This window comes from Impatiens glandulifera, chromosome 1 (genome assembly GCF_907164915.1).
Source record: "Impatiens glandulifera chromosome 1, dImpGla2.1, whole genome shotgun sequence".
In the NCBI taxonomy this organism is placed as follows: Eukaryota; Viridiplantae; Streptophyta; class Magnoliopsida; order Ericales; family Balsaminaceae; genus Impatiens; species Impatiens glandulifera.
Window position 1 is genome coordinate 155,103,100 of NC_061862.1, and position 56,447 is coordinate 155,159,546.

At 31.4% G+C, this 56,447-nt stretch overlaps 5 protein-coding genes across 6 annotated transcripts; 4 read left to right on the forward strand and 1 right to left on the reverse strand.

Moving 5' to 3' along the window:
* The first annotated feature begins 20,644 nt into the window (after positions 1 to 20,644).
* Positions 20,645 to 22,282, forward strand: LOC124917122 (lanC-like protein GCL2). The gene is made up of 5 exons (XM_047457644.1): positions 20,645 to 20,812; positions 20,895 to 21,076; positions 21,154 to 21,265; positions 21,343 to 21,459; positions 21,552 to 22,282. Exons 1-5 carry the CDS (start codon positions 20,645 to 20,647, stop codon positions 22,209 to 22,211), a joined length of 1,239 nt encoding a protein of 412 aa, XP_047313600.1. The 3' UTR covers positions 22,212 to 22,282.
* A 2,778-nt stretch (positions 22,283 to 25,060) lies between these two features.
* LOC124917138 (L-ascorbate oxidase homolog) lies at positions 25,061 to 26,828 on the forward strand. The gene is made up of 2 exons (XM_047457646.1): positions 25,061 to 25,716; positions 25,799 to 26,828. Exons 1-2 carry the CDS (start codon positions 25,061 to 25,063, stop codon positions 26,805 to 26,807), a joined length of 1,665 nt encoding a protein of 554 aa, XP_047313602.1. The 3' UTR covers positions 26,808 to 26,828.
* Positions 26,829 to 38,258: 11,430 nt separating this feature from the next.
* LOC124917146 (pumilio homolog 12-like) lies at positions 38,259 to 40,861 on the forward strand. Of its 2 annotated transcripts, XM_047457651.1 has the most exons (6): positions 38,259 to 38,521; positions 38,815 to 39,873; positions 39,953 to 40,115; positions 40,176 to 40,339; positions 40,407 to 40,665; positions 40,750 to 40,861. In XM_047457651.1, the coding sequence occupies exons 2-6, from the start codon at positions 38,855 to 38,857 to the stop codon at positions 40,858 to 40,860; spliced, it is 1,716 nt and encodes a 571-aa protein (XP_047313607.1). In that variant the 5' UTR covers positions 38,259 to 38,521; positions 38,815 to 38,854; the 3' UTR covers position 40,861. The 2 variants fall into 2 exon arrangements, with proteins under 2 accessions (XP_047313607.1, XP_047313612.1); XM_047457656.1 differs by lacking the exon at positions 38,259 to 38,521 and having other exon boundaries at positions 38,674 to 39,873.
* Positions 40,862 to 41,653: 792 nt separating this feature from the next.
* On the forward strand, positions 41,654 to 43,357 carry LOC124920293 (protein MET1, chloroplastic). Its single transcript, XM_047460749.1, has 7 exons — positions 41,654 to 42,115; positions 42,200 to 42,306; positions 42,395 to 42,489; positions 42,570 to 42,646; positions 42,722 to 42,842; positions 42,917 to 42,976; positions 43,057 to 43,357. Exons 1-7 carry the CDS (start codon positions 41,742 to 41,744, stop codon positions 43,198 to 43,200), a joined length of 978 nt encoding a protein of 325 aa, XP_047316705.1. The 5' UTR covers positions 41,654 to 41,741; the 3' UTR covers positions 43,201 to 43,357.
* Positions 43,358 to 43,562: 205 nt separating this feature from the next.
* On the reverse strand, positions 43,563 to 44,779 carry LOC124917165. Its single transcript, XM_047457663.1, has 3 exons — positions 44,531 to 44,779; positions 44,331 to 44,411; positions 43,563 to 43,860 (listed from the first exon to the last, which is right to left on the reverse strand). Exons 1-3 carry the CDS (start codon positions 44,711 to 44,713, stop codon positions 43,741 to 43,743), a joined length of 384 nt encoding a protein of 127 aa, XP_047313619.1. The 5' UTR covers positions 44,714 to 44,779; the 3' UTR covers positions 43,563 to 43,740.
* Between the last annotated feature and the right edge of the window lie 11,668 nt (positions 44,780 to 56,447).

Here is a 56,447-nt window from a genome sequence, read left to right on the forward strand (position 1 = left end):
ATATAAGATGACATCTTAAAAAATATATATATAATACATATTTTTAAATTATCCGGATGTAAAACTCAAATTCATAACATTAGTTTATATGATCTGTACCTCTACAATATAATATTATATATATATTATTTATAAATACTGACTTCAAATAATCATTTATTTCATGTTAGATTTGTTCCTAAATATATATATATATATATATATATATATATATATATATATATATATTTATAAACAAATTTAAATATTTATAATTAAATATTGTAATAAAACTCAAAAGGATATATTTAGTGTCAAAAGTTAATGTCATTACCTATAAGATAGTGCAAAATTCAGTGTTTTAAATAATAAGCTTGAATCTTCTGTATATATTTTTGTTCTATTTTTATTTTGAATTTTTTTTATTATCATTTCTGTTTTATTCGGTTTTAGAGAATCTCTGAGGGGTACCGTTTATACCATATTCTTCAAAATAAATATATTTTTATAAAATCAAATTATATAATCGAATTTTTTAATATAATATATTAAAATTTATATTATTATAAAAAATAAACTTAAAACTCTTATAAAATATAATGAATAAATAAATATATTAGTGATTTTATATATTTAATTATGTTTTTAGTGTTCGAGGCATAATCAAGATGAAATCGGGGTGGGGACACAAATACCATTTTCGTTCCATTTCCGGTCAACTTACGGTCAAACCGAGAAAAATTGTCTCGTTTAAGACAATTCGGTTGGATTACTATGGAATAATTTTAAATTATCATTCTTATTTGTATCAGAACATTTAAAAAAAAAATCTAATATAAAAAAGTTAATAAATAAATAAATTCAATTTTCCTAACCATTCCTCAAAATAATTCGGTCATAAATATATTATAATAAATATATCTGCCAAGTTGACACTTGGAAGTTGGCAGAGACAATTACATTATAAATTAAATTATAATGTTTTTTAAGGAGGATGACTATAATGAAATGTTTATCTTTAAATTAAATTTTCATTTTATTAATCCCGAATTCAACAAATACAGGCCTCTTTTGGATTTAGATTTTTTAAAATCACTAGAGGGAGAAAAAAATCATTGATCCTTAATAATTTTAAAGAGGTGATAATTATTTTTAATAAAAAGACTTAAAAGATATTGATATATATAAATAAAATAAAAAATAATAATTTAAAATATATGATATTTTAGTATTTTAGTTAATAGAATAAGTGATATGATTGTTAAGAAGAGATTATTTGAAAATAATTTTATTTTAGTTTTTCAAATAACAAAAAAACGAACCACGCCTATCATTATTTTCATTCTTATCTCCTATGACGTTGGGTAATAGATCCATCGGAAATTTTGTTACTGATTAAAATGTAAATTTATATAATTTTATTAAAAAGTAGTTATAAAATAAAATTTAAAAATTAATTAAATAATAAATAATTTAAAAATTAATTAAATAATAAATAATTTAAAAATTAATTAAATAATAAATAATTTAAAAATTAATAATATTGAAATAAAAACAAATAAATATAAAAATTACTCACCTATATAAGTATGTTGTAGATATAAAAAATACAACTTCATTTGTTATTATTATAATTAAAGAAAAAAATATAGAATAAATATTAAAATAATAATTAAGAATTAAAGAAGAGAGACATATAGTTGAAGTATGAAGTATCGAAGATGACGGAAATAGTAACAAAGATAATTTGTTTTTTTGTATTAAAAAAATGTTGGTATAAAGTGTAGATTACGGATCGATGGTGAGGATGACGATGGATTTAGCTCAATGCAAGAAGAAGAATAACGATGAATCAATCGCGGTGACGATGAATATCGACGCGCAACACAGCAGAGATGAAAAAATAGGAAAAAGCGGGGAACAGTACTGGAGGGATGAAGGAGTTTTAATAGGAAAAAGCGATTAGTTTTTAAACCAATCGCTGCTATCACTTAAGTAATTGACAATTGAACTATATACCAATTGTGATTATGACTTCAAAAACGCGGTAAAATTAAGCATGCGCCATTTATTCGCAGTCTTTTAATAGGTTTATGGCAAACCAATCGTCTAAAGACCAATCATTAAGATAGTAGTTGCGATTGTATTTCAATACAATTGCGATTAAGACAGTAGTAGCGATGGTTGTTCATACCGATCTATGTTTGCTAGCTAATTGTCAATAAAAGTTAAATAAATGTCCTAAATATTAGGATAATGTATAGATCTTGAGATATAAGTATTGGGCACATGTATCCATTGCCATCTTGTTTTTTAATGAGTAAATGTGAATTTTTTATTATTTATAATTAATGTGATTTATTTCCATCACACATTTTTTTAGTTGAGATATTGATGGGTCGGCATAACAAAAAAGTTAGTTAGAGAAACTCATATATTTCACGACTCTCTTTTTTTTAATCAACCCAATCTTAATGTAAAATACTTGAAGGATAAAACTTATTCCTAAATAACCTCAAGCATACTTTAGTTAATATGTTATTAATTATTATTTTCTTACTGTTAAATATAGAGAGAGATATGAGAAATAAAAGTACTCAAGGATCATGTGTTTTTTTAATTACTTTTGTCAAATTTATTATATAAACTCACCAGAATAATAGTTACAATATATATTTGATTGATTAGTTAATTCATTTCACTTAAAAAAAACATTTATATAACTTAACCCATTAAAGTTTTCAAGTATAAAATATATTTTCAAAAAGATAAATGTTTCAAATTTTATTTTCTCTGAAAACACAATAAATTGAAATGGAACTGTTTTAATTTTTTAAATTAAAAAAAAGTTGAAATATAAATTAAAATGAAAATTTTTAACTTTATTAGTTGTTAAATTTTTGTATTTCGCTTAACAGTTTTTTTTATCTCCATAATTATATCTATATTTTTAATTTAAAATGTTTTAAGTGTAAATATAAAATTTAACATTTAATTTTTAAGTAAATTCTTAGTAATTGAACTCATATGGAAGTTTTGTTTCATTAATGTGCGTGGACTCAGGATCACTTTGCTTTTTTATACTTTTAAATGTGACATATATTATTTTTCATTGTATGTAATTTAAAATTATTTTTACACAATTTGAAAGTAACCTTAATATAAATAATTGATAAAAATATTATTGTTTTTGTAATTAATATATGCATATGAATTGTCTGTGATTTGAAAAACATTGGCTGAACACGTATTAAATGAGTGGTTGATGGGTCCTCTCAAACTAAACGTGAACTAAAGATAAACAAAAATAATGACAAAAACTTTAATGCAATTGGATTATAATTCAATAAGTAACTATCATGAGTATGAGTAGAAAGTTCATAAATAAGTTGTTGGGCAAAAGAATTCTTTAGCTTTTTTGGTTTGTCCACTATTTTAAATTTTAAAATATTATATATCATACTTTTAAAAGTTGAGAATATTAATACATGAAAAAATAGAAACTAAGAATAAGAATAAGAATTTTTGACAAACAAAATGCAATTTTTTTATTTTTTTTTGGACGAGAAATGATAAGAAAGAGGGAATGATAGAGAGAATGACGTGACGTAATTTGATTGGCTGAAAAAATCTTTCTCATCTCTCTTCTCATATCTTTCTCTTTTTCGGCCAATGAAATGATGTCACGTCATTCATTCTCCAATTCACTCATTCGTCACAAAAATGAGTGTAGAACTTGTTTGATGTAACGGTCTTTAGAAAATAATTTTGAAAAAATCATTTAAGATAAAAGAAAATAAGTCGCATGCAATTTTTGTTAAGAATAAATTATTAAAATATATTCATTAAAATTATTCAATTAACAAAAGTGGTTCATAAGAGATCAAATGTAACGATAATTCAATTCTCACTTAAAACACTTTAAATAAAAATGAAAGTAATGACAGTGGGGGTGGATGTTAGACAAACTTCTTATACTAAAAATAAATTAGTAAAATGTTTTTTTAATTTAAAATTTAATAAAAAAAAGTAGTAAAAATATTTTAATTGATAAATTAAGTAATTTAATTATCACAGGAAGAATAATGGAATAAAAAATTTATTTAAAAAAATATATATAACATATTTTATCAAAGATATCCTAGAGATAATAACATGGGTTCTTATAAAAATATTGTTGTTAACGGGCTAATAATATGTCTCAAAGTATAGTTTTAGAACGTAAGAATTACACGATTACACGAGACTACAAACGTTTGAGTATAAAAGTTATTACTTAGGAGCTTACAGTTTCCTATTCTATTTTAATGAACAATGGTCCAAGATCTTACGAAAAGTGAAAGAAGAAAGACACATCACGTAAATGTGCAATCTTTCGTCCTTTGTGATGGGAGGCGTGGTCCTCTACCACTCAAAAGAGGACGTCAAATTTTACTTATGCAATGCTTGAGAGGTACTCTGAGCTCAAAGACAGATTGTTAATTGACACAATATCGTGTAGTCTCCCAAAGTCGCATCAAAATACTGCTTTATCCTTTGGCTTACGTGTCGTAAGAGACTCATTAGAAAAGACAAAATTAGCTAGTACATAGCCTTACAAGATGCACACTAGGCCTTACCTTATGCACAATCGAGCTTTAGACCACTCCCAATCTCTTTGATAATTGCCATTCACAATCAAGCTATGGAGGAAACTTGCAACAATGAGCTTTGTTAACTCCTAAAAGAATGACAAATGATCCTATAAATACTCATTTTTAAATAATTTTGAGCCTACAAATTTAATTTGATAAAAAAAAATACTTAGTATGTAGACTCATTATAAATTATTAAAATAATTAATATTGGAAAAGACCACTATATTATGTCCATTCCAAAATTAATTAAATGTAGGACTAAATAGAATTAAAAAATATTAATGTATATATATATATATATATAAATAATATAAAATATAAAGAAAATAATAATAATAATAATAATAAATAATTAGTAATGGAGAAAATTAAGAGAATAATGTATAAATTTCTATGGGGATCTTCTAACTCGTTTTGTCATCTAATTAGTTGTGATAAAATTAAATATTTTATATATCAAGAAGGTCTAGACATTTGAGATCTCATTTCTTTTAATAAGACCCTTCTATCACAATGATATAGTAGATTTGCAATGAAGTCGAATAATCTTTGTGCATTGATAATCATATGTAAGTATGTTAATGATTGGCTTGATTGGTTCACAAAAATGTCTAATTATTTAGCGAGGTGTATCATTTGGAGGGGAATTTATTCTATGTGAAAAAGTTTTCGTGAGCAGTCTAAATTCATTGTGGGGGATGGTTCTTCTATTAGATTTTGGGACGACATTTGATGTAGTGTTAAAAGTCTAGTTACGACGTATCTTGAGTTTACTTCCATTGCTATATGTAGAAATGTTATAGTTAAAAACATATTTAATCCTCAGTTTAGTGGTTTTGTTAGTCAAATTATATATAGAAGGAGACTAAACATTATGGAGACTTCGTTCCATAATAGCGTTTTACTTTTGGTAAGACACAAGCAAGTGTCATCGTCTAAACAAAACGTTATGCGTTGGAAAGATATGAATAATTTCCATGTGAGGCATTGCTATAAGTTGTTCGTTAAGATGATTCCATATAATTTTTTGTTGGGAAAAGCTTTGGGAGTCAAAATTATATCCAAGATCTCGTGTTTTGATGAAGCGTTATTCATAGTAGAATCTTAACAGATAATATGTGAAAAAATATTATATTATAACTAGTGATATATGCAATAAAGGGATCCAAAAATACTTGATGATCAAAGAAAAATGGGCATCTCCCATACATGTGATGAGAAATATGATGTTAATCATAATTGTAAAGCCAAGTTGTTCATGATGTAGTGGAATGTAAGAACCTATTACCTAAATATAGTGAAGTCTATATCAGTTTCAAACCAACAAGTGATGCACCATCTATTTCTATCCATGCACTTTGAGGATTTTTGGTAAAATTGGACTGCTACTGGTTATCATCCTCATAGATACCAGTAGTACCCATAACTTTATAAATTTTTGAATTTGTAAGAACATCAAACACCCTATTTTACCCACTCAATCCATATCTATAAAAGTGGCCGACAATTTTAACATAATAAGTGAGGGATACTATAAGAATCTTAAGTGGACTATGAATGATGAAGAATATGTGCCTAATATGCGGGTACTGGATGTGTCAATTTAAGATGTAGTCATGGACATTGAATGACTTATCACGATTGATCCTTTTTGTTGGATTTTGAGGAATTGACGCTCTCCTTTAATAGAGAAGGTGAAACCCGGTTGCTACAAGGCATTAACCAAATGAATATCAATATCATTGAAAGAGATAACTTATCAAAGATATTGAAAAAGGGAAACAAGATTGTTTTTATTCAAGTAAGAAATCCACAAGACAATATGGGTCACTTTTTTGCGATTTCAACTATGAGTCTTCATGAAGCACCAGAATATTTGAATCACATACTTACAACATATGAAGACTTATTCTAGAAACTGGTAGGACTACTTCCTTAACGTGATCGTGATCATCAAATCCACCTTAAGGAGGGCACTCAACCAATATGTTTTAGATCTTATATGTATCATGTCATTTAAAAGGTGGAAATTGAAATCATGGTAGAATATATGTTAGACAAAAGAATAATACAATATAGTCATTGCATTCGTTGCACCCGTGGTCTTAGTACAAACAAGAGATTCTTGTGGCGACTATGCATCGAATACATACAATTAAATGCAACTACAATTAAGGATAAATTCTCTATACCGATCATTGAAGAACTGCTTGAAGAACTTCATGGGTCAAAAGTTTTTTTCCAAACTCTACCTTCACTCAGGCTACCATCAAATTCGAATGAAGAAACATACTATAACATGACTTCCTTCCGCACTCATGAGGGGTTCTACGAGTTTTTAGTGATTCCATTTAGATTGAACAATGTGTCGTCTACTTTTCAAAGTCTCATGAACATAGTTATGAAACCCTTCTTGAGAAGGTTTGTGTTAGTATTTTTGTATGATATTTTGGTATATAACACTAACGTGAAAGAATATTGGAATCACTTAAGATATGTAATGAAGACCCTAAGAAATAATTCTTTATTCCTCAATCATGAGAAATGTCAGTTTGGAAGTTGTTAGATTTCTTATCTAGACCATATTATTAATCGAGAGGGTGTAGCTACTAATCTAAAGAAACTTAGGCCCGTGAAAACTGACCAACACCGGGATTGATCAAACTATGAGGTTTTTTTGGGCCTTACATGATACTATAGAAGATTCATCTGAAACTATGAGGTGATTGATCGTCCCTTAACGGAGCTGCTAAAGAAAAGTAACTTCACATGCAACAATCAAAATGATGAGACATTTAAACTGCTCAAATCACGTATGATGACTCCTCCCATCTTAGCCCTTCCAAAATTTTCTATTCCATTTGTAGTAGAGACAAATGCGAGCGACTTCAGCATTGAGGCAGTATCGGTGCAAAACAACCATCCCATAACTTAATTTTATCAGTCGAGCGATATCTACTACAAAGAACCCTTCATCGACATATGAAAGAGAGTTGTTAGCTCTCACATTTTCAATAGAGAAGTAAAAATTATACTTGCTTTATAAACCATTTGTGGTGAAAACAATTCATGAGTCTTTTAAACACCTTCTTGAACAAAGAGTTCAAACCCCGACTCAAGAAAAGTGGTTATACAAGTTGGTCGAATATAATTTTTTTATGCAATACAAGAAATGATGTGATAATATTGTTGTTGATGCTCTATTACGAAGACCCACATAGTTGTAGTGCATACCTTTCACTGTATCATTCACTTGTCATAAAAAGAATCAACTTGACTTGGAATTCGGATTCTAACTTGATCAAACTAATTGAGAACATACATGAGGATAATGAGACTCATCCAAGCTTTACATTCATTGATAACACTATAAAAAATGGCAAATTGGTAGTTGTCTATGATCTAGAGTTGAAAACAATTAGACTCAATGCATTCTAATCCCACTAGGGTCATTCTGGTATGGTAGTAACATTAAAGAAATTACAACTGGTATATTTTTGGACAGGTCTCATGAGAGATGTTCAAGAGTTCATAAGTACTTGTGATGTATGTCAACAGAACAAGGTAAATAATTCATGTTCGAAAGGTCTTCTACAACCCCTGCCCATCCCAAATAAATTTTGGGAATCAATATCGATGGATTTCATTGAATACTTACCAAAAGTGGGAGAAAAACAACTATTCTGGTTGTGATTGATTGTCTAAAAAAATGACTTATTTTTGTTGGTTTTAACATCCTTTCGCAACAAAGAAGATAAAAGAAGTGTTCATTGAGAACATCTTCAAACTCCATGGTATGCCACTATTCGTTGTAAGTGATCAGAACAAAATCTTTCCCAATTCCTTTTGGCGTGAATATTTGAAATTGCAGGGTGTACACCAAACTTTGTCTACTACTTACCATCCGCAAACTGATGGACAAATGGAGGTAATAGATCGTTGTTTGGAAACTTACTTGAGGTGTATGACAGGGTAGTGTTCACACTAGTGGGATAAATGACTTACTCTTGCGGAATGGTGGTACAACACTAACTTTTACTCAGCCATCCAAATCTCATTTTGAAGCAATATATAGTTATAAATCACTAGTAAATATTCAATATCTAGTGGATGACTCGAGAGTGGACGATATTAATCGAAATTTTCTAACGAGGGAGGTAAAACTTCAACTTCTCAAGTTTTATTTGACAAGAACTCATAATCGAATGAAATAAGTACAAGACAAACATTTTCCCAAAAAATGTACAAGTAAACATGGAAAAGATGTAGAATTTACAGTGAATGATTGAATTATCGTTAAACTCCAACCTTACCGTCCATTATCTATAAGAAAGAAATATCACAAACTTTCTACTAAATACTTTGGTTCTTTTAATGTTATATAAAGGATTGGAGAAATGGAATATTGATTTGAATTGGGGCAAGAGACAAAGATACATAATGTCTAAAAGAAACATGGGCACGCCGAGTAGGTGGAAGAAATTCTAAGTTTGAACATGCTTAATGGGACTATAGAGTACATTCGATGTGAAAGGGAAATGACCATGGAAGACGAATGTCGTTGTTAGGTGCTGATTAAATGGTTGGACCGCGGAGAAGAGGAGAATTAGTAAGAAGATGCAAAAGCACTAATTCTTTTTCACCCGTAGAACTTTTATTTTGGAATTAAAGGAGAACTAACATGACACCTAACAGTCATGGCCCCAGCTTAAAATCAAAGCGATTTCAGATGGAATTAAACACGTGACATTTTGGTCTCTTAAGCTAACTCTTATCACTAGGCTACCTTGGTGGGGTCCCGTAAACCTTTGTGGCTTGGGAAAGTAAGAAGAAAGTTTCGGTTTGAATTCGGCGAGAACGCCGAAGTTCTAAAGAAGGGGTATTGATACGTTGATAACTAAAGATTGATCCAACTGTGAGAAGATCTCCACATGGAGACACTAGAGGTTTATATTTTCTGTGTATTTTAATTTCCTATTCTTAATTTATAGTTCAACTTTAATGCTTAAGTACTTGAACTTTGTATTTTTATTTTGGCCCTTAATTTGTTTGGCACCTCATCAATATGTTCAGTACATTGTAACAGAAAGAATTAGGGTAAGATTTCATGAGATGTTTATTAGCTCAGTGGGATCTTCTCATTTGAGGTGTGGAATGTATGAGCAATAGCTCCCTTTTCGTTTATCTCTCATATTTTGTTAAATCTTTCAGGTTGTCTTCGTCTTCTCAAACGAATATTGACTCTTCTATTCGCATCTGAACTCTCGTTCACATCAAAATATAGCCTACCGTGGACTGATTTTTTATCGAGGGCCCGACCAAGAAAGCCCAAGTAGTGTTTTTCAGTTGTACTTCATGTTCTTCAACTGATTTTTGAAAAACCAACGAGTAGTCGCGTGGAAACTTCAATGATTTCTTAAAACATGTGTTTCTCTCTCGTTATGACTCCGAATTGAGATTTTTAAAGCGTTGTCACTGTATGAGTGTGTAGAACTAAAATTCGCCAACAATTTCAATTAAAGAAGAACTATAAATCCACCAATAAATCGGAAGCAACTATGGTTACATAGAGCCTTATTCGACAATTCGAGCGCTGTGTTAAGAGTTTTCAGCTGAAACTTTTAGGGTAGTTTATAAATACTGTTATTTATGTACACTAGAAGAAAAATAAACTTGGATCCCGTAGAACTCCCAAAACCATTTTTCAAGTAAAAACACCGATTTGGTCTTTTCGGTATTATAAATTAAACTTATTGCTTTGAAATTCGATATTCTAGCTCCCAATGATCTGCATAAGTTTTGTAGGGAATTAATCCTAATATCATTTAATTAATTTGTTATTTTTATTTAATTTGGTCAATTCCCAAAGTTTAATTAATCCGAAAACTAGTTAAGGAGTGTCATTCTCGAATTAATTATTTTATTATAATCCCGATTTAGAAAGTCATATTAGCTTGGGATTTTTCTGAAGTCGTATATTCGGATGTAAAAATTAAGTGTATACAGGCGTTAATCGGGAATATGTCTTATTCGAGAACGCTCTTATTAACTCCCAAACATGTCCTTTCTTTTAGAGCGGGAAATGTCGTCTTAAATCAAAAGTTAAAAACTCAAAATAATGTCTTCTATCGGGGTGTGTTCTTTGCTATCTGCAGGCGTAGAGAAGAAGGAAAGGCGTTGATCGTTAGCCGATTCAAACGCGGACGGGTCGCTCACCTATGATGCGTTGACGTTTAAGTGATCCATCTAGAGTTAGCGTTCCGTCAAACATTCCATGCATGGTGTTAATATTGTCGTTTAGTTCAGTGGGCTTGGGTCTATTTGGTTCGCTGGATTAGCCAGCCAACGGTCTAGTTAACTAGGGTTTTGACTGACCCTACTGGTTGTTATGTTGGTCGTCGATTGCTGTCAGCCTTTGGTTGTCGTCGTGCACAACGGTTTTCAGTGAGAATTCATCAAACTTATTTTGCAAATTCACAAAACAAAAAATTAATACAATTTATTTAATAACATATAATCTAATTTTTTTTAGGAAAAACGGTTAAAACCATTTCATTAAAATCCCCAAAGTGGGAAGGTCAAGAATCAAAGCTAGACAAATCATAGTCATGATTAAAGGATGACAATCAAACGACCATAAAAAATATGATTAGTAGCAATCAAAACATACAAGAAAAAGAGATTACAAACAAAGATTACAAACTGTATCAAATCATAATTATTCCAATCATGATTTTTATTTCCATACCAACTTGTTGTTTCAACATGTTGTCTTCCTCTTCCCCTTGTCATTCCTCTTCCCCTTTCTCTTGCAATAAAAAGGGGATGAACTGAAGAAGTTGATAAATAATGTCTATTCTTATTATGATTTCTTTCTTTATATGAACTCATTCTGATTTGATAGATCTTCGGGATTTCTAGGTTCTTCACCTTGTTATTTTCAACTTGAATTACGAGATCATTGTCTTCATTTCCTTCAGCTTCAACTTTTAAATCATCAGCAACTTTAGATTCCTCTATATCAACTTTGAAATTATCTTTTTCCTCTTGATTAGCCTAAGTATCTTCCTCTCTGTTTTCATTAGCAACCACTTCAACTTGATTTGATTGCAATTCCTCAACTATCTCTTCAATATGATTAGATTGAATTTCAGGATTCTTTCCTTTGATTCCTTCAGCACCAGCTTTAATATCCTCTACATCAACTTTAGTATCCTCTGCATCAGTCTTAGTATCCTATGCTTCAACTTGATTAGTCTGAGTATTTTCCTCTCTAGTTTCTTCTACTACAACTTGACTTGTTTGAAAATCAACTTCCTTCTTCTTCCTCTAGCTCTGTTTCATTACAACATTTATCATATTCTTAATTAGAGTCCCCTTTACCATCTTTTCTTCAATCACATTGTTTTTTTCTTTTTTAGAGTCCTCATTGGCTTCAACTTCCTACTCTTCCTCCACATTTTGTTCTTTGATTGTAGACTCATCTATTTTATTTTCCTGTTTTTTCTCTTTCCGGCCTTTCAGTATTCTCTTCTCTTCTTCCTTAGCTTGAGCACATTTAATGCTGGCATGTTGGAATGTATTATAGAATGAACACCTATGCGTCCTCCACTCATAAGTGATTCCCATGTCAGTAGATTTTTCTTTCCTGTCTACCACTGTCATTTTATTTGGCAATATACTTCGAAGATGCACCTCAATGCTAAATCTAACAAAGAAAAGATGCTCCACTCCTTTAGTAATTGAGTCCATATATAATGGTTTACCCAATAAAACTGCAAAATGACTAAGAACTTCTACATTATACATGTGTAACATATTCCAAAGTTTGAACAATATATGAGTTGTTTCCTTAGGTTTGCTTAATAAGTTCAAATCTTCAGACCATATTTTCAACTTCATGTGGTTGGATACAATATATTTATGCCCATTTTTAAGAATTTCATTCAAATTTGATCCCTTCTTGAATTTTAGAAAGTAGAGATCATGTACATTTACTGAAATTTTCTCCAGTCCATTTTTCTACCGTTGCTTCATAAGTGCTTCTTTGGTGACTAGGAATGAAACTTTATTCTTTCCTATGTAGTTTTCCACCACTATATTTTCACATTCCTTAATACAATTTTCTTCTACTACAGTAGGAAATTTAAATTCAAAAGGAGAGTTCAGTACCTCCATTTTTGTTTGTACATTGCCCAAATAGATTTTTCCTTTGTATGCATGATCTTCAGACTTTTTCTCAATGTTGTTCTTCTAGACTTCATTGATTTTCCATGTAGAATTACTTCTGATAGTATAGGTTTTTGATTTATGAGCCTTCATTAAATCCCTCATTGTTGCAACAGACCATTTTACTATCACTTCATATTCATCATTTTTTAGTAAATTCCAGTCCTGGAGATAGTGAATGTTAAGTTGGACTGTTGTGTTTTGTAATTTTTCCTTACTAAGTACAATCTCTCCTTTCTTAGCATGCATAAGGAGTTTGGTGATTTTATTTTTTTGTCCAAATAAATTGGATCTTTCATTATATCTTATCATCCAAACTTCTTCTTTCTTCTTCTTGATACCTGCATTATTTTCAAAAGACTTTTAAGTAGCAATTGAGTCTTTGTTGTTTTCCTGCACTTTTTCATTCATTACTTCTTCAGCTTTACTGTTAATAAACTATTTATTTATTTATACTAATTTATGTTTTATTTAATATATGTCCGGTATTTAATTAATTCAGAAATTGGTCAACACAACTCCGTTATCGAACTAATTATTTATTTTTAAATCATGTACAATGAGACCTTATATGAATTTTGGAAAACATTTTATTAAATCAGAATTATTTAAAGTTATAAATTTGAGTGTTAAAATCAAGTGTCTATAGAAATGTATAATTTGTAGCACTGAATTTATAATTTTTTTCGAACTTATTTTTATTTATTATAAAAGCAAATAAAGTGATAGAAATGTACAATATGACGATGTTTTTTCTTTAAAGATGTCTCTTCTCGAATGCTTGTGCAGTATGTTGTGGGAGGACCCAAATCTCAACAAATATCCTTGTAATTTTATCCGAATGAAATATATTCGCTATGATGTTCCATCTAGATGCTTATGTGGCATTTATTAGGGACTCAAATGTTAATATAAATATTCTTAGTTTTCTTGAAAATCGGTTATGGTTTGATTTAGCATTGTGCCTAGTAGAGATAATTGTCGTACGTTGTTTTCATAATTTGAACAATTTTTTCTTCCTTAAGAGATAACCACTCATTTTCGTCTTTTGTCTCTTTCATATCTGGAAGGGTTGCATATAAAGATTATGCATCTTACAATCTGGTTGGTCGGGCATGCACTATGATCTCCTAATGCAAATGTTTGGATTAGCCTTTTGTTCTTGATGGAAAAAGGTATTCTTCAAAACAGAATGATTTCCCAATTAACTGAGTATAAGAGATGAACAAAGCAGAATGAAAACAAAACGACAATGCAATACAAGTTTTAACCTGTAAACCTCCTTTCAAATTGAGAATAAAACCACGAGACCGGTCAGACCACTTAACAATCCAATATCATCAACAATGTTACAAACAGGGGTTCACTGTAGATATAAACTAGAGTTACTAATCAATTGCAACAAGATCACACAACAATCTTTATAAATAACAACAAAGAGTAGAAAAAGTAAGATCAACCAACCTTATCAATTATGCAATTCTGGTTTCACTTCAACTGACTTAGAAGACCCAGAAAATATATCTTCACCATTTAGAACGTAGCCTTAGAAATAACCAATAAATTGTCAACGTTTGAAGTCGATCAAACGATGCAAACTTCGATAAACATAAATCTTCTACAGCTGTTACCTCAAACCCTTGAATCTATTTTTGCTTTAATCTCTCTCTCTTATTGTTCTCAAAACTCAGTTAACCTCAATTAAACATAATGTCCATTCACATTATATACTATGGGCCTAAATAAAGTCCACATAAAGTTGGGTCTCTTCAACTAGGAGGACAAAAACCAAAAGTTCTTACTAGGGTTAGACTCCAGCTTTTACTTCGGTTTGGTTTCATTTTATTTTAACTTTTTATTCTTGCTATGACTTTATTATAATTTTTTTTACACTGTCTAAAATTTTATTTTAGCTTTTTATTCCAACTATGATTTATTTTAGTTTTATATTTCAATTAGGGTTTATATTAACTTTTTAATCCGGCCAAAGTTAGCTTTTAACTCACTTAAGTTAAAAGTTCGGTGGTTCGGTGTTTTACTTGGCGAATGGTTAGCTTATGACTTAAGCTAAAAGTTGGTGATGAGATTTTTTTTACCCAACAAAGGGTTAGCTTTGTACTTAACCTACAAGTTTGGCGATTTGTTTTTTACCCGATGAAATGTTAACTTTGGACTTAAGCTAGAAGTTCGGTGATGATGCTCTTTTACCAGGAGAAGTGTTAGCTTTGGACTTAAGCTAAAAGTTCGGTGGTTTGATTTTTTACCGGTGAAGAGTTAGTTTTGGAATTAAGTTAGAAGTTCGGTGATGGACTCTTTTATTTGGCGAAGGGTTAACTTTGTACTTAAGCTATTTGGTGATGATAGTATTTTATTTTTTCTAGTGGAGAATAACTTTGGACATAAACTAGAAGTTCAATGATGAAACTCTTTTACCGAACAAAGTGTTAGCTTTAAACTTAAGCTAAAAGTTCGGTGATTTAGTTTTACCTAACGAATGGTTAGTTTTAGACTTAAGTTAAAAGTTCAGATATGTTTCTTAAGCCATTTCTATGTTAGAATTTGTATCTCCCAAATCCAACTAGCTTGAAACAATCTGTAAAAACACAAAAAAGAAAAGAACACAAGAAGACACAGATTTATAGTGGTTCACTCTAATTGAGCTACGTCCACTTCATCCACCACTAGATTTCACTATGAAGAAGAAGAAGGAATACAAAGTTTTTGCCTCATACTTTATCTCTCTAGAATTATCTCTCTGATTTTTGTAAACTCTTAATAATCACATATTTATAGGGTAAATATTCAGGTAATAAAACATAAATAACTCTTGGTCAGGCCCAAGCCCAAAACCAAATACAAACTCAATAAACTCTAATTATTAATTGTAGAGTTTATTATAAGTGTAGACTCCATAACTAAACAATCTCCCACTTGAAGACTAACTTCATCATCTATCGATCGGTAGCAGCTCTACATTCGGTGTCTTAACGAAGAAGACCAACTAAAGTTGCACACAACTTTAGTTTCTCATTTGTCATAGCTTTCGTCAACATATCAGTTGGATTCTCACTCCTAGGAATCTTCTCAAAAGTTAATACTCCATCTTCTAAAGCTAACCGAATGAAATGATAACAAACATGTATATGCTTCGTCCTTACATGATAAATATGATTCTTTGTCAAATGAATGGAACTCTAACTGTCGCATCACAACACACTTCCATCGTAGTCTTGACCCAATTCATGCAAAAAGGGTTATAACCACATCATCTCCTTAGCAGCCTCTATCACAACAACATACTCTACCTCACAACTAGAAAGAGCAACAATATTATGCAATTTTGAAATTCAACTGATTGCAGTACCTCACAGAGTATAAATGTACCTTGTTGTGCTCTTCCTACTATCAACATCACCACCATTGTTAGCATCAAAATATCCTTCCAAACTCATATTAGATTTTCGAAAACACAAAGTGAGACCCATATTTCCTCTTAAGTATCGTAGTATCCACTTTACTGCTTCCCAATGTTGTCTACTCGGGTTACTTATGAACCTGCTAGCAACTCCTATTACATGTGTTATGTCTAGTCTTGAGCAAACTATCGCATACATAATACAACCAATGGTAGAGGCATACAGAACAATGACCATGTAATTTTTCTCCTCCTCTGTTGAAGGAGAATGATTTTTAGATAGTCTGAAGTGACTAGCTAAGAGGGTAGTAACTGGTTTTGCATTATACAAGTTGAACCTACTAAGAACTTTCTTCACATATTCTTCTTATGAAAGCTTGAGAACTTCTTCATCCCTGAAAATTCTCATCCCAATGATTTGTTTTGCAGCACCCAAATCCTTCATTACAAACTTTTCAGACAACTCTTTGTTGAGCTTGTTAATCTCATACAAGCTTGCTCCAGCAATCAACATGTTATCAACGTAGAGAAGTAAAAAAGTGCACGATTTATTAAACCTCTTGATATAGCATCAATGATCAGCTTCACACCTCAGAAAATTGTTACTTTTCATTAAGGTATCGAACTTCTTGTACTGTTGCCTTGTAGCCTGTTTCAAACCATACAGATTTTTCTTAAGCTTACACACAAGCTCATCTTTTCCTTTGATTTCAAATCCTTCTAGTTGTCGCATATAAATCCCTTCATCTAAATCACCATGAAGAATAGCAATTTTGACATCCATTTGTTGAAGATGAAAGTCTTCTTTCACAACCAAACTCAAAATAGTTCTGATTGTCATCAATTTAACTATTGGAGAGAAGATCTCATTGTACTCAATACCTTCTTTTTGTTGAAATCCTTTCACAATCAATCTTACCTTGTACCTCATGTTTTTAACATGTTCTTCTTTAATCCTGAAGATCCATTTGTTGTGAAGTTCTTTCTTTCCCTTTGGTAGCTCAATGAGCTCCAAAGTATGATTCAACGTCAAAGAGTTCATCTCATTTTTCATCGTAGACTCCCACTTAACCGATTCATCAAATTGTATTGCTTCCTCATAGCAATCATGTTCACCTCTATCTGTCAACAAGATATAGTTCAGAGATGGAAAACACCTCTCAACTAGTTTTCGATTCATTGACGATCTTCTCAACTGTATAACCGATGTTTGCTGATTTACCTCTGGGGCCACGTTCTCAACGATTTCATCTTCAACAACACATTGTTCTTCTTCGACAATCGGTATATATTCAGTTGAAAAATTCTCTCAAATCGACTATATAAGTCTCTTCCAACTTGGAATCACCATTTAATGTCTTCCCAACATAATCTTTGTAGAGAACATGTTCATTGAAGATAATATTACTGCTACGAATGATCTTCCGATTTTGATTATCCTAGAAACGATAATCAAACTCGATATCACCATAACCAATGAAAAAACATTTATTAGACTTTGGATCAAGTTTTCTCCTATCACATTCATTAATATGAACATATGATAAACAACCAAACACTTTCAAATAAGAAAGGTTTACCTTTTTATTGCTCTAAGCTTCTTCAGGAATTCTAAATTCAATAAGAACAGAGGGTCCCCTGTTTATCAAATAGGAAGAAGTATTGATAGCTTTTTCCCAAAATATTTTAGGCAGCCCTACATGCAATCTCATGCTTCTAGCACGCTCATTCAATGTCCGATTCATTCGTTTGGCTACTCCATTATCTTGAGGCGTTTGGGGAACAGTCTTTACCATACTAATCTCATTCACAACACAATACTCTTTGAAATCTAAATTGATATATTCACCTCCGTTGTCGGATCTCAATCACTTAACTTTCTGATTTGTTTTATTTTCAACCAAAGCCTTCCATTTCTTGAAAATAGAAAATACTTCAGATTTGTGCTTCATAAAATATACACATACCTTTCTTGTCGAATCATCTATAAACGTCACGTAGTATTGTGATCCGCCAGTATAAGAAACAGGTGCAAGTCCTCACACATTAGTGTGTATTAACTCTAGCCTTTCTTTCTTGAGCTCCTTCCCAATCTTCAAGAAACTCACTCGTTTCTATTTTCCAAGAATACAGTTTTCACATAACTGATGTCCAACAGACTTCAGTTCTGAAATCTGTCCATTCTTCAAAAGAATTTTCATCAATTTTCCGCTCATATGGTCCAACATTCAATGCCATAGCTCACTATTCTTCTAGTCATCGACTACAGTAGCAACTGTTTCTCTACAAGTTGAAGTCGTGTATAACGTTTATGTTTTGTGACCTCGAGCAACAACTATTGCTCCTTTATTCACCTTCCACGCACCATTTCCACAACTGAAATTGTGACCTTCTTCATCAAATTGTGTAACAGAAATCAGATTGCGCATTAAACTTGTAATGTGTCTCACCTTATTAATCTTCTAAACAGAACCATTTGTCATCTTCAATTTGATGTCCTTCATGCCAACAATATTCAGTGGCTCACCATCTCCAAGATAAACTTTCTCACAGTTTTCAGCCACATAATTCTCCATTAATTCTTTGTGGGTAGTGGTGTGGAAAGATGCTCCCAAGTCCAAAATCATTGAATCTATCGGGCTATCAACAGACAGAAGTAATGCATCAGTGATAGTTTCTGTAACAACGTTGGCTGTATTATTTTTATCATCATTGTTTATCTTCATTGCTTTGCAGTTCCTCTTCAAATAACCCTATTTACCACAATTCCAACACTCAAATATTCTCCCAGACTTGGATTGGCTCCTCCTGCTTCCGACATAGATATGCTCTTACCTCGGTTGAAATTTCTATCATTACCTCTGCCCCTGTTTTCCACATTCAGAGCAGAACCTTTGAACGTTTCACCAGAATCAATTTTACGAACCTCTTCAGCAAGAATGCGATCTCTAATTTCAACAAATTTCAGTTTAGCATTCTCAACTGAATTATTAATTATTGCCCTCATAGGTTCCTAACTATTTAGTAGAGATGCTAACAAAATCAGAACACTAACTTCATCCCCAAAATCAATCTCAATAGATAGCAATTGATTCACAATTGTATTGAATTCATTCAAATGATTAGTGATAGAAGTACCATCAACCATTCTTAAGTAAAAGAGTTGTTTCATTAAGTGTACCTTATTGTTAGCAGATGGTTTCTCATACATATCAGAAAGAGCTTTCATCAGACCCATGGTGGTCTTCTCTTTTGCTACATTGTGAGCAACCGTCTTGGCTAGCGTCAATCGGACAACTCCCAAAACTTGTTTATCAAGAAGTTTCCATTCAATTTCATCCATCTTCTCTGGTTTCTCACTCAAAGGAACATGAAACTTCTTTCCATAGAGATAATCTTTAATCTGCATTCTCCAGAAGGCATAATCTGTCCCATCGAATCTTCCAATCCCATGTCATATACTTCTCTCACTTGTCATCGTTTCCAATGCTCAGATCTAGCTTAACTGCTCTGATACCAGTTGTTAGGATTTGTATCTCCCAAATCCGACCAGCTTGAAACAATATGTAAAAAACGCAAGAAAGAAAAGAACACAAGAAGACACAGATTTATAGGGGTTCACTCAAATTGAGCTACGTCCACTTCAGCCACCACTAGATTTCACTATGAAGAAGAAGAAGGAATACATAGTTTTTGCCTCACACTTTATCTTTCTAGAATTATCTCTCTGATTTTTGTAAACCCTTAATAATCACATATTTATAGGGTAAACATTTAGATAACAAACCTAAATAACTCTTAGTGGGGTTCAAGCCCAAAATCAAATACAAACCCAATAAACTCTAATTAACAATTATAAAGTTTATTATAAGTGTAGACTTCATAACTCAACATTTCAAACAACGACAAAGAGAAATCCTAATGTGAAGGTATGATTGTCTTTCAACTCATTGAAAATAAGAAATCAACCCTATGATACTCGATTGATTTTGTTTGGTACAACATAATTTGAATTGGGTCCTTCTTAAAAGAAAAAAAAACTCACACTTCCATTATGAATAAAGTCAACAATTTATTTTAAATAATAATAATATTCAATAAAAATAAGTACAAAAGAGGAATTAAGAAAATATGTTGGTCCTAATAATAAGTAGTTTAAAAAGAATGGGGTGATAACCAGAACCAAACGAGGCAATAATATCCTAAGGTGTTATTTAGACCCTCCACGTAGCCATAGTGCTGTTGAAACTGCATGTAACACGTGTCAATAATGTAAAACAAGTTAGAAATTTTCAGTCTGAAGTGTTAGCTTTCCACCCATCATCCTCCTTGGCCTTTGCACCTACAAGTCTAGTCTGCCACCATCATCAACATCAAATATCAAATGGCAACTCGTTTCTTTGTCAATTCACTTCCAGACTATGAGCCCGAAGTACCTGCGGTGAATCCTCCAGGTCCAGGTCCAGGTAATACAATCTTGGAGCTCTTGTCTTTGCCCTATTCAGATTTTGCAATAAGGCTCAAAGAGGCTGCCTTAGCTATTAAGGAGACTGTAAGTAAACATGTCTGCATCTGTATATACTTTGTGTGAGAGAGAAAGACAGAGACAAGTTTTTGTTTTTGAAACGTTTCAGGTGGTAAACGAGACATGGGGAGTCGGTGGGGAGAGATATAACAGAAATGGTAATCTCTACTTAGGAACCCTAGGGACAGCTTTCTTACTATACAAGTGTTACCAAGTAACAGGAAACACAAATGATCTTAACATCTGTTCAGACATCATTAAAGCTTGTGATGCTTCTTCATCCTATACCAAGTAATTAAGTCTCTCTCTCTCTCTTTATACATATCTCTTTAACTAGATTTCTTCTAATAATCAAAATACATGCATAGGGATGTTACATTCAAACAAGGTACTGGAGGTATTTATGCTTTTGGTGCTGTGGTTGCCAAACACAGGGGAGACGAACAACTTTGCAAGTACTATGTAGATCGATTCCAAGGGGTAAAAAAGATCTATTAGAAGTTTAATCTACTGTTTATATATGTTCAATATGATTGTAAATGAAAAAAATATTACAGATTAGCTTACCAAAGGAAATCTGCGATGAGCTGATGCATGGGAAAGCAGGGTATCTGATGGCATGCTTGTATTTGAATCAGGTTATTGATGAAGCAGCCTATCCTTCGTCATGGATTGTAAGGATTAATTTTGATGCATGCAACACATTTTTCTTTTATAAATATATGAATGTTTCGAGTGCTGAAAGGTGTGAATATGTGTGGGTCAGAGAACGATGGCATGTGAAATTCTTAAGGATGGAAGAAAAATGGGAAATGGAAGATGCCCACTAATGTATGAATGGAACGGTGAAAAGTACTGGGGAGCAGCTCATGGTCTTGCCGGGATCTGCCTAGTTCTTATGCATACCGAATTGGATGCAGACCAAGCTGAGGATGTTAAGATAACTCTTAAATACATGATTGAACATCGTTTCATCAGCAGAAACTATCCAGCAAGTGTAGAAGACATGGACCGTGGCCGTGACGAACTTGTTCATTGGTGTCATGGTGCTCCTGGTATAGCCATTACCCTTGTCAAGGCCAATCAAGTATTTGGAGACAAGGAGTTCCTGGATGCAGCAATGGATGCAGCAGAAGTAACATGGAAGAGGGGACTTCTAAAACGAGTTGGGCTATGCCATGGAATTAGTGGAAATGCATATGTATTCCTTTCACTTTACAGGCTAACTGGGAAGGAGAAGTATCTTCATAGAGCTAAGGCATTTGCTTCATTTCTCTTGGATAGATCAGCCAATCTTATAAGGACAGGAGAGATGCATCCTGGAGATAGACCTTACTCCTTGTTTGAAGGGATAGGTGGAATGGCTTATCTTTTCTTAGACATGATTCACCCAACCCAAGCTAGATATCCAGCTTATGAACTCTAAAAATACTCATTCCCTATCTTTCTTTCTTTCAATCTTCTCCTTCTGATGACTATATCTCCTTGCCCTCATTATCAAGTTTGGATTGATGGCTCGTACTTTGTTTGGCCTCTTTGTGCAGTTATTGCTTTTCATGTATTTTCCTTTGCTTATTTATCTTTGGAATAGTTACTTTGAGACATGTCATTTATATAAAAAAGTACCTATGTTGTTAAGTTTGAAATACAGACCAGTTCTCCAACCTATAACCTGTTAATATCCATACTTGTATGCATCTAGAATATATTAACTAATTGTAGAATGTCAAATTTATCACCGTCAAAATTTTTGTCACATTAATATCCAACTATTATTTATTTATTTTTTAAATTGACATTATTTTATATATTTTTTCATTAAAACAATACATTAAAATCTTCATTTATCTATTTTTTTTCTCTTTTTATCCCACAACTATCCATTTTTCTTTTCCCTCTTCTAACAATTAACTCTCGAAGTTTTTTTAGATTTACCTTCTTTCTTCTTTTTCCTCCTTCCTCTTATTAACCCCTAAATGAAACTTCTTTAATCTAAATATAACCCCTAAATGAAACTTCTTTAATCTAAATATTTCTAACTGAACTTTAAACGGTCATTGTCATTGTTTGGTGAGAGTTTTTTTCATAATAGTTACACTAGTGTTAAACTTTATCAGCTCGTAATTGTAACCACCAAATCCAAGTCTTTCTTACATAACCTTAAACTATCATCGTCAAAATATTTCAGTCAAAACCTTAATCAGTGTAACTATTATGAAAACAAAAACTCCCACCAATGACAATGACAATGTTAAAAATATTTAGATTAGGGAGCTTTCACTTTTACTTGGGACTAATTGGAATGAAAGAAGAGAGAAGTAAAAACTGAAAAGAAATTGGAGTTAATGTAAGAGGGAAAAGAAAAATAAATAGTTATGGGATAAAGAGAGAGAAAGAATAAATAATGGAAGATTTTAATGGTTTGTTTGAATAAAATAAATAAATAAAGTAATGTCAATATAAAAATAAAATTAAAAATAGGTGGATATTAAATATGCCAAAAATTTTGACGGTTTTTAATATTTTTCGTTATTTTAAACAAAATTAACACTTTTTGACAAGTTAATATATATAAATAAAATTTTGATACTTAATAAGTAAATTTGACACTTACTTACAACTTGATGTGTAAAATTGATATTCTTCCAAAAAAACAAATAATTTTTTAAGTTAGGGCAGCAATTTTTTTTTTCTTACATGAGCTGTTCCAGCTCAATTCCCGGGTCCAGGTATTAACGGTGATTCTAAAGTGCGAGAGATGAAAAAGATAAAATGGGATTCTCTATTACCATTTCATCCCTTGCCCTGCCCCAAGATAGAATTCTTTCATCCATGTGGCCCCCAAGATAGAATTCTTGGGTTGGGGGTGACAATATCTAAGGAATAATATTATAATATACTATATTTATAATATAATATATTCTTATATTTATAATATAATATATTCTAACAATAATGAACAACAATTTTATCATTTCTTGGGTGTAACTCCAAAAATTATAAAGATTTGTGATAAATAAAGAAAGTCAAACAAATCGATCAAATTGTGTCGAAAGAATCTCTACCAAATATTATGAGCATCATTTAAAATTGTCATAATCGAAAGTTAATAAATAACGTCGAAAATGTTTTGTCTTGTGATACCTGATATTTTGTCAAAAAAAAAAGTGACAAACGTATATAAATAATGAGATGATAAATGTAAGAGGGCCTATTTGTTTTAGTGACTCTTTATTTAAAAATAAAAATAACTTCTGATAACTTAATTTTTTTTACAGACAAACATTGACTCGAGAAATGATGAATAGAATTTCTCATATTCATAGCAATTAATGCAATCGGATGATATAAACAGCAAATAACCCACCAACAATTGAGAAAAAATTTTGAATTATAAAAAATCAGAATTAAAATGCGATCGAACTAAACAAAATTCTGTATATAACAAAATATAATACCAACTCAAATCTAAGTTGTAAAAAGAAAATAGAGGAGCATTATCTCCTCACTTTTGTTTGGAGAGAACAAAATTCAACTTCTCATCAGAACCATTTTTTAGACCTAGAACCATTTTTTTTCTAATTTTTTCTTTAAGTTAGTTTGATAGTGTCTTAAATATTAATTCAATAATTCATATATAGTCTTTATAAATTAAATTTTTATTAATTAAAAAAATCAATTGAACCACCAACATACTAATAATTTTAAACAAATTTAATTTCTTAATAAATAAAGACAGAAAAATTAAGTTGTGAATTTATAAAAAAAATATATTAGTATATCATAACTTAAATTAATAAATTAGATCAAATAAACTTTAGATTCTATCTAAATAGTATATTCAGCATTGAAACAAATCTTTTTATTTAAATTGGGTCAATATTAATTATATTGATGGTTTGGGTTATTTAAAATGTCTTTTCACTAACAAAAATCCTTTAAAATAACTTACATCAAAGTCCTGAAATAGAATCCATACATCAACGTAGAAAATGAAAGGAAAAGAGCAGCCAACGGAACAAAAATGAAGGCAAGTCCATAAATGAAAATAATTCTATTTTTGGAAAATTAATGTATTATAAAAAAGAGAAAAACACACCATTACAACTTACACCCACAATAATATCTCCTTTCTGGGAGGCAAAAATCAACAAATTTTAATAATATCTACTTATCTATCTATATATTTTAACTTCTCCTTTCCGATCAAAAGAAGAAGACCAATATATAGATAGATTAGTACAACATTATCAAAACAAAAACATAAACATAAACATGGGAAGAATCAAACCATCTCTAGTTGTTGCTTCTGCATTATGTCTCTTCTTATCGTTGGCCGTAAACGCGGAGGATCCTTACCTATTCTACACATGGACCGTCACTTACGGAACCATATCCCCTCTAGGTATACCCCAACAAGGCATCCTAATTAACAACCAATTTCCCGGTCCCAAAATCAACTCTACATCCAACAACAACATTGTTATCAATGTTTTCAACCATCTCGACGAACCTCTCCTCTTCACATGGCATGGTATTCAACAGCGAAAGAACTCTTGGCAAGACGGAACACTAGGTACCATGTGCCCCATTTTGCCAGGGACTAATTTCACTTATCATTTTCAAGTCAAGGATCAAATCGGAAGTTACTTCTACTTCCCCACAACCTCTCTTCACCGCGCCGCCGGTGGTATAGGCTCCCTAGTTATTCACAGCCGCGACTTAATTCCCGTCCCTTTTGATTCCCCAGCCGACGACTTCTCTGTTTTGTTGGGTGATTGGTTTCTCAAGGGCGACAAAGGGAGTAAAAGGGTACTAGACGGAGGTCGCTCGCTTGGCAGGCCTGATGGGATTCAGATCAACGGAATGTCTGGCAAAGTCGGGGAACATGGAGAGGCCCTCGCTACAATGGAACCTGGAAAGACTTACAGGTTTGTCTCTGTTTTGTTGTTGACATGATTGTGTTGGTTTAAACAATTCTCACATCATTTTTCAAATAAAACAATAATACAGGTATAGATTCTGTAACGTGGGCATGAAGACTTCAGTTAACGTGAGGTTTCAAGGCCATAGCATGAAGCTAGTGGAGATCGAGGGGTCACATACGATACAAAACGTATACGACTCCCTCGACATCCACGTCGGCCAATGCGCGTCCGTCCTAGTGACGGCCGACAACGTTCCAAAAGACTACTACCTCGTGGTCTCCACCCGGTTTTTGAAGAATCCTCTCCAGGCCGTCCGTATAATCAAATACACCAACGGTCACGAACCAGCTTCCAGTGTTCTTCCTATGGTTCCATTCGATTTAACCGAAAACGACATAGCCTGGTCGATAAACCAATTCAGAACATTCAGATGGAACCTAACCGCAAGCGCAGCCCGTCCAAACCCACAAGGCTCGTACCATTACGGCGGCATAAACATAACAAAGACAATCAAGTTCGTAAATTCGAGGAGTCACGTTAACGGGAAACTAAGATACGCCATCAACGGTATCTCCCATGTGGATACCGAAACCCCATTAAAACTCGCCGAATATTACGGCGTTCACGACAAGGTCTTCGAGTATAACGTCATCAATTCGAATGAATCTGAGATTAAGATTGCGGCGAACGTGGTAAACGCGACGTTCCGTAATTACATTGAGATTATATTTGAAAATAGAGAGAAGACGATACAGGGTTATCATCTGGATGGGTACTCGTTTTTCGCGGTGGCGATTGAAGCGGGGAAATGGAGTGCTGAAAAGAGGGTGAACTATAACATGTTGGATGCGATTAGTAGACATACGATTCAGGTATATCCGGGGTCTTGGGCGGCGGTGATGTTGACGATGGATAATGCTGGAATGTGGAATATGAGATCGACGATGGGGGAGAAGATGTATTTGGGACAACAGCTTTATTTTAGTGTTCTTTCGCCGGAACATTCACTTAGAGATGAATATAACCTTCCAGAAACATCTATTCGTTGTGGTGTTGTCAAGGGTTTACCAAACCCACCACCTTATAGTGTTTAATCATCATGCACCATATTATTATTATTATTATTATCATTACTTTAATCAATTGATTAAATGAAATACTTAATTAATTAATTATATACAATTGTTACAACTAATTAGTACAAAAAAAGGTTTAGACTCACTACCTTACCGAAAGATGAAGGCAAAACTAAACTTCTATATTAAAAAAAACAAATTTTAAAATAAAAAATTGGATTAATATATAACTAAAAAATAAATTTTGAAAAGTAATTTTTTTTCTTGAAAAGACTTCTCTTTTTTTTTCACTACTAATTGAGGTGTTATGGTTTGTTCGATGCTAAATCTTATTTAGTTGGATCGAATTTTTTATTTCGAATTTTTATAATCTGAATAATATTCTCAACTATTTATGGGTCTTTCATGTTCATACCTTTGGATTGTCTTAATAATCATTTTTCGTTCGTGTCTAACTTTTCTTAACAGAAAAAAAAAAAAGTTATTGAATCAGTCGTTACTTTTTATTTTTCAAAGAAAGAGTCAATAAAACTGATCTCTCAATTTGAGGCTCTCTTGTAGATTATTTTTATGAGTTTCATATTTTTTTTTAATATATAACCATTTTTTTTAGCATCACTTATAATTTATAATTTATGAATTGAGAACAATTTTATTACCGCTAAGAATATTTGGTAGAAATTATTATTTTGATTAATTTGTTCTGCTTATTCTACTTTATTATTCATTTTTATGAATTTTTGGTGTATCGAAGACTTAGTAGAAGAAATAAAAATTTTACCCTAAAAAAAATTAGAAGATTATTGGTTTTTTTTTCATAATAATTTAATTATTATAAAAAAAAGTTACCGTAGAAGTCATTACCTACTTTGAAGTGATGCAAATTTTCAACCTTAAACAAATAATTATTATAAAATTATATTATTTAACATCTAAATTTTTATTTAGTTGTTTTAATTTATTTTATGTTATTTTACAAAAATATATATATATATATATATTTAACTCTTTATTCAAATTATTGTTATTTTTCGATTTTTTTTTCAAAACTTTGTATTCTCTTAAACAGTGTTTTTTTTTTCCTATTCTATAGTATAATTATTACAAATTAAATTTTAATATAATAATAATTAATCAAATATTGAAAACACAACCTAATTCTAATAGTAAGAATTAGCCTCCTTACAAAAATTATATATAAAAGATAAAAGATATGAGACTTAATTTACCTAGATTTGGTGATTTGACTTTGGTTTGATTATTTCAAAAAATTAGATCAGTTTTATAATATCAATTTCGACTCTAAATCTAAATCTACGCTCACCTTAAGGTGTTTGAATTCATAAAAAAATATAATTCAAAACACTTAGTACTTCATTGTAAAAAATCTTTTCCAAAAATGTAAAATCTCAGCTTTAATTGACACTCAAAACATTCTACACAATAATTAAACAAAACTTAATCAATCAAGCAAGACAAATTTTAACCAAAAAAAAAAAATTAACAATGTTCCAAAATCCTTACTCATCGTCTAAACATTAATCGTGTACTTGTCACATGTTTCAAGACTCGTATACATTAAAATTATGGTCAACCCAAAGTTTGTGGAACTAGTTGGAAAAAAAATTATTTTTATTTAGTTTATAGGTTATAATGAAAGATATAATAATATATAATAGTTTTGTATTTAAATTAATAAAAATAATAATATAGTTAGTTAAATGTTCTGGAATGTACGAGTTTATTTTTTTGTTTTTTATTTTTAACTTTAATTTTTTTTTTATGTCATGTTTTAATTGTTTTTCTCAAATTATTTTCATCATTTTTAATATATAAAATATAAAATGTTGTTAAACTTACAAATTCAACTTTTATAAAACAACATTTGTTTATGAGAAATGGGAGGTGGGTAGCCCTAAGCGCTAGCTCCCCTCACACTAGGGAGACCTATAACGTTATAAGGGTGGAAGCGACATTTAAAATAATGTATTTAAATTTTCTTTACTTTACTTATCTGCATTTCAACTCATCTTTTAATAACGTAGATAAATCCATTTAGTATTGTAACCTCTAAAAAAACCTTTAGGTCCGAAAAAAAATTGATGTTCGAAAAATTTTAATATTGGTTTGTTTGTCAGGATTTTTCTTTTAAAATAAAATATTATTTTGAAAGATTTTTATATGTTACTTAATTTAGGGTTTAATTTTAAATAACTTAGGGGTTTGTGTTAATCAAACTACAATTTGATTTTTATTAGAAAATTCATTGTTTAAATTAATTAGAAATAATTAATTTAAAAGATTATTTATTTGAAATAGAGTTGTCAATTAATTTTAGAAAATCAATAAAAATGGCATACGTGTACAAACGTGCTAGAGTTTATTTTAGTTCGTAATTTGTTAATACTCTGGAAAGGACTTTCGTGCTTCATCTTCCGTACCCGTTTTAAAAATTGTCTCTACTTATAATTTTTTCTTTTGAAAATCGATTGTATAACATTTTATTTTTACCGATTATTCTTTTGGTCTTAAACATTCATAAGGTTTGTGCGTTATTTAAAAAAATGTAAAAACAATTATTTAAATGCAGGTACATGTTGTTGATAATAACTTAGGGAGGAAAGTACCCGAAGAACATTAGTCATTTTAAAGGCATTAGGCTTTAAACATAAATCATAAACAAGCCTTTATCAAAATATTTTATGAAAATATCCCGAAAATATTTTGAAATCATTTTCTAATTTTTCGGAATTTTAAAAAATAATTTGAGGTTCCAAAATTACAAAAATAATTTTGGATTTTTAAAATGGGAACCAAACATGCCTTAGGGTAGGTGTCCTAAGCCCTAGGCTTGTTTTCATTGGTCGGTGTCCGGGACCATCGGTCGAACCCATCGATCCGGGCTAAGAAGCCTCAGTCGACGTATTAAGGACTCTCGGTTCTTGGCTAGAATTATAGGTTAGGGTGTACAAACCACCAGTCCTAGGCTAGCCTTGGGCTAAATTTATCGGTCCTAGGTTTGGGAATTCTCGATTCTCGGTCGAGATTCCTCAGTCCTGGGTTTGGGAATTCTCGGTCGAGGTCGAGATTCCTTAGTCCTAGGTTCAGGAGTGCTCAGTCATAGGTCTGACCTCTCGGTCAGAGGTAAAAATCATAAGTCAGACTTCTCGATCTTAACTGAAGAACATTGGTCAGACCGTTTAGTTCTATCGAAATTCTCGGTCCTAGTTAAGATTTTTCGATTGAACCAAGAATTCTCAGTCGGACCTACCGGTCCTCAAGAACATAAAAACTGCAAGTTTTGCAATTTTAATGGGGGCTTGGATTATTTGATCCAAGGGCCTAAGTAGATTCACAAAGCTCTTGAGAATATTTAGAACACCACCTCAAGTTATCAATCGACCAGGGTGATGATCAATTCGTTCAAAATAGTTTGTAGACAAAAATTGAGTTTTTAGTTTTAAAGTTGTTTTGAAGTGTAAAGAGCTAGTCAATATCTTCCTTATACTCTATGTACTTGATTGATACCAAAACAAGAACACTAGATGTTCGTCTTGACCAATTCAATAACTCAATTTTCAATTATTTTGAAAATTTTGATTTTTGATCAAACATGATCGGGATGGATTAAACATGATTCAAACAGTTGTCCAACATTATTTCAATCATGTTGGGAAACTTTCTGGGCTACGATCCTCAAGGATTAGCCCAAGAACACAGTAAACTTGTTTTTTTGATTTTTCAAATTCAAAATTGATTTTTTTTTTTTTTTAAGATCGATTGATGGGTTCTAGTTTTCATAAAAAGCTCATAAATGATGAAAATATCGAATTTCAACCATCAAATTCAAGAACCAGACATCATACAAACTTATAAAAACTTAAATATAAAATTTTTAATTTATGGAAGTATGAATTAAATGATTATTGGAAGCTTACCAAGGATTAAAGAACACTCCTAAGACCTTAGTAAAGCTTTTGGAAAGCATAGATTCAAGCTTTAGAACCTTATACAGAATTTTCGAAAAATCAAAAGTTTTGAGCTTCAATGGCGAATTTTTGAAATTCTTTGATTTAGGGCTTGAGATGTTATCTTTTGTATTCAGAATGATAGAGGAGGTTATTTATAGCCTCCCTGAGTCGGTGGAGGCATCAAGTGGATCGAATCAGCTAAAAGTCATTAATGGTGTTTTGGTTATTCTTGAGCCAACTAGACAAAATAGGGATGAATCATCCCTATTGATGTAGTAAAAATGATTACCAGAGTAGGGTGATTATTTCAACTTTTGAATCAGCCACAAACGTGGACTGTGGAGAAAGTTACATCTTTGAAAAATCAAAGGTGGAACTTCATGTCTATCCCTCCGGCGATCACGATGAAAAAGACAATGACGGTCAAAACGACGCTGTTTCGAGGCGTTGTGGAGCGTTCCGTTAGTTTTTTGTCAAAGCGCGGGCGTTTCGTTGCATTTTGACGTACGGAGCTAACGTCTGCGTTAGTGGATCCTCTACAGTTCGAGTGCGCGCGTCTTTGGTTACAACGGGCTATATGGGCGTGTCTGGAGCGTTAGATGAAAATTCAGCGCTCATCCGATGGACGTGGTTTCAGTTGTAGCTTTCCTTCAGAATTTTGGCTGCACCCGATTACTGATTTTATTTTTATTTTAAAACCTTAGAGGTTTGTTTGAAATTGATTTTTCTTTCACCTTTTGGCTTTAATTTTGATTTTTTTTAAATAGACAAAATTATAAATAAATATGATTTTTTTATATATATATTTTAGGGTTAAATAAATATTTTTTGGGAATGAAATGGGTAACTCATTTTATCCTAAATTATTTATTTTAATTCCTTGGTTTTTATTTTAAAATTATTTTATGATAAAATGAGTATAACATTTATCTCAAATAATTTTATTTTTTGTTTTGAACATTTTCTTTAATTAATTTAAATTTAATTATCATAATAATAAATCTAATTAAATATTAGTTGAGTTTTGACTTTGAGTTAATTATTTTGATTTTATTTATTTAAAAATAAATTATAAATGATTATTTTAATTTTATAAATTAAGTGTGTAGATTTTTAGTGGGTATGTTTAGATGAGTAAAATTGAAATTGGAATTCTAATTCTAATTGCAAGAGAAGACATTAAATTACAATTTAATTATCATGTTTTTGATAAATTATAGAATTGTAATTAATCTCAATTGTTACATTTAAAAATATATATATAATATAAATAATTTTAATATATATTATCTATTTTATTAAGATATTGGTTTGACAAAACTAATTAGGATATGATTTTTTTAAGTTTCGATTTTCATTAAAAGAATATCGGTTAAACATGTTAACTTCATAGATTAAAAAAAATATTGATTCGATATTTTAAATTTCCTAAATTCAAAAACAAAATATCGGTTCAATATTTAACTTCTTAAATTAAAAAAAATTATATCAGTTCAAAATTTTAACTCACTAAATTAAAAAAGGAAAAAGACATTGGTTCGATATATTAAAATTCTAAATAAAAAAAATATATTAATTGAAAACTGTAATCGTATTTTAAATAATAAAATAATAATTTATTTTGTTTGAATAAACATAAAAATAATATATAAAATTTGGAATTATAATTTCGACTAAAAATAGTGGAATTGAATTACACTAAATTGAAATGTATTGAAATTTTATTTCCAATTCTAATTCTTAATATCAAACTTAAGAATTGAAATTGGACTCCCAATTCTAATGTCAATTACAAGATTACTAGGGATAGACTTATGATTAAAAAACATGGGTGGACTTAAAAATAAATTAGGGTGACTTAAATAAATAACGATAAAATTTTGGATAAAAAAAGTGAATAAACATAAGTTTTACTATTTTTTTAATAATTAGATAAACAAAACAATAATTATATTAAAAAAAATTAAAAAATATGGGATAATATCATATTTTTATTATACAAAAATAAAAATAAAAATTTCTAAGTGAACTTAGACCCACCCGTCCGGAGGGTTACCAAATACATACTAACAAAATTTTGCTTCCCAACAAAATGAACATTTTAGAATATATTGAAAAATATGAAAGATCCATAAACTGACTCTGGGAGTAGGTCCAGTACTTGTGCAATTTAGTTAACTATTTCCCTTATTAAGTCATTAACTCTTCGTTTACTTGATTAAAACTAAGCTTATAAAGTATTTCTTTTAATTAGTGGGTTGAAATAGGAATGACAATAAGGCGGTTCGGGATGTATTTATTATTTTCGATCCGTTTTATTTCGAAATTTTGTACTATTATCTCTTTCTCGTTCGAAATCGAACATTTCTGTGGGACAACGTTTATAATAAATTCCCTAAAAAATTATTTATATAATAAAATTATATAAACGATTTTTTTAATATAATATATAGGGTAATAAAAAATAAACTTAGAACTCTTATAAAATATAATAAATAAATATATTTTGATCCTTTTATATATTTAATTGTGTTTATAGTATTCGGGAAAGAATCGATATGAGATCGGGGCACACAAATATCATCTTTGGCCCTCTTCGGTCTACCGATCAAATCGAAGAAAAACCTCCACAAACAAGACAATTCGGTTCAGTAAAGACGGTTTCACATTGTCATCTTGTCCCTAGCCACTGGTGTGTCTCTCCAAAAAAAAATCAATTTTTTAATTTGGTTGGTTTGAGTTTTTATGTATATTTTTAATTATGAAACCATCACAATTATCATTTCAACTTAAAATATTTTTAGTCTGAATTGAATATAACCTTTTTTTTATCTTCTAACTCTTTTTTCACTTAAAGCTAGTCTAATGAATTAATTTGACTATTATATTGGTGCATGCTAATAAATAATAATGAAGGATTGATAAAAATAGGCAGCCTTTTTTTAGATGATCTAAGTCGATTGTATTAATATAGTCTAACAATTTTGTAAATTAAATATAATATAATAAACCCAAGAGAGATAAGTATGTATGAATATTGAAATATATATATATATATGAATGGTGAGGATAGAAACCAATCTTTCTCTTTATAAAAAAAAATTAAAGGTGAAAAGTTTTGGTGTGCGATTAATCCCCTTTCCTAGCCTACCGGCAACAATAGGTAGATATTCACAGCCTCTATGAGGTCCTGGATTCGAGCCCGTCAGACGGCAAGTTCTGCTCTTAATTAAACTTCAAAGGAGAAACGGAACAAAACGTTCTAAAAAAAACACTAGATGGTGCTTTTCATTTCAACAGCAAAGAGATAAGTTACCAGATTTGAAGTTATTTCTTACGCGATGAACACGGATAAAAATAAAAATATATTGTTACAGCATCCCGCATTTATCAAATTTGGTGTTGAATTTAAAATATAAAGTGTTATTAGCTTAATTGGTTAAAGGGTTGTATTTATTTTATTAGGTTGCGAGTTTGAAACATACTTATAGCATTTTTTATTTTATTTTTAACCGTTTTAAGTTTATGGCATGTCAACCCAGAATCCGACCCAAGTATCCATTTACTCTCACATAAATATCAAAATTCACCACAGCTCTCGACCCGGCAATCCAGACACTTTCAAAATTAAGCATCATTATATATATATAAATATATATATATATATAAATATATATATATTAGTTAGTTAAAAAGTTGAACTTGTATTATTATAACGTCCCGCTTCATCAAATTTTGTGTTGAATTTAAAATATAAAGTATTATTAGTCTGGTTGGTTAAAGAGTTGTATTTGTTTTGTTAGATTACGAGTTCGAAACATACCTATAGCATTTTTAATTTTATTTTTATCCGTTTTAAGTTTATGGGCGGGTCAACCCAGAATCTGACTCAAGTATTCATTTACTCACACATATATATCCAAATTAACCACAACTCTCGACCCGGAAATCCGGACACTTTCAAAATTAAGCATCATTATATATATATATATATATATATATATATATATATTAGTAAGTTAAAAAGTTGAACTTGTATTGTTAGAACGTCCCGCTTCATCGAATTTGGTGTTGAATTTAAAATATAAAGTATTATTAGTCTTGTTGGTTAAAGAGTTGTATTTGTTTTGTTATGTTACGAAACATATCTATAGCATTTTTTATTTTATTTTTATCCGTTTTAAGTTTATGGGCGGGTCAACCCAGAATCTGACCAAAGTATTCATTTACTCTCATATATATATCCAAATTAATCACATCTCTCAAAATCCAGACACTTTTAAAATTAAGCATCATTTTATATATATATATATATATATATATATATATATATATATATATTAGTTAGTTAAAAAGTTAAACTTATATTAAAATATAAAGTGTTATTAGCCTAATTGGTTAAAGAGTTGTACTTATTTTATTAAGTTATGAGTTTGAATAATAATTATAGCATTTTTAATTTTATTTTTAACCGTTTTAAATTTATGGCCGGATCAACACAGAATTCCGACTCAAGTATTCAATTACTCTCCCATATATATCCAAATTAATCACAGTTCTCGACACGCCAATTATATATATGAGGAATGATAGAGAGGGGGAATTTGGTGAGGGAATTTTGTGAGGAAATGACTTGGGGGAGGAAAGAGAGTAAAGAGAGAAATTATTTGATTTTTTCAGCGAATGAATAAGATTATGCCAAGTCATTCTCTCACCAAATTCTCTCACCAAATTCCCTCACCTAATCAAATAATTTCTCTATTTTCTCTTTCCTCTCACTAATTTCTCTATTTTCTCTTTCCTCTCACTTTTACATTTTCCAACCAATGAAATGAAGGTGATGCCATGTCATTCCCTCACCAAATTCCCTCACTAAATTCTCTTACTCTATCACTCCTCATATATATATATTTGTTAAATAATTAGTTATTTGAACACTTTCAAAATTAAGTATCATTATATATATATATATATATATATATATTTGTTAAATAATTAGTTATTTGAACTGGTCTTTCGTATAAAAATATTTCTTTTGTTTTTTTTTATGATTTCTCATTATTTTAACCATATAAATAAATGGTTAATTATCAATTAATATATTTTTTTTTAAGTACCAACCCACCAGCAAGAACAATGTTCACTACAGCCTTTGAATATTTGTAAGAACTTTTCTGTCATCTTTTAATTGATTTATTTGACTTTGCTCTATTTTCTCACTCTTTATTTGAGTTAAAAATTATATGTTCAATCTCAATATACTTAATGTAGTAGTGTTTAAACAAAAAAAATGAATAGATAAATAGTGTTGAAGTTGTCAAATAAATAAAAGTAGTATTTGAGATCCTACTATATAGCTCTAAAATGAGATTTTATAGCAAAATAAAAAGTTTGATACAAGACATTCACGATACTCCTATATTCAACTTTTGCAAATAAAATAAGATGGTTTGTGTTTTACATACCAAATATCAGATTATAGCTGAAATACATATAATAGCTAAATTTCTATCACGGTGTATTTGGACTAAACATTATCAAGAACTTGTTTCAATTTTATTCAATTTTTGAGATTTTATATTTTTTACATTTTTTTATTACATTATTATCTTTTTATTATCAAATCACTCATTTTATTAACTTAAATACTAAACATTTAGTTTATCTTAAAAAAAATATTATAATAATTTAACAAATAATTTTTAAAAAAATTAATTTAACAAATAAAAAATGCAAATAACTTTTTTTTTTCAACCAAATAACCAAAAGATAATTGAAAGCAGAATACTTTTGATGCGGTGGGTGGATGGATATAAATATAGTTTTTACTAATTTTCTAAATATTATATATTTATTTTATATATATTAATAATTACATCATCAATTATTTTGTTAATATATAATATTTATTTTATATATATTAATAAATATTTTTTATAGTGAAAAATTAGCTTATCTCATTCTCAATATTGTCACATTCATTCAACTTAAAGCACATAAATTAAAATGAGAAGTCTTAATAGTTACATTTTTTCTGTTGGTTAATACTATATCAAATTATCATCACTTAAATTAGAGATTTATTAATGAAGATTGAAACTTTATAATGATTTTTCTTTTTTGATTTATTTAATATAGGGGACTAACAATAAAATATTGTATTAGCCTAATTTAGGAGTTAATTTTTAAGTTAAGGTGGGCTTAAGCTCATTCAAAATAAAATAATATATGTATATTTTAACTTAAGAATGTTAGATAATCCTAATTATTTATTTTTTTTAATCTAATTTAATATTTGCTTCATTAGTTTATAAAAAAAAAATGCCGAGATTCAAGTTGATCCACCCATTTTATCTATAATTTCTGTTTTATTTTTTTTAGTCAACTCCAATTTTTTTCAAGCCTACTTTAACTCTAATTTTTAAATTAATCTTTATCACAATTCAAATAATACATAAATCATTGTCTAAAAAAAAATAAAAATAAAAATACATGGACACATTTAACCAACCATATATATTCAAAGTTAAAGGGTAGAGAACTTACTAAGCTCCATTTATATATTGAATTTAACTAAATGTATTAAATTTAGGTGGGGTATTTGAAATGTAGGACATTTGAAATAGTGATAAATTAAACAATAATAAAAATGAAAAAGAGATTTAGGTCTTGTTTGGTATAAGTATTTAAATAATTTATAACTCAAAAATATTATATCACTGTCTCTTTCGTCACATTATTCAATGCATTACTCAAAATACTAAAATACTCTCTATTTTAAATTAATGTGTTTTATTTTATCATTATATATTAAAGAAATAACTGAGACAGAAAGGAGAGAGATTTGAAGCAATTTAAAAAATTAAAAAATTTCTCTCTTCTATTCTCTCACTCCTCACTATTTATCATTTTTATTTTTTTTTCAACTAGTGATACAGTGACACGTTATCCTTTCCCCATTTTATCTCTCAAATTCTCTACCCTATCATTTCTTTATATATTAATATCATTAAAGTCTTTTTTTTTCAAAAATATATTCATCTCAAAATCATTCTTATCCATTTAAATAATCGAGTTATTTAAATAACCATAATCAAACAAGGCATATGTTACATTATTTTAATAAAAAAAAGTTTTTGGCAGGACTATATATATTATTATTATTATTATTAAATGAAGAGAACAAGTACAACAAAAGTAGTAGTCCATGGGGGGATTGTGGGTCTATTTTATTTTATTTTATTTTATTATTGTTGGCAAGACCTTATTATTGTTAGATTAATAATGTCTCATGCATAAAGGCTGACCTTATACCAATAACGTACCAAACAAAGAGTGAACAAATCCTGCATGGATGTTTGATTTCATTTTTATTATTATTATTATTATTATTATTATTTTGTAATATATATATTTATTTATTTATATTGTTTTAATAGCATAAGATAATTTCCACTTTCCATTCCTGAAAATTCTCAAATCTCTCTCTCTCTCTTTCTTCAGTCTCGCTCTGATTAGTTAAAGAACCACTCTTCCATCATCTCCCTTCCCCCGCCGCCTCCCAAGATCAAACCTTTTTTTTCTGAACAAAACAACATAAATCTGTTGTTTTCCCTTTTCTATTTTCTCAATTCCCAAGAAACCCATCTGATCAAAACTCAATTTCATTCCCGATATGGCATTGTCGTTCTGATCATCATCATCTTCACCACCACCGTCTTGTCCTCTCTGATGCCGGCGCTAGCTGCATTTCACTGTTAGGTATTTCCTTTCTGCCGCATTTTGATTGTTTCACGATCATCGTCTTTTGATCTTTTTTGGGTTTTCAATTTCTATGTTCGAGGAAATCGAAGATTGACGTGTTTTTTTGTTTGAGATTATAGATATATAGCTTCATTGTATGATTGTCTGAGATGGGTTGGTTAATGATCCGATTCTTGGCGATTGATTAATGGGTTTATTTGCAGTTGCATGTTTTCATTTGATCGTCGTTAGATTTTGATTCAAACCCTGTTGATCGATCTGTTTCTAATTGGTTTGTTTTATCCGAATAGGAATTTCTTTAAGTTTTCATCAATCTCAATTCTCACAATTATGGACAATGTAACACCGGAAGTCGATTTCGAGGAAATCGAGAAGCTTCTTTGCGAAATCCCCAATGCTACTTCAGGAATTCCAAATTACGGATTCGTGGCATCAACTGAAAACTCGCAACCCCGTCCTTTATCTCTGGATGACATTGAAAACCCTATTGCTTCTTACAGAGCTCATCAAAATTTTCCCATAAAGGAACTCCCAACTGAGCAGTCACTAGCATCTGCATTCGAAGAATTGAACTTCAACGAGCTCAAAAAGTTCGAAGAAACACTATCCTCCACACCTTCAATTGACTATAGATCTTTCAATCTCCAATCTCAAAAGTATTCATCTGCTGGATTTGAACAGAAATTCATTAATGTTGGAGAACTTGAGAAACAGAAAATGGCAGCAGCAGCATATACTCATGGAGTTCAAGGTGGTTATTTCTTGGACAACCGATTCTGCCAGCCTCAGAACCATCCTCACATTACATTGAGGAGACGTGTGAATGGCGAAAACTGCTTCATGACGACGAATCAGCAGTTTCTGTTGATGCAGCAGCAGTTTCGCAATCAAAAGATGGAAGCCAATGAGATGATGTCGCCTCCTTTGGATCATAATTACTGGAAAAGGCCAGTTTATGGTAATGTTGATCACCACAGCCAATTCGTCGTACCCTTTCAGTTCATGGATAGGATGAGATCACCAAATCATGAACAAAGCTTTATAAGAACAGTCAAGTCTGGTTCATTTGGGCAGAATGATCAACTTTCGGAAAAGATATATCTAATGGCGAGGGATCAACATGGATGTCGTTCCTTACAGAAGAAGTTTACTGAAGGAACCAAGGAAGAGATTGAAATGATATCTTCTGAAGTTATTATTCATATTGTTGAGCTAATGACTGATCCATTCGGAAATTACCTTGTTCAAAAGCTGCTCGAAGTCTGTAAACACGATCAACAGATGCAGATACTCCATTCGATCACTCGAAAACCTGGGGATTTGATTAGGATTTCATGCGACATGCACGGGTTTGTAACCCTTGTTTTGTTTTTTTTCATATTATTGTTATTTTCGGGTTATCATTTGCTTTTTCGAAAAAAATTACAGAACTCGGGCTGTACAAAAGGTTATTGAAACTCTAAGAACACGAGAACAGTTCTCTATGGTTGTTTCCGCACTAAAGCCTGGTATAGTGACTTTAATGAAGAACACAAATGGAAACCATGTTGCACAAAGATGCCTGCAGTATTTAAGGCCTGAATACATTGAGGTATTTAGTAAAAACAAATAATTCAAATGCTTCAATATTTGACCAATATTTTTTTGGCAGTTCCTCTTCGAAGCTGCGACTGCCCACTGTATTGAACTTGCAACCGATCGCCATGGCTGTTGCGTATTACAGAAGTGCCTTGGCCTGTCAAGTGGTGTACAGAAAGCACAATTGATATGTCAAATCACTTCAAACACTCCACTTTTATCTGAAGATCAATTCGGGTATATTTTCTGAATTCATGTTCTGAAAATCAGATTTGGTAATTTAATTTCAATAATGTATATGCAGAAACTATGTTGTCCAATTCATCTTGGAGAATCAGATAATGTGGGCAAGTAGTTGTATTCTTGAACAGCTTGAAGGAAGCCATGGTTACTTGTCGATGCAGAAGTATAGCAGTAATGTGGTTGAGAAATGTCTGAAATTTGGTGGAGAAGAACGACAAGCCAATATTATCAATGAGTTGATCAATAATCCCCGTTTCGATCAGATTATGCAAGATCCTTATGGCAATTATGTCATTCAAGCAGGATTAAGAAATTCCAAGGTTAGTTAAAAAAAAAAACCCATATATTAATATTCCTAAATGGGGTATTATTTTAATAGTGCCTTCTTTTTAAATATTAAACAGGGAGCAGCTATTCATGCAAAGTTGGTAGCAGCAATCGAACCTTACATTCCTATGCTCAGGACAAGCCCATATGGGAAGAAGATACTCTCATGCAGCAGTTTCAAGAAATAACTTGTGGGTGTGTTTGTTTCATCATTATTAACAGCTAAAAAAGCCTTAAAAAGCAAGAAAATTCTGAAATTTGTTTGGTTTTGCAGGGAACTTTGTCAACTTCATTTTGTGATTTATGTTTTTGTATGACTATCCCAATTCATCCTAAAGGTATTTTATTTCAGGAATTCGTTTTCTCGGCAGACACTGATGAAGGGTTGTTTCATATGGTTTTGTTTTTTGGTGTGTTTTTTTCAGAAAGAAATAAAGACATGTGATGGTTTGTCTCAGACAGATTGGAGGAGGAAAGCTTTGGTCTTTTAGAGGCAGTCAGACATGGAAGTGGAAGAAGATAGTCTATCCAAGTTCATTGTTTAATGTTGCAGGAATAATTAGGTTAAATGGCGTGTAACATAACTCGTGTGGATCGCTGTCTTCGTGTCTCCGTTTTGTTGTTTCATACAAGTTTGTCGCCTAAAATCTTGTTATGATTAATTGTTTTTAACTATAATGTTATTTTTACCTGCTTAATTACAACATTATATCATTCTTTAATTCACTATCCATCTTTCACTCCTTAGTGACATGAGATGATTTATTCTCTTGTATTATATATTTCATAAAATAAAATACAATGTTTCCTATAAATAAATCCAACTGGCTAACTGAATAAATGTTGTGAAAATTTTGATTATCTTAGTGGATTTTGAAAAGAATAAAGAAAGGAAGGCCATAAAATAGACAGACACGTGGCAACATATAGTTGAATACAAATCAACGGCTTATTAGAACCACACCAATCCACTGTCTGTAATCTTGTCTTCCCCAAGATCTATCTATCTCTCTCTAGTCAAGTCTTTCCTCCTCCGAACGATTTCTCAAGCAGAGAGATTATAGAAACCATGTCGATAGCTTCAAGCAGCTACACATCTCTCTGTTCAACTCCTCCTTTAACAAGAACAAACGCATCTCTATCACCCCAATTTGCCAAATCACTGTTGATCAAGAACCCACCATTTCCGGGAGCTTCAATCAGTTTCACCAATACCCATCTGGTAAAGCATTCATCTTTAGTAGTTAAATCCTCAGAAACAGATGGTGGAGGAGGGGGAGAAGAAGAGAAAGAAGGAAAGTATGAAGTGGTATTAGTTCAGCCGCTTGGATTGAAGTTCAGAAAAGGTAGAGATGGAGGAACTTACATTGATGCCATTGCCCCTGGAGGATCAGCAGATAAGACTGGATTGTTCACTGAAGGTGACAGAGTAATCGCCACCAGGTAAAAAAATTTAATACAGTTTACAAAGTATGAGAGAAAGATCAAATGAAATTGGATTTGGATTTGGGTCAAATTCAAATGCAGTGCAGTGTTTGGAGATGAAATATGGCCAGCAGCCGAGTATGGAAGAACAATGTATACCATCCGGCAGAGAATTGGTCCATTACTGATGAAAATGGAGAGAAGATTTGGTTAGTGGTTCTTCCTTCCACCTCAAATGAACCTAATTCATATAAGAATATATCTGAGATTATGGATTTGTTTTGTTTTTGTATCCAGGAAAGGCTGAAGAAGTAGGTGAGTTGACGGAGAAGGAAATTATCAGGGCCGAAAGGAACTCAGGCTTTATAAGCGACAGAGTTCGAGAAATTCAGGCAACCACAGCTCACTCTCCTTCTTCATTCCTTTTGATGAATTTGATCATAAAATTTTGTTGTTTCTGATGGATGATCAGTTGACAAATGCTACAAGGAAAAGGGAACAGAAAGAACAACGCGAAAGAGATCTCCGACAAGGCCTCCAGCTTTACAAGTAAAACGAAACAAACAAATTTATTTGAAATGGTAATGATTATGGGATTTGATTTTTAAGTTTTTTTCGGTGAAGAAATGGAAAATATGATGAAGCCCTAGAGAAATTTGAGTCAGTTTTGGGATCAAGGCCAACTGCAGTTGAATCTTCAGTAGCTAGTTATAATGTTGCATGTTGCTATTCCAAGCTAAATCAGGCAAGCCAATCATCATGATCATGTTCAAGATCAGACGGCTCTAAGACTAACTGTTGTATCTTTATGTGGTTCAGATACAGGCAGGACTATCGGCACTTGAAGATGCACTAAACAATGGATATGAAGATTTCAAGGTAAGTAGAAAACAAAACAGAACATAATTGAATACTACTATGATTCATTCATCCAACATTTGTGTTCTGTTTTTACGCAGACAATAAGGACGGATCCTGACTTGGCAAACATCAGGAAATCTGAGGAATTTGAGCTTCTAATGAAGAAATTTGATGAATCGTTCATCAATGAGAACGCTATAAACGCCATCAAATCACTTTTTGGGTTTGGAAACAAGAAGTAGAGGAAATAGAGAGATCATACAGTCTCTAGCTGTGTAAGCTCAAATGACACTAAAATATGCTACTCTCATATATAGAGGTGAATTTTTTTTCCCTTCATCAATTGTTCATAGCCCTGTAATTTCTTGAGCAATTAATAGAATGAATGCTTTTTAAAGATTTTTTACTTCCCTTATCAATTGTTTGCGAAACGGATTTCACACCACTTTACCTCCAAAACGGGATCATTATAGTGAATGCATAGACTAAAAGAAATATGTTCATGGGTATTTGGGTTGTTTCTAACCCACTATGGTAGCTCAAACCTAAGAGACCAAATTTCACAGATTTGATACATCGGGTTTGAAAAAAATAGACCAACCTTAACCACAAATTAAATCCATTTCGAACTTCATCACAACAATATCTCCAGCTTCTATTAAAGAGATACCAAAATGTTGCTATTACAAGCTTTTTATATGTATTGAACAAGTAGATGGATGGAGTGTTCAACTAAGTTGTATAGTATGAAGGAAATTAAGCTTGAGAAAATAAAAAAACGGTTACCCATCATCATTATCCATCTCATAATCATCTCGTGGTTGATGATGACCTGCAGTGTTGTTTGGAGACAAATCCGGCTCACTTTCTTGACAGACAGTTGTCCTTGTATTGATCTCCTCCTGCACCGGATCAAACAAACATTCATTAAAATCTGTACAGAAGTACAAACAATTACAGGCCCATGATCTCCACTAGTGAGATCTCAAATGAAAACAAAAGGAAAATGGTAAACATAACCAAAAGGTGGGGCACGTATGAGAAGCTTGAGGACATCAAAATATCAATCATCTCTGTAATATGAAGTTCTCCATGTTCCAATTTTCTAATGGAAGCATTTAGGATTTCTGGTTTTGAGGTGTTCTTTTGTGTATCCTAGGGTTTACTTGGGCAACTTTTCAAGAATGTAGACAAAGTTGGTTGAACCTTGTTAAATCTTGTGTACATTCATTCATTCATTGACCATATTCTGTATCGTTTAGACTAGCATATGTAAGTTAAGCAGATTCTTAACCTAATCTAATCTAATTCACAAACACATAGAAGTCAATGATGATGATGATAACCTAATGAAAATGAGCAAATTCATAACCTGCAAATAGGCTAAAACATAAGTTGGAGTAATGGGGATTCCTTGCTGCATCTTCATCATCAGCCACTCATTAAATCTTTCCTGCAATGAAAATCCCATAAGTCTCAGACTTTAAGAATCAATAAAATTCGTAAAATCAATTGCAGAACAACAAGGAGATCATATATCTATATATAAAAAAGTGGGGATAAATTTCAGACCAAGGAATGTCTATGGCCAGCATCAAAGGAGAGCTTGTTCAATTTGAGCGTTTGAGCATGCAGATTGGAGAGGTCATTGGCAGACTTGAGGAAGAAGGAGGATAATTCACCGCCGCCACCGCCACCGCCGCTGGTCGTGGACTGATTGTTAGCGTTTCCATCGAAGGTCTTGGTTTCAGACATTTTTTTCAGTTCTAAGAAAACCCATATCGATTTGGGGTTCGTATTTGTAGGTAAGTATATAAACAAAACAGATGGGATTACAGAGTGAAGAGGAAAAGACAGCACCTTGATTCATAAATGAAGACTAGGAGGGAAACTTTACTAGGAGGGAAAGCCAGCAAGCTCTGTGTGTGTATATGTGTGTGAGAGAGAAAATAAATTAAATTAAGTAAAAGTTTTTTTATTATTATTTTTTAAAACACTTTTGTTTTAATACAGTTATCAAATTGTAATTTAAAATCTTTTTAATAATATATATTTAATATCTTGTTTTATTAAAAATAGAATGTAATAAATTATTTTTGAGAAGAATACTAGATTTATTATAAATCATTTATATATTCACTGTCTTTTAAATTATATTTATATTAATTAAGGTTTTTTAAAAAATTTAGAGGAAAAAAAAATAATGATTAGAGATGATTTTGAGAAGGTGATGATTATTTTTATTAAAAAAAACTTAGAGAATCTTGAGCGCACAAGACTCTTACCCCAATGCTTAAGTCTGCCATTTTCTCTAAATAATTTAAAAGGAGTGATAGAGAGAGGGAATTTAGAAGGGAATTTGGTGTTAGAAATGTAAAAGTGAGAGGAAAGAGAGAAAATAGAGAAATTATTTAATTTTTTTAGCGAATAAGATTATGCCAAGTCATTCATCAAATTTTCTCACCAAATTCTCTCACCTAATCATTTCTCATAATTTAAATGTAAATTTTATTTACAGTAAAATTTGAGAATTTAAACTTTTAAAACGTGTTAATATAATTAATAAAAAAAATATATTAATTTATTTAAAATATATAATTAATATTCCTATATTATATTAAAATTTGAGAATTTCACCTTTAAAACATGTTAATGTAATTAATAGAAAATATAAAATATTTTTATAATTTAAAATATATTATAATATTAAAAATATTACAATAATAATGCAAGTACAATAAAATATTTATTACCGTTACAATCTATAACGGATATATTTTATAACGGATATAATTTATAACGGATATAAAACTTGTTAATATAATTAATAGAAAAATATATTAATTTATTTAAAAAATATATTTATTAATTAAATATATATATATATAACTAATATTAAATAAATTAAAATATAAAATATTTTTATAATTTATTATATATTATAATATTAAAACAAAAATTGAGAATATATAACTAAATTTCTTATTATAGAAAAAGTTGAGAATATATATAACTAATATTTTTATATTATAATAAAGAGAAATAATTAGGTAAGGGAATTTGGTGAAGTAATGACTTGGCATAATCTTATTCGCTCAAAAATCAAATAATTTCTCTCTTTTTTTCTCCCATTTTTACATTTTTCAACCAATGAATGTGATGTCAAGTCATTCATCACCAAATTCCCTCTCCCTATCACTCTTCTATAATAAAATATAAAATATTTTTATAATTTAAATATATTATAATATTTTTATAATTAAATATATAACTAATATTCCTACTATATTATATATTATAGAAAATTTTTAAAATATATATTTATTTTCCTTAAAAATATAAAAATAGTAAGAAAAAATATTTATTTTCCTTAAAAATATAAAAATAGTAAGAAAAAAATAGTATAATTAAATATATAATTAATATTCTTTATATTATAATATTATAGAATATATTATATTATATAATAATGAAAATATCAGAATTGGGCATGTTCGGGCGAACCTTTCTGGTCTTACCTACATTTCAAACAAAATTTTCTAAACTACCACATTTCAAATAAATTTTCCCAAATATTCACATTTTCATTCTCATTCCCAAACTATACACCTTCCCTCTCTACAATATTAATTAACTCATTAATTAACTCACTCTCTCTTAAGTCTTAACCCACATATTAACTCACTCTCTCTCTTAACCCACTAATTAACTATCTCTCTCTAAACCCATTAATTAATCATTCTCTTCTCAATTATTAATTAATATCATCACTTTTAAACTATTAATTAATTCATTCTATCATAATCAAATAATTAAAATATATTATATAAATATTAAAATAAAATAACACATATATTTTATTTTTATTTAAATTTATATATATATATATATATATTTCAAATTAAATACACTAAATTAAATACTTTAAATAACTATTATAAATTAAAATAAAATAAAATACATAAATAAACGAAACTTAAAACTTAAAATAAAATACATTATATAAACATTACATCACAATAAAATACATAAACAATATAATAAAATAAAATACATAATAAATATTAATCACTTTCAATATACAATAAAATGCATATTTTATCTTTATAATTCAACTTTTTTCTATAACATTGGTCTTATCTTTTAATGACTTTTCATCTAACTTTTGAGGGAGTGATTTGTCAATTCAATATTATATTTATAGTGATTTGTTAATCATACTCTTGATATAATTAATATAAACTTCTAAGTTGATTTTTCAATTTAATTTTATATTTGTAGTGAATTATCAATCCAACTTTATCTTATATTTATAGTGACTTGTCAATCCAACTTTTATCAATCTTATAATAAAATAAAATACATAAATAAACAAAACTTAAAACTTAAAATAAAATACATTATATAAACATTACATCACAATAAAATACATAAACATTATAATAAAATAAAATACATAATAAATATCAATCACGTTCAATATACAATAAAATGCATATTTTATCTTTATAATTCAACTTATTTCTATAACATTGGTCTTATCTTTTAATGACTTTTCATCTAACTTTTGAGGAAGTGATTTGTCAATTCAATATTATATTTATAGTGATTTGTTAATCATACTCTTGATATAATTAATATAAACTTGTAAGTTGATTTTTCAATTTAATTTTTTAATCTTATATTTGTAGTGAATTATCAATCCAACTTTTATCAATCTTATATTTATAGTGACTTGTCAATCCAACTTTTATCAATCTTATATGTGAACGTAATTAATATTTATTATAATGTTTATGTATTTTATTGTGATGTAATGTATTTTATTTCAAGTTTTAAGTTTTGTTTATGTATTTTATTTTAATTTATAATAGTTATTTAAATTATTTAATTTAGTTTATTTAATTTGAACTATATATATATTATATTTATATATTTAAATAAAAATAAAATATATGTGTTATTTTATTTTAATATTTATATAATATATTTTAATTATTTGATTGAGATAAAATGAATTAATTAATAGTTTAAAAGTGAGGATATTAATTAATAGTTGAGAGAGAAAGAGATGGGTTAATTAATGGGTTTAGAGAGAGAGAGAGTTAATTAGTGGGTTAAGAGAGAGAGAGTGAGTTAATTAGTGGGTTAAGAGAGAGAGAGAGTGAGTTAATTAGTGGGTTAAGAGAGAGTGAGTTAATTAATGAGTTAATTAATATTGTAGAGAGGGAAGATGGGTAGTTTGAAAAAGGGAATGAAAAAATGGGTAGTTTGGGAAAATTTGTTTGAAATGTGGGTAGGACCGGAAAGGGTTCATGTTCGGGCACTACCCTTGCTTTTACATATAGTGCATAAAATTAAAAAAAGCAATGACCTGCCTTTTTCCACGCTATCCGATGACCGGAAAGGGTTCATGTTCGGGCACTACCCTTGTTGGAGATGCTCTTAGGCCTTGTTGGATTGGGGTTTTTGAAAAAAAAAATTAGAGAGGTAAAAAGGTAATGATTGGTGATGAATTTGAGTAGGTGATGATTATTTTTGAAAAAAAGATTTAAAGAGTATTTATATATATGAATAAAATAAAATAAATATTAAAATAGAGGAAATTTTAGTATTTTAGTTAATAAGGATATTGATATATTGTTGAGAAGTTATTGGTTAGAAAATTGATTTTGGATAAGTTTTTTAAAAAACTCAAATAGAACTAGACTTTAAGAGTATTGATATATATAAATAAAATAAAATAATAATTTAAAATAGAAGGTATTTTAGTATTTTGGTTAATGAAAATGAGTGATGTGATGATTGAGAAGTGATTAATTGGAAAATTGATTTTGGTTGGGGATTTTTAAAAACCCAAATAGATTAAGCCATAAGTTATTAAATAAGTATGTTCGCGAGAAGAACGATTAACTCCCCGATTGACTTTCCGGAACGAAAATCATAAAACATCATAATAATATAATTATAAATAATACGCATCAGACGACTACGATCATTAAAATTCGACAATTTCTCTCCAACTAGATAGTCCACCAAAAATAATTGAGATGGTAACTCAAATACGTAAGTTTGCCATATCAGACGCATAAATCCAGATATCTCGACAACTCTCCAACGATTTGGCATCACTTAGTGAATGTAGTAATACTCTATAAAAGACTTTAGATAGTAGACAAACATCGACAATACAAAAGTAATTGAGTTGTCGATTCAGTCTGTTCATGACAAATACGATATTAATTTGTAATAATACAACTTGTTTTCATTCATATATTATCCGTAAAAATTCCTCCGTAAATAACTCTTTATCCAAAAAACGAGATCTTAATGTGAACTTTTGACTCCCAAAACTTCTTCCAACAAAAATTATATGGCATTATGCCTATTATGGATAGGCACTCCCTAGTATCATCTTAGCGAATAAACGTATAATAATGTCTCACATTAAACTATACATGTCTTGTCAACGTTTAAACACAATGATTTTATTTTTCATTTTTATAAACGTAAAATAATTTTAAATTTTATTTAAATATTTAATAAATAAATACCAATCAATTCAGATAAGTAATAATAAGTTAAATAAAATACTTTAAGATAATAATTTTAGTTTGAAAAATTAATAATTCTAAATATATATAATTTTATTTATAATATAATATTAAAATATATAATATTTTCTTTAAAATATTAGGAAAAAAAATTATCAAGACTATAATTATATAAAATTATCAAAATTTATTAAAATATTATTATATATTATAATAAAATATTATTATATATTATTTAATTTCTTATATATTATTTGTAAATTAACTTTGTATTCATAAATATTTATTTGTTTGATTTAATAATTGTTAGATAAAATTAGACCGGTTCACATAAACCTAACTTAAATAAACCTTCCATGCAGGAACAAGGAACCGGACCGGTCAAACAATTAAACCGGCTAAGAAGACTAGCCGGTCAAGCTACTAAACCGACCAGGAACACTTGTAACATGACCGCACAAAGAAAGGATCGGCCAAAGCTTAAAACCGGAAACATCAGACAGCCGATCAGCCACAAGGCAGAGGAATAACCGGAAGATGTCCGGTTTAACCACTCACACCGGAAGCCATCCGGTTAAGTCGAATGACCGACCAGTACAAGAAGACAATTCGGGTATCTGTTGAGAATGATACCAAGGGAACAGACTGAACACTTCCATATCCATACAAGTCTGAGGAAAGTCTACATGCTACAGAAGACAGTCCTACAGGATCTTTCCACTTCGGGATTAGTCAGAAAGGAGATTTTCCAAGTACAGAAAACTGTTTAACAGACAGTGTCCACATTGAGTAAAAGACAAACCTAGCAGGTTTGTCTTACACACCGGAAGAACAGACTGCCAAGTCTGTGAGATTGACCGCCAGGTCTGAGATTGACCGTCAAGTCTGAAAAGATAACTGCAGGGTCTGAATCACTGAATCACTAAACCTCTGAACCTCTGCTCAGCCAATCAGATTCAAGGAAGTGAAATATGACCGTTGGCTTATTTCACCGATAAAAGGGGCAGTTGAAGAAGAGTAAATGCGGGACAACAAGAGATTCAAAGAGCATTTAATTTACAAGTGAAAAATAGTGTGTTCTATCTCTAGAGAAAGCCTAAGTGCTAAAGTTGAAGTGTGTATTTTTACAATTTCGGTGTAAATTTTAAGAGTGTTATCGAGCAGGAAATAAGTCTCGATCGGATTGTACTTGTATTCCTTAGTAAATATCCTTCTCGCGGTTTCGAGAGGAAGGGGTGACGTAGGAGCTTTATCTCCGAACATCCATAAAATCTGTCTTGATACTTACTTTCTGCCGGTTCTATTTTCTAACCGACCTATACTAACTTACCGACACCTCTCTAATCTACCTAACTCTACCTAAAACCGACCCATCAATTTTTATACCTTCATCATCCGAAACTGGTTCTGCTTATCACTAGTGTGCTGCTTCAACCTGAAACAAACCTCTTCCGCGCTTGAACCTAGTTCAAGGGTTTGTGACAGTTTGTGTAGTATTGAAACTCTGGTGTTAATCTCTAACAAGATTAATCACCACCCTTTGAGTGATACGCGCTAACCGGCCCAACCCCGGTCCTCTAGCCGCGACCTAGATCCTAACAATTGGTATTAGAGTAGTTAGTTTCAATACTCAAGCAAGCATGTCTTTCGATAGGCCTCCAATGCTAGAAGGTGATGACTTTGCCAACTGGAAGGCACGCATGCACCTACACTTAATCACCTTGGATGATGAGATGGAGTCCATTCTGGCCGAAGGACCGATAATCATTGATAAGGACAGAAATGAATGGACAGCTGAAGACAGAAGAAGAAACAACCTGGATAACCATGCTAGAAATCGGATCTCCAACAGTGTGGACAGAAATACGTATTGCAAGATCATAGATTGCAAAACCGCAAATGAGACATGGGACACGGTTATTCAGATCTTTGAAGGAAATGAAAGAACAAAGGAAAACAAGATAATGGTGGCTACTCAGAAGTTTGAAAACATCAAGATGAAACCGGGAGAAACTATAAAAGAGTACAGTGACCGGTTCACTAGTGTGTTAGATGAGCTAGCAACTCTTGGTAAGAGGTATGACAACAAGGAGGTCATCATGAAAGCACTAAGATCTCTTCCAAGTGCATGGGACATAAAGACAATGGTGATGAGGGAATCAAACTGCCTAAACAAGATGAAGTTGCACGATGTATTCGAAGATCTTAAGGCATATGAGTTTGAAATGAGATCTAGAACTGAAGAAGAAGTCTCAGCCTCAACATCAACCAGAGCACTGATCACATCCATAGAACCAGTTGTTCCTGCACCTGCACCGATCAGAACCGCCGAACAGTTCACCGAGGATGCCATGGCGATGCTTGCACAGAAGTTTGGGAGGTTCATGAAAAGAAGCCAACCAACAAACTACAACTATGGCGATAAATCCAATGTAAGGTGTTATAACTGTAACTGTTTGGGACATTTTAAGTGGGAATGCAGGAAACCGAGGAGGGATACCCAGAAACCAGATAACCAAGATAACCAAAACAATTATCAACAAACCGGTGAAGGAAGTGAGGTTCAGAAAGCACTGATAGCCGATGATGGAGGAAGCTTATGGGCTCACAGTGATAGTGATGATGAACTCACATGTCTCATGGCAAATGAGGAACAGGTATTTGACTCTCCCTGTGAAGAATTTACTAAAGATGAGTTATATAATGCATTGAATGACATGGTAGAAGAGTATAAAAACCTACTAGCCATGCTACCTAAGCACCTCAACATTAGAACCGATCCTATAGTACCCATTCTGACAGAACCAGAAGTACCCATTATAACCGGACCGGAAATCATAAAACCTGAGGAAACATCTACCTTAGAAACCAAGTTAGAACCCGAACCACCAATTAGGACCGAACAGTCTAGTGAACCAGCTAGAGAACTAACCGAAGAAGAAAATGTCCGACTCCAATATAAGACGGCTGCATATAAGAGATCTAGTGATATAGTAAAGAAAATGTGTAGTCATTACAGACATCTCTTTTGCAAGTTCGGCCTAGGATACACAAAGGATAGCTCCAAAGACCAAAAACCCGTAGAGAAAGTAAGGTTTACAAGGAGTAACCTCCCTCTTATAAGATTCCTTAAAAGCTCCTTGACCGCTGAAGAAGAGTTAACCGCATACTATAGGGAAGAAAAGCTAAAATACGACTATGTTGGTCTAACCGACTCTGAGAAATGGCTTGACCCTGAGAAAAGAAAAGCCGAAATTCTCAAAAATAGGAAAGCCAATCCTCAACCGCATAGGTCAAACCAAAGATCACCCTCATTTAAGACTTTTGTAAAAAAACCGAGATACCCAAGACCGAGTGCCAAAAGGACGGTTAAAACCCTAGCAAAGAAGGCCGTCCGGTTTGTCAAGGTTTGGATACCCAAGGGACTAATCGCATGTGGACCCAAGTGAATGTGGGTACCAAATAGTTATAAATATGTACATTTTACAGGATCTAAAGAAACGGCTAGGAAATTCTGAATGGTACTTGGATAGCGGTTGCTCCAGGCATATGACCGAGAACAACAACCTGCTAACCGACATCAGAACAGAAACCGGTGCTCTAATCACCTTCGGTGACAACTCAAAAGGTAGAACTATGGGCAAGGGTAAGATTGTCCATGGTAATTTAACTATTGATAACGTACTTCTAGTTGAAAACCTACGTTTTAACTTGCTAAGCATTAGTCAAATGTGTGATGCTGGATACACGGTAGAATTTCTTAAACATGCATGCTTAGTTAAGAACTCTCAAGGTATCGTACTACTAACTGGAAATAGGTTAGGTAATATTTACAAGGTAGACTGGAAAACTAAGGTAGAATACCCTATATGCATGATAGCTAAGACTGATCAAACCTGGCTGTAGCATAAGAGACTAAACCATCTGAACATGAAAACCTTAAACTACATTCGCGGTAAAAAGCTAGTTGAAGGTATTCCTGACATAGTATTTAACCAGGATAAGGTTTGCTCAGCATGTCAAATGGGTAAACAAACTAGGTCAACCTTTAAGAGTAAAGGAAATATACAATCTAGCCGATGCTTAGATCTCCTTCACATGGATTTATTTGGACCGATTCAGGTCGTTAGCCTAGGAGGTATGCTTTACACCATGGTAGTTATTGATGATTATTCTAGGTTTACATGGGTAATATTTTTGTCATCTAAACGTGAAACTGCATCGAACTTGATTACACTGCTTAAACGTTTGCAAAATGAAAAATCAACTCGCATTAATAGCATTAGAAGTGTTAGAGGTACCGAATTTACCAATAGTACCTTAACCGCATATCTTGATGAATCTGGTATTAGACACGAGTTGTCTAGTGCTAGGACTCCTCAACAAAATGGCCTGGCCGAGAGAAGAAACCGGACTCTCAAGGAAGCCGCACGGTCCATGATAGCCGATTCGGGGATTGCTCAGAAATTTTGGGCTGAGGCTATCAACACTTCATGTTATACACAAAACCGGTCTCTGATTAACAAGTTTCATAACAAAACACCGTATGAGGTTTAATTTAACAGGGTTCCCAAACTTAAGTACCTCAAGATTTTCGGTTGTAAATACTATATACATATAAATGGTAAAACTCAACTCTCTGTTTTTGATGCAAAAACCGATACTGGGATCATGCTAGGTTACTCAGCAGTGAGTAAAGCATATAGAGTGTATAATAATAGAACTTCAACCATGGAGGAAACACTTCACGTTGTTTTCGATGAATCGGTTGAAAGTAATACTGCATCATGCTTTGATCTACACAACAGATTGGAAAACAACAATATCCATTCTGATAGTGAAGATGAGACTCCGGTCTTCAGGCGGTTTGTCCATGACCAAATGGGTAATATTGAAACCCAGCTTGATCAAGCTGTTCAACAACAGGAAGATGACACCCCGGTTCAATCCGAGGAAGTCAGTCGGTCTGACAATCCTGTTCAACCTACCGACATGTCTAGCCTTGATCAAGTGAACGGTAATTTGGTAGACATCCCTGAACTGAACCTCAGAAGAAACAGTAAACATCCTCCTGAGCAAATTATAGGTGACCCTTCAGAACCTGTTCGAACTAGGCGTCAACTTCTGGAGGAATACTTTAATTCCGCCTTTATATCCCAGATTGAGCCGAAAAGAATAGATGAAGCATTGTCAGATCCGGATTGGATCTTGGGAATGCAAGAAGAGCTAAACCAGTTCGAGAGTAATAAAGTCTGGTACCTAGTCCCTAGACCGAAAGATCAACCGGTCATAGGAACAAGATGGGTATTTAGAAACAAACTCAATGAGGACGGTTTAGTCACGAGGAACAAAGCCAAATTAGTGGCACAAGGTTACAAATAGGAAGAAGGCATTGATTTTGAAGAATCATTCGCCCCTATAGCTAGGATTGAAGCCATTAGGATTTTTCTAGCCTTTGCTGCTTTCAAAAACTTTAAGGTTTTTCAAATGGATGTTAAAAGTGCATTTTTGAATGGTGACCTACGTAAAGAGGTGTATGTTGAACAACCACCCGGTTTTAAAAGTGCTGAGTTTCCAAACCATGTATACCGGTTAAACAAAGCTTTATACGGTCTAAAACAAGCACCTAGAGCCTGGTATGATACACTAACCGCATTTCTGTTACAACATGATTTCACCATAGGTTCGGTGGATAAAACGCTGTTTAAATTTGAAAAGAATGAACATATCCTACTTGTTCAAATCTATGTAGATGATATCATTTTCGGTTCAACCGATCCTAAGCTATGTGATAAATTTTCAAAAATGATGACTAACAAGTTTGAAATGAGTATGATGGGAGAATTAAGTTTCTTCCTAGGTCTTCAGGTTAAACAACTCAAAGAAGGAACGTTCATAAGCCAACCCAAGTACACCAAGGAGCTTATAAAGAAATTTGGGATGGACACATGCTCTTCAGCGACTACTCCAATGAGCTCATCGGTTAAATTGGACAAGGATGATGAGGGCCAATCGGTAGACCAAATCGCTTACCGGGGTATCATCGGTTCTCTCCTATATCTGACAGCGAGTAGACCGGATATTCTATTTGCAGTCGGTGTGTGTGGGAGATTCCAAGCAAATCCTAAACAATCCCACTACACAACCGCAAAGAGAATATTGAAGTACCTAAAGGGGACACCTGATGCCGGCCTATGGTATCCAAAGGATTCATCCTTTAACCTAACGAGTTATTCAGATGCAGACTATGCAGGTTGTAAGATTTACAGAAAAAGCACCAGCGGAACATGTCAGTTCCTAGGTGACCGGCTTGTTTCCTGGCATAGCAAGAAACAGACATCAGTGGCCACATTCACTGTAGAGGCTGAATACCTGGCGGCCGGAAGCTGTTGCTCACAACTCCTTTGGATACAACAACAGCTGAAGGACTTCGGTGTCACAGCCGAAGAGTCCCCGATCTTCTGTGACAATACGAGTGCCATAGCAATCACTTACAACCCGGTTTTCCACTCCAGAACCAAGCATATTTATATAAAGCACCACTTCATCCGGGAACATGTCACGCTGAAGCATATCCGGGTGGAATACGTACCGACTGATCAACAAGTAGCCGATATCTTCACGAAGCCTGTACAGGAAGCTAAGTTCTCTCAATTCAGACTTACTCTCGGTTTAACCGACATTAGTCAGATCCTTCTTAAGGATGCTTAAAGGGAAACCGGTTCGGACAGATAAAACCGGTAGTTCCTCCTAAACTGTTGAACTTCAAATTTTCAGGGTACCTGTGGAAGAACCGCCCAGTTTATCAGATAGAGTAAACCGAACAGCTACTTGGTGCATGCACCAAATAACCGCATCGGGATGAACAACTTATAGCTGACCGGTTTGGAAACAGGTTATCTTAGATTATTTGAATTTCAAACAGAAGTGGAATA

Excerpts from the sequence above, each read along its gene's own strand:
- LOC124917122 (XM_047457644.1), top strand. The coding sequence starts at position 20,645 with ATGGCAACTCGTTTCTTTGTCAATTCACTTCCAGACTATGAGCCCGAA. Across the intron at positions 21,266-21,342 it reads ATGTAGATCGATTCCAAGGG|ATTAGCTTACCAAAGGAAAT; the intron begins GTAAAAAAGATC and ends AAAATATTACAG. Across the intron at positions 21,460-21,551 it reads CCTATCCTTCGTCATGGATT|AGAACGATGGCATGTGAAAT; the intron begins GTAAGGATTAAT and ends TGTGTGGGTCAG.
- LOC124917138 (XM_047457646.1), top strand. The coding sequence starts at position 25,061 with ATGGGAAGAATCAAACCATCTCTAGTTGTTGCTTCTGCATTATGTCTC. Across the intron at positions 25,717-25,798 it reads GAACCTGGAAAGACTTACAG|GTATAGATTCTGTAACGTGG; the intron begins GTTTGTCTCTGT and ends ACAATAATACAG.
- LOC124917146 (XM_047457651.1), top strand. The coding sequence starts at position 38,855 with ATGGACAATGTAACACCGGAAGTCGATTTCGAGGAAATCGAGAAGCTT. Across the intron at positions 40,116-40,175 it reads TAAGGCCTGAATACATTGAG|TTCCTCTTCGAAGCTGCGAC; the intron begins GTATTTAGTAAA and ends TTTTTTTGGCAG. Across the intron at positions 40,340-40,406 it reads TTATCTGAAGATCAATTCGG|AAACTATGTTGTCCAATTCA; the intron begins GTATATTTTCTG and ends ATGTATATGCAG.
- LOC124920293 (XM_047460749.1), top strand. The coding sequence starts at position 41,742 with ATGTCGATAGCTTCAAGCAGCTACACATCTCTCTGTTCAACTCCTCCT. Across the intron at positions 42,843-42,916 it reads GCTATTCCAAGCTAAATCAG|ATACAGGCAGGACTATCGGC; the intron begins GCAAGCCAATCA and ends TATGTGGTTCAG. Across the intron at positions 42,977-43,056 it reads ATGGATATGAAGATTTCAAG|ACAATAAGGACGGATCCTGA; the intron begins GTAAGTAGAAAA and ends GTTTTTACGCAG.
- LOC124917165 (XM_047457663.1), bottom strand. The coding sequence starts at position 44,713 with ATGTCTGAAACCAAGACCTTCGATGGAAACGCTAACAATCAGTCCACG. Across the intron at positions 44,412-44,530 it reads CTGGCCATAGACATTCCTTG|GAAAGATTTAATGAGTGGCT; the intron begins GTCTGAAATTTA and ends TTTTCATTGCAG. Across the intron at positions 43,861-44,330 it reads ATGTTTTAGCCTATTTGCAG|GAGGAGATCAATACAAGGAC; the intron begins GTTATGAATTTG and ends GATCCGGTGCAG.